We start from the raw sequence: 71,458 nt of genomic DNA on the forward strand, positions 1-71,458 counted from the left end.
GAAAATGTTCAGATATCCAACAAACACATTAAAGGATGCTCAACATCACTAACCATTAGAGAAATGCAAATCAAAACCACAATGAGGTATCACCACACACTGGTCAGAGTGGCCAGCATCAAAAAATCTACAAACAATAAATGCTGGAGAGGGTGTGGAGAAAAGGGAACCCTCTTGCACTGTTGGTGGGAATGTAAATTGATACAACCACTATGGAGAACAGTATGGAGGCTCCTTAAAAATAGAACTACCATATGACCCAGCAATCCCACTACTGGGCATATACCCAGAGAAAACCATAATTCAAAAAGAGTCATGTATCACAATGTTCATTGCAGCACTATTTACAATAGCCAGGACATGGAAGCAACCTAAGTGTCCATCGAGAGATGAATGGATAAAGAAGATGTGGCACATATATACAATGGAATATTAGTCAGCCATAAAAAGAAACAAAATTGAGTTATTTGTAGTGAGGTGGATTGACCTAGAGTCTGTCATACAGAGTGAAGTAAGTCAGAAGAAGAAAAACAGATACCGTGTGCTAACACATATATATGGAATCTAAAAAAAAAAAAATGGTTCTGAAGAACCTAGGGGCAGGACAGGAATAAAGACGCAGACATAGAGAATGGACTTGAGGGCACAGGAAGGGGGAAGGGTAAGTTGCGAAGGAGAGAGTACCACTGACATATATACTCTACCAAATGTAAAATAGACAACCAGTGGGAAGCAGCTGCATTACACAGGGAGATCAGCTCGGTGCTTTGTGACCACTTAGAGGGGTGGGATAGGGAGGATGGAAGGGAGACATAAGAGGTAGGGATACGGGGATATATGTATACATATAGTTGATTTACTTTGTTGTAAAGCAGAAACTAACACAGCATTTTAAAGCAATTATACTCCAATAAAGATGTTAAAAAAAAATCAGGGGCACGATAAGGATGCCAACTCTTGCCACTTTTATTCAACACAATATTGGAAGTCCTAGCCACAGCAATCAGACAAGAAAAATAAATAAAGGAATCCAGATTGGAAAGGAAGAAGTAAAACTTTCAGTGTTTGTAGATGACATGATACTATGTATGGAAAAACTGAAAGACAGTACCAAAAAACTATAAATTCAATAAAGTTGCAGGATACAATATTAATATACATAAATTTTTTGTGTCTCTATACATTAGCAATGAACACTATCAGAAGGACAAATTAAGAAAATCCCATTTATAATTATATCAAAAAGAATAAAATACCTAGGAATAAATATAACCAAGGAGGTAAAATATCTGTACTTGGAAAACTATAAGATGTTGATGAAAGAAGTTGAAGATGACAGAAATGGAAAGATATACCATGCTCATGGATTAGAAGAATTAATATTGTTAAAATGACCATACTACCCAAAGCAATCTACAGATTCAATGCAATCCCTATCAAAATACCACTGGCATTTTTTTCACAGAACTAGAACAAATAATTCTAAAACTGTATAGAAACACGAACGAGCCCAACTAGCTCAAATACCTGAGAAAGAAGAACAAAGATGGAGGTATGACGCTCCCTGATTTGAAATTATACTACAAAGCTACAGTCATAAAAACAATATGGTACTGGCAAAAGCAGACACAGAGATCAATGCAACAGAATAGAGAGCCCAGAAATGAACCTACACTTACATGGGCAATTAATCCATGATGAAGGAGGCAAGAATAATTGATGGGGAAAGACAATCTCTTCAATAATTGGTGCTGGGAAAGCTGAACAGCTGCAGGCAAAAGAACCAAGTTGGACTACTTTCTCACTCTATATACAAAAAGAAACTCAAAATGGATTAAAGGCTAAATGTAAGACTTGAAACCATAAAACTCTTAGAAGAAAACATAGGCAGAACGCTCTTTAACATCGGTCTTAGCAATATCTTGTTGGATATGTCTCCTCAGGCAAGGGAAACAAAACCAAAAATACACCAGTGGGACTACATCAGACTAAAAGGCTTTTGCACAGGGAAGGAAACTATCAGCAAAATGAAAATGTTGCTTCCTGAATGGGAGAAGATATTTGCAAATGATATATCTGATAAGGAGCTATTATCCAAAATATACTGAGAACTCATACAGCCCAACATCAAAAACAAATAACTCGATTAAAAAATGGGCAGAGGAGTCCAGACAGGAGTGGGTCAGAGGTGCAGTCTGAGCCCGTCATGGAGCAGCTCAGGAAGGCGGTGATGGTGACGGGGTTTGGCCCTTTTGGGGAACACACTGTGAACACCAGCTGGATTGCAGTGCAGCAGAACAGAGGGATGGGATCCCCGGGACTCTGCAGATGGGAGCGTGTCTGAGGCCCTGCTCATTGCACCCGCTCCCTGGAGCCCCAGACAAAAAGGAAACAGCGTGTTTCTGAAGACGTGTGTGTCTGACTTTATGCGAGTTTCAGACAGGATTCTTCACGGGGCTGAGTGGACCCAAAGCCGTGTGTCTGAATTCCTGGGCCCCAGACACTATGATCTGCATGTAAATAGGAGAAAAATCAATTAAACAATCTTTGGAAATCTCTCCGAGCTTTGGGACTCAGATGGTGGAAGATGGCAACTTTTTATCCTCCTGCTGGCAAGGAAATGCCCCTTATATTTCAGTCGCCCATCTCTCCAGACATCACCTCTAGGAGACTTTCAGTTTTCTTCCTCAACTTTATCAGACAAGAAGAGAGAATTCTCCACCATTCCCTAGCTAAAAAGATGCCAACCTTCCCAGATCCAATTGTTTCCCTTAAAAGAAACAACAAAAAACTGGAGTTGCACATACACACCCTGAGTGTGCACAGCAGTGTCAGTCCATGAAATTTTACACATGTGCACCTCCACAGCACCTGAGTCCAGATCAAGACCTAGAACATTCTCAGCCCCTTCTCTGTTCTTCCCCATTGCAGAAGCCCCTTGTGTCCTTTCCCAGCTACTCCCACCGCATCCCCCCACCCCCACTCCCAGGTGTAAACCTGCTGACTTTATGGCTGCCATAGGTGTGTTTTACCTGTTCTAGAACTTGGTGTCAACGGAATTGCACTTGGGTCCCGTGCCTTCTGTGCAGCAGAGCATCTGCAGGATCCGCCCATGGGGTGGCTAGGAGCTGCTGCTGGTGGTGCTTTTCAGTTACTCTGGATAAAACAGATTTGCCCATGGGAAAAAGAAAAAAAATGGGCAGAGGACCTGAATAAACATTTTCCCAGGGAAGACATACAGATGGCCAACAGGCACGTGAGAAGATGCTCAACATCACTAATAATTAGGGAAATGCAAACCAAAACTACAATGAGATATCACCTCACATCTGTTGGAATGGACATCATCAAAAAGACCACAAATGACAACAGATGGTGAGTTATGGAGAAAATGGGACCCTCATGCACTGTTGGTGGGAGGGTAAATTGGTATAGCTACTATGGAAAACTGTATGAAGTTTCCCCCCAAAATTAAAAATAAGAACTACCATATGATCCAGCAATTCCACTTTTGGGTATTTTTTCAAAGAAAACAAAAACACTAATTCTAAAAGATTCATGCACTCATATGCTCATTGCAGCACTAGCCAAGATATGGAAGCAACTTAAGTGTTCATTGATAAATGTTCATAGATAAAGATAAGTGTTCATAGATAAAGAAGATTAGATAGATAGATAGATAGATAGGAGATAGATATACAATAGAATATAACACAGCTTTTCAGCCCTAAAAAAGAATGAAATCTTGCCTTTTGTAGCAACATGGATGGACCTAAAGGGTCTTATGGTAAGTGAGCTAAGTCAGACAAAGAAAGAGAAAGACGTATGCCTTCACTTATATACGGAAGCTAAAAAACAAAAGAAATGAACAAACATAACAAAACAGAAATAGACTCATGGATACAGAGAACAAAAGGTGATTGCCAGAGGGGATGGGGTGTAGGGGGATGAAAAGAAAAGAAAACCCCGAAATGGTAACTGTGTGAGGTAATGCTAATTAGCTTGATTGTGGTGATCACTTCACAGTGTGTATTTATATGAAACCATCACGTTGTACCCCTTAAATGCATACAATTTTTGTCAATTATACCTCAATAAAGCTGAGAAAAGAAAAAAAAAATGTATCCTTCACCTGGAGTAAGCTCCTCTCCTGGTTAAGACCATACTCGGCTAGGAAACATGCAGTGGCTGAGCGTAGGTTTGGAGACCAGTTTTTTCTTCCTTACCTCCCCATCTTGTTGCCCTCTATTGCCCCATCCTGCCTCTAGCTTCTCCGTGGTTGGCTCAAGGAGAGAGGAAGATAAGCGGAAGAGAAAAGTTCTTACTATATCTGTACTGCTGTCACCCGGTTTGGTGCCTTCTGTGTGTGACTCATGTTCAGATGCTAATTTTCCCCCTCATAGATCTCTTCTGTGGGTTTGCCAGGATCCCTCTAACCACAGTTTTCTGTCCTGGACTATGCTTCTTCCAGCTGGCTACTTATGACTCCTTCCTGGCTCCTAAGTCCGCCCCACACAGACCCTCTGTTGTGTTATCTCACTCCTCTGGGAGGGCCTCTGGGCAGAGTCCTGTTCAAGACTATGCAGTTGACTCCCTCTCAGGGAGCTCATGGCTGACCCGTGGTGAGACCTGTGTTCCTTTGCTTCTAAAAGTGCAGTTGGCTTCTCTTCTTCCTCCACCCTCAGGAGAAGCTTAATTATAATGTCTCACCTTTAGATTTTTCTCAAACAGCAGCCCACCACCTTCGAGCAGACATGGGCCAAATTCTCTGCCCCACTCCCTGCTACCTCTGCCTGGGAAACAACTTCCAAAGAAGGGGCCCCCAGTAGTTTTACTTGATCTCCTCTTATATATCCTAGAAGGGGGTCTTGAGCTAGTGGTTGCTTTTGTAGGTATAGTCTCTTAGTATGTACAGCGCTGCTGATGTGGCCCCTGCTGCTGTGGATGCCAGGAAATGTCTCATTTACCGTCCTGTCATGCACTAAGTTTCAGAATATCTGCATGACATATTTTTCAAGTTGAAGGTTCAAGGCTTGGAACCAACCCCACACTCACGGGTCCTGCTGAACTAGCTCAGGTCAAGTTCCCATCTGTGTGTGCTCAACCTTCTTTCCTGGGCCCCAGTAGGGACCTGGCTTTCTCTCCCTACACTGTCCTGCTCCCAGCTCTTGGCTTGCCTAACACACATTCCAGCACATCTCCAGTAGGCCATGGAGAGGCGAGAGGACCCTGAAAGCAGCCAGTGCACGGTTCCTTTGCTGGGTCAGTTTCTACCTGATGATGCTACGATGTTGCTCCTGTAACAGCGTCTGATGAGACTTGGTGTCTTAGTGTCTCATTACTGCTTATATCCTGAACTTTGGAGTGTGGAGACCATGGCTTCTGGTTTGGTTACCAGCTGTGCAGCCTGATTGTTTGGTGACCGTGGCGTCTGCTTCTCGTGCTCAGCTTGAATCTTGATGCTGTGCCTCATAGAACTTTGCTCATGACAGTAACTGGAATGTGGCGGTTACTCTTTCGCGAGTGTGTGCCGAGAACTACTTTAGGCCCTTTTACGTGCATTCGCCCATTTATTTCTCCCAATAACTTTGAAAGATACACTACTGAGATTCAGAGAGGGCAAGGAACCTGCCCAAGCACAGCTAGCTCATTAACAGCATTGAGGATAACACTCAATTCTGCCTAATTTCAGAGGGCATATTCTTTCCTTTGCACCAGATTTAGGATTTTTTGCTCAGGGCTTGGAGAGGATGCTGAGTTCTGGGTGTTTTGTGCCTATTTTCACAAGCTCTCACTGACACTTGTGGGCAGGACAATCTCCTTGGGGCAGGTTTCTGGTTTGCTCCCACCTTCCCTGTGGGGCACCAACAGTCCCACCTGAGCCACTTCCCTACTCAGTATTCACAATTCAGCTCCTGTCAACGCCCCTGCATAAATACAAATGCAACTTGTCCACCCCTCACTAAGTAAGCCAGGTACGCTCCATGGAGAAAATTGTACTGATGTATTCGGAATTAACTAAGTCGATGACATTGTATCTTAAATTATTCAAAATACATCAACATAGTTGAGATAAAAGAGATATGGCTGTTTAAAAACATTTAAAGATGTTGGAGAGCCTGGGGCTAGAGTTTCGCTCAAACACGGCAAGTGGGGAGGAGCAAGATGTAGAATGCAGATTTCTATGGAAAATGTAGGGGAGAAGTGACTTTGCTGAAAAGCCTTGGTAGCCACGGGTTGCCATGGTAACGCTGGAAAACCGGATCTGAATTAGGAGGAAATTCCTATAGGCTGGACTTTAGGAAAGGGAGAGGAGATCTTGTGTGCGAAGGGGGATGGGAGAGGAGGAGGAAAGGAAGGGCTGGGCTGAGAGGAGAGGGAGGGAGGGAAGTAGCTCCGGACAGAGAGCAGGAAAGGAAGGGAGGGGCTGGGGACCACATCCAGGTAGGGAGCCATCTCTCCAGGGTTTTCTCTTCTTCTTTTTACAAAATGTCTATAACTGAAAGTAGAAAATACTGGTCCTGGTCTGGCAGGTGAGGTCGTTTCCTGCCTCTAGGACCCAGTGACTCCCTCACTCAGCCAGCCCGGTCTGCAGGCCTGTTGCTCAGCGCTGGGACAGGAGCGCCCGCGAGCCTCCCAGAGCCTCCCCAAATCACCTGCAGCCTGGAGCTGGGCTGGTGTCAGCTAAGCGTTGGCTGACAGTTCTGGAAGGCTCTCATTCAGAAGCTGCCTGGAGGGAACAGGTCAGGCTCTCTTATTTGTTTTGAGCTAAAGCTCAAAGATAAACCAAACTGGAAGTAAAGTGCTGTGTTAGAAGCACTTCCAATCCTCTAAGAGCAAAAACAGCAGAAGGCAAGTTACCACCTATAAATAAGTGCCGGGCTGCAGGGACACTGAAGTTCTAGAGTGGGAGGAAAGGAAAGGAGTCCAGAGAGTCTCCCAACAATGCTATTAACAGGCCAGGTCTAAAGTGGTGCAAGCATTACGAAAGATAAAAACGAAAACACTGAGGTCAAGCCCTAGCTCTGCTACGTATTAGCTGTGTGACCTTGGGTGAGTTACTTAACTTCTTAGTGCTTCGGTTTTCTCATCTGCAAAAAGACATCATAGTAGTTCCTATCTCACGGGGTTGCTGAGAGAATTGAAAAGAATAGAGTGTTTAAAACTGTTAGCACTTAAATAATAAGCACTCAATACCCAGTAATCCATGATTGGGTGTGTGATTACTATAACCCATCCGAGGAGCCACGGTCAGGCCCTTGGCCATCAGGCAGGGTGTCACAGAACCTTTGGAGGACACCAGGCATCACTGCCTTTCATTCTTCCACCACGGTCTGAGGTCTTGATATTGAGAATGCGGCACCCAGGACTCAGCTGCACAGTTTCGTTACATCTGGAGTTAGATGATTATACCATTAAGGACAATTAATTTTTACTTGTTTTCTTAAGAAAAGTTCAGTTTGGTTAAGAAAATATAAAGCCTTGGGAAATTGTCTATAAATTTGTTCAGGAAAATGAACCCTAGAACAGGAGCTCTCTAACTCACCTCTCTTCTTGTTGAACTTGAGCCAGATGGTCAGACGTGTTCTGACGCTTCAGACTAGAGCCCCTTGAGGACCTGGTGGGATCAGGCTTGTTCATTTCCTTAGTCCCCAGCCCACCACCAGGCACATGGTGGGTGTTCAGTAAACACTAGATAAATGGAAGGAATGATAAAATGTGAGAGCTCACCTCCAGAGGCTGCATCTCTCTTCCCAAAGGTAACCTCTTCCTGCTATTCCATCAGCTGAATCCAGCACGTGATGGCCAAGTTAGTGCATAGCTAAGTTGTCCTGTGAGAAAAGGGAATTTCATGATAGAAACTCCACAGAGTTAAGGTAGGCTAACATGAACTCTGATATCACCCAGTTGGCTCAGTCCAGGTTTTAAGCATGAAACAACTTTCCCAGGCACCGCCAGATCTCCATCCTCTCTGAAGGTTAGGCCTGGCCTCCTTCAAACTCCAGCTCTCAATATTCTTTTTTTTTTTACTTTATTTATTTTTTTTTACTTTATTTATTTATTTATTTTGGCTATGCCTTGCAGCTTGTGGGGTCTTAGTTCCCCAATCAGGGATTGAACCTGGGCCCTCAGCAGTGAAAGCATGGAGTCCTAACCACTGGACTTCTAGGGAATTCCTCAACATTCTTTATTCAAGTTGTTATCATCAAAAACAAACATTTATTGAAGACTGACTGTCATGTGCAAGGCTGAATTCCAAGAATTCAGGCAAGGTGGGTCATAGCGCAGCACCTGATGGAGTTTATAATGTTGTATTTGTTAGCTGTTGCTGCATAACAAACCATCTCAAAACATCCTGGCATGTAAAAACAAACATCTATTGTTTGTTCACAATTCCTTGGGTTGGCTTGAATGCTTTTCTGTCCAGGATGGCTTAACTGGGGCTGGATGGTTTAGGACGGCCTCATTCACACATCTGGCAGGCTGCTTGGTCTAGACAGCTTGGTTTTGGTTGATCAGCTGGGAAGATCCATCTCTGCTCCTTGTGTTTTCTAATCCTTTGCTGGCTAGCCCAGGCTCCTCACACGGTGGCGAGGATTATCTAACGTTCCAATGGCAAGTCATATTTACATTCAGACTCAGACTCAAAAGAGTGAAGACAAAGACTCTGCCTCTTGAAGGTAGAAGTGGCCAGGGCAAGTCATGCTGCAAAAGGACACACATCTAGGCAGGGGAGAAACTACTGTGGTTGTTTTGCAAACTATCTGCCATAGGTCTTATTGGGACAACAAGGGTGATACATAAAAACGTAAATAAGAATATAAAATAGCACAGGATACCTGCCAGGAAAACTGCACAGAGGAACACAGATCTGAGTTGGGAAGGAGAGATGGAACTGAGATTGGATGGAGGTCGGGGGATATTCCAGCTGGAGGGAGTAGCATGGACGTGGAAATGCATTTGACATGTTCAGGGGGCAGTGAATGTATGGCTGTGGGCATAGCAGGAAGCTCACTTAGGGGAAAGGGAAAACTAAGGACACCGGCATAGTCGAGACAGGGTCTCAAATCTGGCCTGGGTCTCGATGTAAGGCATTTGGGCTTCATTCTTTAGGCAGTAGGGAGCACTGCAGGGTTTTGGTCCAGGGCGAAATGATAGTTTACTCTGGAAACAGTGTGCAGATGGAAAGGAAGTTCTCTGACTTTGTCTATGTCATCCTGCATAGATGCACATCGTGCTACGTGATCAAGCACAAGAGGGACTTTTCGTGGTGGGTGGAGTAGTTCTCTGTTGTCAGGGTTTGCTTTGTTGTTGTTATTGCTTTTTACTCTATGTGTACCTGGGTTACCCCACCATCAAAATGAAAACAATACCATACTTACCTTCTAGGGTTGTTTTAAGGGTGGAATTCGTGAATATATGTAAAGTGTTCAGCACAGTGCTTGGGTTTTGGTAATAACACAGAGTACAAAGATTTTAGAAAGGGAGTCACAATAAGCAGGAAAGAAGCTTGTGTGTATTGCGGCTACTCCCCTCAGAAGGTCCCAGAGACCCTCTGTCTGCATAGGGGAGACCCAGCCATCTGCCTCTCTGGATAAGCTTTCAGATCTCTTCTGGGTGGAGGGGCAGGCTGGGGCAAGGGAGGGGAGAACTGGGGGAGCAGAAGTGACTGAGAACATGGGGTAGCGGGACACAAATAATCTCACAGAACACCAACATCAGAAAAGGCCACTCTGAGACCATGACAAAGTGAGACAACACAGGGCCACTTCGTACCTTTGTCCAAGCCAGGGCAAACCAAAATCACCGTGCCACCACAAACTTCCAAACAACACTCCCGTCAGCTGAAATGAGTGACTGCGGCGTCTTTACCAAGCATAGCTTTATCCCTGCTCTAGTTAGCCCTCCCCAGAGAGAAGGTATTTGTTGAGATAAACAGAATTGTCTCACTTTCTGTCCTTACTTTTTGTGCAATCCATTGCTTTCTTGGATCCTTCCCAATCACCCCCAAAGCCCAAATTCTATAATAGGTTCTTGCTATTCTTACAGAGATGCTCCACAGTTCCCCACAGTGAATGTTCTCCCTCAGTGTGATGCTGGTCACCCACAGGTGTGTTCCTGGGGGCCGTTGGTTGAAGGGCACTGACATCCTGTTCGTCGTTATGGGCACTTTCAATCCTAACTGCACTTTCTTTGGATAGACGGGGTGCATTAGTTACAGTTCTCCAGAGAAACAGAACCAATAGGAGATTATATATATATATATATATGTGTGTAAAAATATAAATACATATAAAACAAAGGCTTTTTTAAGATTGATACATAGGTAGGTAGGTAGGTAGATAGACAGATAGTAGAAATTTATTATAAGGAATTAGCTCATGAGATTATGGAGGCTAAGTCCCACAGTCTGCAGTCAATAGCTGGAGACCCAGGAGAGCTGGTGGTGGAAGCTCCAGTCCCCAAGCAAGCAGTTTCCATACCCAAGAAGAGCCAACATTTCAGTTTGAGTCCAAAGGCGGGAGACCGATGTCCCAGCTCAAGGGAATCAGGCAGGGTGTGTGTTTTCCCCTTAGTCTTGAGAGGGTCAGCCTTTTTGTTCTATTCAGGCCTTCGACTGATTGGACGATGCCCACCCATACTGGGGAGGGCAATCTGCTTCACTTAGCCTGCTGATTCCAATGTGAATCTCATCCAAAAACACCCTCACAGACACACTCAGAATAACGTTTGACCAAATATCTGGGCATCCCGTGGCCCAGTCGAGTTGACACACAAAATTAACCATCACAGTGGGGCTTAATGTTGGCTAAAAACCTAAAGAAAGGCCTGGGTGCAGCCAGCATGCTGAAGTGTAGACCAGTGAACACATAGATGCAGAAACAGGAAGAACCCAGTGTGACACCTGCAGCCATGTCTGTTGCCTTTGTCCCGGGGTGCTGTGTTCCTATTTTTGAAAGTTTGTCATAGAGGAAGTTTTGTGCAGGCACAGTGTGAGATGGAAAGTGTGTGCTGGTTTAGAGACTGTCTGCTTAGCCAAATAGTTGTAAGACCCTGGAGACAGAGGGCGTCTCTGAGGCCAGGACCCAGAGGTGCCTTTCTTAGGGGCCCTTGGCATGGTCCACACAATGGAGGGAGGCTAAACGAAGGCACCTGGGAAATATGGACAGGAAATGAGACATGACCCAGGAGGGTCAAGGCTGTCCAGCAGGTGGATGCCACGTTCAGGGCCGGCGTCATGAACGTGTGGCCTGTGCAGTAACACAGTAGGGTCGCTCCATGCTTGATTTAATGCTCTGTTCCTCTGGGTTAGAACCTGGCAACTGAGGACCTGCTACTTTCCTTTTTTGCAGTTAAAGTATCTTAGTAAATTTAAAAGTAGAAATGTCAACCCCTCTGCCCCCTAAATCGTAACACCTTGTGTGTGGCCCTCATCTTTGCTAGAGGAAGATGGGGAGGCGTGTTAAGGGTGGGGTGGAGCCAGGAAGTGGTCGGTGGACACAGACGGTGGAGGAAGCCTAGCTCCGGGAAGTTCTAGAGGAGAAATGTGTGGGTTGCTCTGACTTGCTAGGAATTCCATCACAATTTTCCACCTTCCCTCCTTGTCTGCTTTATGCCCAGCACAAGGCTTCAGGATACAGGAAACAGCAGCATTCAAGCATATTAGTGGAGAATTTTAAAGTACCTGGATTTAAGCTAGTCAGTGTACCATTCCCTTGGTCAGTTTTAATAGAATATTTTTTCCATTTGGCTTCATTACCGCATTGTAACAGTATTGTTTTCTACTAGCTTGACTGCACATGAATCATAGATTTTGTTTTAGCACAGTTTTCATGTGAAACTGAATTCTGAGAGCCAACTAACCAACCTGCAAAGCTACTTTTGGAACACAACTTGTTTGTAAGCTGAGACTATGCATATTTAAAATTAGTTGAATACTGTATTGCAAAATCCCAAAGACAGTTACAAAGCAAGAATGCCCTAAATACATCCTTCGGAGAATTACAGAGGTAACCAGTCTCCATAAGGGCCTCAGTAATTGGCAATAGTGACAACAGGGAATATTTTGGGTTCAGGGTGGCTTCCTGCAGTTTTCAGAGTTCCTCCTTCATGTAAGGCCATGAAATTGTATTTGACTTCATGCTACTTGGTGAGGTCACTGGAACCAGCTTTTGGTGTCTATTTTGACAGTGGGGAAAACCGAGGTCCCTGAGAGAAAGATTCGCTGGCTGGTCCACAGGCCAAGGGCGTGCATGAGCTGAAGGAGCCATCAGATCCCCGCCCCTTAAGGATGTCAGGAAGCCAAGGATGCCTCCTTGTTCGAGCAGCCCTCGCCCTGATCTCTGAGTACTTTTTGCTTTTGACCGGTGCGTCTGGGCTAAGGGTTTTTTTTTGAGTAATCTCGACACATTTTTTGCTTCCTACATTTTCCCTCTTCCCAGCTTCTCGTCTGAGCTGGGGCTGGCCCTGTCCTCATTCCCTTTGGGAAGGATGCAGTGGGCAGGCGAGTACAGTAACCTCTAAGTCAGACTAGCTCTGTCTTCCAAAGATCTATGTTCTCAGGTCAGACCCAGATCGTCTAGAATAAACACAAAATGAGAAGGCTTTTCCCCAGGGTAGACAGTGTCTCCCGGGGCTGGAGGAAGTTGATCTATTTAGTAGCTGAACCTGCTAGGACATAAACAGGAAATGGCTTTACTTTACCTTCTTTCTCTTTCTTTAAACATATTTAGTTGAATTTCCATTCCTGACGTCTTGACATCTCAAGATTACTTTTACTTGGAGGGTGATAAATACCTAAGGCCACTTAATTTAAGATGCCAACCCCTCTCCCCCATCTAATCCTTCATCTCTCTGCTCAGGGCCGACCTCCCAGCACCATAGGGAGAAAGGAGAGTGGGCCGTCTTCACTCTCCCTCCTCCACCTCTCAGTGTGCTCCAGGGCAAGCAAAGGCCACCTCCCTCTCTGGTCACTGACAATTCTTCTCCTTCAATAGACTCTCCCATTTGAATGTCTGTCCTTCTCTTTCATCTGGACATGGGGCTGAAGGTGTATGGCCAGTTTACCTCTCTAGGCGGTTCTAGGGGGATGCCCTTGAGGATGTGAATGTGTGGAAGGGAAGGCAGGAGAGATGCACACACAGCACTCTGTGGAGGCCTGAAACTAGAGGGAGCTGTGCTGAAATGCTTGGCCCCTCTGGAGATGAGGGTGTGGCCTAAATACATCCTTAGGAGAATTACAGAGGGAACTAGTCTGTGTAGGGCTTGAATCTTTCCTCCAGAGAAAAAGCTGCCAACTGGGGGCCACAAGGCAGACTTAGTTTTAGATAGAGATGTCTTGTTTAGCACGGTGCTGTGAACAACTTGAATGTCTTTCCAGTTTGTCCTCAACCCCGAGCTCTTTAGAGTTTGGCCCAGTGGGCCTGGCTCACGTCCACTCACAGCCTGGATCCTGGAGGCCTAGAGCATGTGACACCGCTTGGGAAACAGGGCGACAGGCTGCCACGGCCCAGATGCCCACTCCCCGAGGCACCCCGGAACAGATGCTGCAAAGGAACCCAGGTCCTGAAGAGGCCATTTGGGGACAGAGGACAAGAACTGGTTCTCCCCCCCTACACATGCCCTGCTGCTGTGTAACGTGGGACAAGGACATTTAACATGGATAGCTCATGTTCTCCACCAGCCAGGAAGCTCTGGGACCAGGAGCCAGCAACTAATTTATCACTAAAAAAATCAAATGACTTTTCTTTGCAGACTTGAGTTAGTGAGAGAAAAAAATTAGAAGGTAACAATTTATCAGGTTATCTTATTCCTCATGCCATCCCTCACCCATCCTTTCAAACATCTAGTTTTTGTGGTCATCTTCACCATTAATCACAGTCATTGCTTTTAATGAATGGATTTGTTGATCCATTCGTTCTTTCATCCATTCATTAAAACCAGGCACCCACCACCTGCCTGTGATAAGGACTTAGGATAAAAACAAGCGAACCATCAAAAAATAAAAATAAAAAAGTCAGAAAGCATCCCTGCCCTGGATGAGTCCACAGCTGGAAAGAGGAGAAGGTATGATCCTCAGAAACGTGCTCGCCTCGGTCACAAGCAGACACATCCTAAATCATGGCCATTCTGCTTCTTAATCTAAAAGTTACTTATTTAATAGCACCTCGGTGTGATGGGGATGAACTGGTCCAATGGCCACTATCCCCTACCCCCAACTTCCCATCAAAGGGAGGTGGTGGGTGGAAAGGATTGAACCAGAACTGGTGCCACTCTGCCTGGGCAACAGAGAGCCACTGTTAACGGTTGGTTGTGTAGTTTGTGAGAGTATATATATATATATGTGTGTGTGTGTGTGATGTATGTGTACGTGTGTAAGATGGAATATGTGCACATTCTGTGTACACGTGTGCATAAGTGTGCATGAACCTGTAAGTATTATGTGTATAGAGGTGTATATGTATTTTGTGCATGTATGCGTGTGTGTGTGTAAGATACGATGCCAAACCTTGGGATGAGGTGGGTCATGGAGCGTTAAACGCTTCTTAGTGCACAGAAATGCAACCTGGGGCGGGGCTGCAGGGTCGGGTGAGGGTTAGGAAGGGCTGGGGTTGGCCAAGACTGGAGCTGCCAATAGGAGCCACTTTTTCCCTCCTGCTGTGGGGTCAGCCCAGTGGCCTCTGAGAGCACGATTACTTCTCTCTGTGCAGCTCCTGTCTCTGATGCTCCGAGGCCCGGCTTGCAGCTCTCCTGGAGGCCTAGCCGAGCCGAGCCTGAGTGCTCTGCGCTCCAGAGGGCGCTGTTGGGAACCTGGGGTGGGCACCCTGGCTGAGGGGGGCTGCCTGTTCCAGAGGCGACAGAGGCGCTCCTGTGCGTGGGGTCACGATCCCAGGGCAGGAAGGGGTCAGAGGGCAGGGCAGGCCTCGAAAGGCGGCCTCCTGATGCGGCTGCTGGAACCTCCAACTTCCCTCTTCCTTCACTGGGACAGCGAAGTAAATAACACTCACACAAAAACACGTGCCATAATGCGACGGGGGGAAGGGGGCTCTCCAAAATTCAGGGCTGTGAAACGCAGGGTGAAGTTAAGAGAAAATAACCAGGGAATCGGGGTGGCCTGTGAAACCACCTGACATGGGTTGACCTGGCTCAGGTCTGCAGGTGCAGTCCTGGGCTGGGGAGGGGCCAGGCAGGGGCTGGGGCTGGGGACAGGGTGGCCCGGGAGGGGCAGAGGGCTCAGCTCTGCACAGTGGCTCCTGTGGCATTGCCATGATGACAGTTGGGGGGTGATGGGGGGTGCCTGGAGCCACACCAATGCCTCTGTGTAGGAGAGACAGCAAGATCCTACTTCCTGTTTGCTCCCTGAACTATAAAGTCACCCTGTGAGCAGTGAGAAAGAGGAACACTCATCTCTCCAGACACCATTTTCCCTCCATGAGACTCAACAGACGGGGCACTGTGCCTCTGAGAGGCCTATCACATGCTGGCAGGGAGCGAGTCACCGGATATCGTGTGGCAATCCTAGGCTCATAACTTGGTCACCTTGGCAGGTGAGGTAACCCGTGGGAAGGCCCGCATGAGTGATTAGTGGCATCTCCTGCATGTCCCCTTCCAAGTGAGGGGCTGTCTGCTGGCCTTGACAGCCTGCGGGGACACCATGGAACCAGGGAGCCCAAAGCATAGCAGGTCTGGGGGCAGGTGAAGGAGAAAGACCAGCAGCCCCATCACAGGACTGAGCTGAGGATGGATGGGACCCTGCACGTGACACGCTGGGCGCAGGGCCTGGCATGCGGGAGGTCCTCAGGACACACAACACCTGGGGACTTGCAGGTTAGGTTCTCAGGCTGAACCCCCACCTTCCCTAAATTTCACCAACTGGCTGAGCAGAGGGGAATGGAGTTGCTTATACTGGTGGCATAAAACCACAACCTGACTTCTCCCTACACGGAGAAGCAGGGAAGAGTTTAAGATTGCCATGATTCCAAATCCCAGGGGTGATTTAAAACACGTTTCGAAACAACTTTTATGGTATTTACTCATTTCCCAGTAATTCTGCAATCAAAGCCATTAATCAGTCCCAACACAGGATTTGCAGTAATAGAACACTGAGTTTTATGGTCATTACAGGACGGTTGCATTAAAAAAATGCTGTATTTGAGATGCAACTGCCTTGAGTGAAATCAAAGGGTTTCTCACCCAGGCTCCCATTTGAGTCAGTCGCTCTCCTCTGTTATGAGATGTCTAGGTGTCTGCACCCAAATGTGGTTTGACATTGTCAACGTGCCACTACCTCTGAATGAGGATTTCAAACACTTTTTGAAATCTATCAGCAGGAAATCAATGGAACAGAGTTAGGAAAACTCATGAAGGATTCAATAAAGGAAGAATTTAAAGAGGTGCGGTTGGGTGTCAGGAAACCAGAAGGGAGAGTGCAGCTCCGGGGGTTGCTACAGAAGGAGAAAGCTTCACAGAGAAGTCTTCCTTGAGAGGACCTGGGTCCTCCAGTTGAGAGCTGTGACCTTGCCCTGAGGGAGCTGGGGGAATAAATACCCTACGTCCCTCTCCGCCACCCATCTCCTGCTCTGGTTCCCAGTTGGCTAAACCCACCTGGGCAGCAGAGGGCTAGAGAGCCCTTGATCTGCCCTTGATCTGGGTCAGCCGCCCAGGGAAGAAAGCAGGAGGAACGAGAGCAGAAGAGGGGCCTGGAAGATCATCTGTCAGAGGAAGGTGTGTTTTTCAATTTTAGATACACATATTTGGGATGTAACATATAAAGGGGTTAACACGTAAAGAAAAACTAAAAAATAACCTGAGTGGCTGGTAAGCTGAAGAGTTGCAAAAGTGCAACATGGAACTTTAAAGGCTAAAGTGTTATTTTAACTCAAACGAAACTTCAATCTAATGGGAACAAAAATATAATCACATAAAATTCGCATGAACATAATGTCAGTTAATCAACACTGTGATCTGGTACCCACTGGGCCTGGGTGTGTGTGCGAGCTAAGTGGCTCTGACACTCAGGATCCAGGGGTCCAAGGCACCTGCTGTGTGTTACTCAGTCTTAGGCTGACAGCTGGTCTCCAGGGATTAGGTAGGAAGGGAATAACTACGCAGACACGTTGCTGTGCTGGATTTCTCTGAGGCAAGAAGTGAAGATGTGGTGCCTATCACAACACCCTCACTAGGGCTGGGCTCTGTCGCTAGGAAAGTTTCTGAGAGTCACTGTCATTCTTGACTCCTGATTGCCAAGACCTGCTGTGACCTAATGTCCAGCCAGCCCAAGTTATGACAACAATAAAAGAATGAGGAAGGCAACAAAGGCAAGAAAAGGGAAGAATAAACAAATAGCCAGGAGCCCTGGGCCAAGGCAGAGCCACAAGCAGATACAAAGAGACACTTGAGACTATAGCCAGGGAGAAACAAGGGTCAGAAGAATGGGGAACTGGAAAACAGTGAGACAAGACAGCACTTAGAGACTTCCTGGTTTTGGTAGTAGACGTGTTTATTTTAACAGTTGCTAATAGCTTGGGTTTGGGCCTTCAGAATCAATGCTCACTGCCCTTGGAAATACTGACAAACTCTCCAATGATGGAAATGACTATCAACCTATTTATATTTGAAATGAAGGCATATTTCATCAATGAGTTTGATTAACGAGTTCTACAGATTTTAAAAAATAGAATGTGATGAAGCAGATAAAAAGGCGGGTTTTTAGAAATTTACGCTTGACTAATTAATTCTGCTTGGGGGTGGGAGTAGATAGTATTCACTTGAGGATATGTTTGAATTAGACCCCGGTGGATTTCCAGGCCCAGTGCACAACGCGAGGCCTGGGGCACCGAACAGCACATGGGTGTGGGGCTCAGGGAGTGAGTGGCAAGGCCAAGTTCAGAGGAGGCAGGACAGGGCCAGGGCTGGAAAGACAGGCCTCTTAAAATATGAGCATGAGAGTTGCTCTTTCCACCTCATGGGAGAGTGTAATGAAATGTAGGCAGAAACGCTTCCGATATTGAGACACTAACTTGTCATCCATGCTTCTAGGGTTTTCATGAAGAGAAAAAACTCAGGCCCGCCATTTTGCCAATAGGAAAACCGAGTAATGTTTAGGAGATATGCAGAACTGACGTAGAACATATGCAGTCATTTATGAGACAAAGTTGTATATGAAAAGATGTTCTGCCTCGTATTTGTTTCCTAGCAGAACCACTGCTGGATGAGCAGACATCGTGAAGTTAGAAATTCATATGCCATATGCTAGGATGACTAGCCCTAAATCAGTCAACCTTCCATCAGATGTTTGAGGCAATAGAAGACACGTAACTTATAATCTAGTTAGAGGGAAACATATAGAAGAATCAACAAGAAAATAACACAAGGCAGAATTTCACAAAGAGCTTAACTGGGTAGTTCTGGCTGTCAGGGTGACAGGAATTCAAAGACAGGCCCGGGTGGGGTGTTGGCAGATTCTCACGGAAGTCAAAAGAGATGCCAGCTAAGCCTGGAAGGATGGAAAGAATCTGAACAGTGCAAAAGAGGTCAGGGTCTGGAAGAGTTAGTACTAATTCTCAGAAGCCATTGGTTTCTGAAATGTTTGGGTCGAATGAGAAAGAAGCTCTCGGTGACTTCAGCCCCATAAAGTACCACTAGAGCATCATTCAGATGCCAGCTTCATTCCTCCTGGGAGTTGTCAGGGATGATAAACAATAATGATGCCGTCTGTTGCTGGTGAGGATGCTGATGCCAACAATAGCCATTGGGATTTCCTGATGTTGACATTTTCTGGATTATGTCTTTTTTTTTAAATCACAACCAAAAAGTATCAAAACAGCCACAGATAACTCAACAAAACATTTATGGAATAAATAATACAAAAAGTCTTCTAGAAAATTGAAGAGAAGGGAATACCTTTAAACCCAATCTATGAGGTCAGTGTTACCCTAATACCAAAACCAAACAAAGAAATGACAAGAAAAGAAACTGCAGACAAATTATGAACACAGAGGCAAAAATTCTTAACAAAATTTTAGCAAATCAAATCCAACGATATACTAAAAGGATAACACATCCTAACCAAGTGGGATTTAACCCAGGAATTCAAGATCGGTTTAACGTTCAAAAAGTACTCAATCTAATCCCTCATATTGACAGCTTAAAAAGAAAAACTATATGATGACCTCAGTAGATGCAGAACAAGCATTTAACAAAATCCTACTTCTGTTCCTGATTAAAAACTCTCAGCGAACTAGGAATGGAAGACCACTTCCTCAACTGATAAATGGCAGCTATGAAAACCCCACAGCTAACATCAAACCTAATGATCAAAGATGAACACTTTCCCCCTGTGATCAGAAAAAAGACAAGGGCGTCTGTTCTCATTCCTTCTGTTCAACATTGCACTGGAGATTCTGGCCAGTGCAATAAGCAAGAAAGAAGGATCAAAGCTTTGAGTGGCTCAGACCTGACACTGGAAGAGGGACCGGGTCCTCCAGGAATGCCTCTGATGTCCTCCAGCACCCGACCAGACATCTGATAAGTTGTTGACTCAAACCAGCTTGGCCACTATGTAGCTGTGAGACCTTAAAACATCCCCTCCCTCCCCTCCCTCTGCCTTTGGATATTATTTCATTTTATTTTTAATTCTCTTAGAGCTTCAGGTTCCTAAGTGATGGGGTGGGCATAACAGCCACCCACTGCAGATTTGTTGTGAAGACTAAATGGAATAAGCATATGCATAAACTGCAAAGGGCCACTCCAGCATCTGGTTTTGCTACATTCATGCTGAGTAGCAACGGGAACTATGTGATCTGCTAAGAATGCAGGCTGGTAGGTGTGAGGGTTTGGGACTTGAGGAGCAAAGTGTAGAGTAGGAAGGGCTGGGGCTAGAGGTGTGGGCCCAGACAGGAGCAGGCTCTGGGGCAGCCAGCTGGAGCTGTGCCTCTTCTTCTCCTGGGAGGTGGGGGTGGGGTGGGGCATGGCGGCCAGTGGGAGGAAGGGATGGGGACTCCGGAGCCGTGGATCAGATCTGTTAGCAGGTCTCCTCCTTACTCCTCGGCTCCCTTTGCTGACCTTTAGAAGCTCCCTCCACCCCTAGAGACTCCTCCTAATTCAGAGGAAAGTGATCTGATGAAAATAACCCACAGTAGGACACCAAGGGTGATGATTCAACATTTGACCTCTTCTGGGAGCATCTGCTTTTGAAAAGAGCCCCAGGACGAAGGCAGTGCCTAAAGTGACTCACCAGGAGCGTGGGGAGGGCGAGGGCTGGGCTCCTGCCCATGAGATATTTTAGGTCGTATTCTTCTGCACCGAGTCCCCTCCTCTCAGACTGAGTTGACTGCCTGCCTGCCCTGTAGCAGGAGCCAGGGGAGAAGACCTCAGGAGAGGATGAGGCAACTTAGCCAGAGGAAGCAGCATGAGGGGCAAAGGTCAGGATGCGGAGAGGAAGATGTGTCTGTTTCACCGTCCATAACTGGTCGGGTGAGGGGGACTCAGTGATACAAAGGCCAGCCAGGCTGCCCAGCGACAGGGGAGTGGCCAGGAGGGCCAGGGGCTAAGGAGGGTGACACTGGCGTGTTTACGGTATGTGTGCCTTTGTCAGTGCGCAGCTGCGCATCTGGGCAGGTGGGAGGAAGCAGATTTCCAACGCTCTTAGAATGAGCTCCCGAGGTCTTTGTGTGAAGGAGACAAACCTTTAATCGAGGAATCATGAACCATTGTGCTCCAGATCTGGGAACAAACACTTGCCCTGTTAGACAGCTGCTTCCAACAGTGGGGAGCTGCAAGGCCTTGATCTGTCCACCACTCAGCTCGGCCAGTCCTCCTGCATACCTTGCGTGGTTTTGAGAAGCTGTATCACTTCTGAACATGTGACAGTTGTGGCGTGGATCTAAGGTGTGGATCCTGGGAGCTTTAACTGTAGAAAACAAGGAGGAATAAAAGAGTGTTTTAATCCTCTTTGGCTGTGATTTTTTTTAAAACTCCAGGAAGGATGATAACTGATAACTGCTTCAGCTCTTGTTATCATCAGTAACCATAGTTCTAGTGGTCCAATATCCAAACCCCTTCCTGAGCTTGGGGGCCCCTACCCTCTACAGAAACTGAAAATGCCAGGTCCTCATTCTCCAAGTCTCTCGTGCAGCTCAGGCCTGAGTACAGCCACAGGCTCCATCCACCCAAAGACAGAGCTTAGACTTTGATGCAGTGGAGCGTCAAAGGCAGGAGGCTGACCGAGGTGACAGCAGCCACCTGCCTTGCGTGGGCATAGAGGAGGTTGGTGTGTGTTGCCAAGCAGTGAGCTGACTCGCCCACAGTGGCCCCAGCATTGCCTCGTCCTTGGCTCATTTTGGACTCGGACCGTTTGTTCTGGTAGCTCAGCCGTGCTGCCTGGAACAAAATAACACCACTCTGGGCCCAAGAACTCTTCTTGCAAATGTCTCTTGCTCATTTGCCACCCGCCCTTCCTAAACCCTTCAGCGGTCAGCGTCCTTGCTCCAGTTTAACCTGTGCACGTGAAGCCGGGCATCGATGGCCCACGTGTATACATCTGTTGTTTAGCGTCCACCCAGAGCTGGTCCTGGGCCTGGCACAGGGAGACACCAGAAAGTACATGACGAATGAAGCACTTCTTATGAGAATCACAAAATGAGCCAACAGTGTTAAAGGTGAAAGTGGTCTTAGAGGTCAGCTCTGCTTCAGAAATGAGGACTTCATGGTCCAGAACGATTTCACGCTTCACCTGAGGTTTCCCTTTAGCATGATTTCTGCCACACTCCACTGCTTCCTACTAGGGGCATTTATTTGGCAAACACAGTAATTCATTATAAAGTTCAATGAAAAGTTCCTTGATCATTTGGAGTAATTGGAACTCTTATTTGCTGCTGGTGGGAAGGTAAATTGGTACAATCACATGCCACAACTATTGGCAGGATTTATTAAGCCATAGCCTATGATCCAGCAATTCCATTCTTGGGATTAACAACAGAAATGTGTACATGAGTGCATCAAAAGTTATGTACAATGTTCATAGCAGTGTAATCCAACGGAACCCCCAAATCCTGGAAACCACTTAAATGTCCAGCAGAGGAATGGATACATTGTAGTGTGTTCTCACACTGGAAAACTATACAGCAATGAAAATGAAGCATGGCTACATGACTCAAAGATGAATCTTTGAGTAGTGGGGAGTAGAGAGGATTGGCAATGGGCATAGAACAGGCGGCTTTAGAGGCACTGATGATGTTCTATTTCTTGAAGGATTACCAGGTGTTTACTCTGTAAAAATTCATCTCACTGTACACTTACGATTTGTGTACTTTTTTATGTGAGTTATGCTGTAATAAAAATGTTTATTTTCTAAAAATCTCTGAAAACCCAGGTAAACAAGATTGGTTAACCCATTTTAGAGATGAAGCCAAAAGAATTTATAAGATTAAAAAAAAGAAAAAAGGTGTTTGATTCACCAAACTAAATCAAAGTCCATACACTGAAGCACATGGCCCTGGTCCCTGAATGCTCACGCAAGGCCTCACTCACGGGCATCTGTGATGATTTTAGACATACTTCTAACACCTTTGGGGATCTGTCACTTTAGTCCACGGCATATTGAAAACAGAAAATCTGCTAAGTGTATGGCTGTGCTAGGAGAGAAGTCTAAAGCCAACACTTTAATGGCAGAAATGAACATCAGGAGGCAAGAACTCCAAGTGCATATTGGTCAGGGCCATTTAGTATAGGGCAAATGCCTTATACACCAGCTACAATTCATGAGAAGTTCCTTGTCTTAGAGAAGAGTACAAATGTTCAGATGTTCAATTCATACTGACGATTCCCAATCCTTACAAAAAGTTCAGATCCTTAGTGTAGTAGGTGGAGAACCAAATAGATCATTTCAGAAATTGCTCCACAACAGGATCAGAGAATTGCAGAGGTGAACACGGGCTAAGGCAAGAGGCCAGGAGCCATTCTGCACTCAGGTCCAGGGATGGGCTCAGAGCAGCCATGGCAGAGCTGGGGGGTGTGGGGTGAGGGCGTCCAGGAGCCCTGAGAGAAGCGAGATGGAGGCCAGGGCAGCTGGACTTGGTCAGGATCCATTCAACATTCAAGGGTGCCCCAGTAAGAGTTAAAAACAAAAGATAACGAGACCGGTCATAGGGCATCATAGGTAGTTTGAGATTTTATAGAATGTATAGTTTTCTAAAAAATTGTGAGCGCCATCACACATTCCATTTCTTGCTCTTCTAAACGATGGCAGGTGGAGGCCTCATCAGCTGGCCAGGCTTCCTTGGACAAGGCTGGGGTGGAGGCTTCTGTGCCCTACAGGCCTCTGGGCCTCCCCAGTGTTCCACCGATGAGGAAGGTGGCCGATGCTATTCCTTTGCCTGGAATGGGTTTCCCTCCCTTCGCAGCCCATGCGCTTTTCTGGCCCTGCCCCTGTCCCCAGAGCTAGGTACACTCTGGGACCTGGGCTGGCTGGTTCACCTGCCTTGGGGCAGGAGCAGCAATGACTCGTGAAGACGTGGAACAAAAGGCACCTGAGAGGAGGCCTCAGCTCCTCAGTCTTTTGAGGATTTCTTTGCAAGCTTAGAAAATGAACATCCCCGAGTCTCCACATCATCACTGTTTTATTCCACAACCAACTGTCCCCGAAGCTTTTGGACTGTCTCCACTACTATCTCAAAGTACAAGTACAGCTGACGGAAAAGAAAATGTCATGTGTGAATGAAAGCAAACAAAACTCAACAACGTGGCAGAAATAGGAACAATGACACGAGGGGAAGAATTGAAGCAGGCTGCCAGTTTAAGAAGGGAGGTGTTGTCACAGCCTGGGGATTAGCAAATTTGAGGTTTGCAGAGAGCAAAATAGGGAGGCAACCTCAGAGATGGCAGAATTATAGTAATTACAATTGTTTTCTTTCTCTATAATATGCACAAAGAGTAAATGCTAAAATAATAATTCATTTTAAGTAATGGGTGGGGCCTCGAGAGACAAGAGAAGGACCAGTGCTCAGAGGGGGTTTACAGGGGCAACAAGGATGAGGAAAACACCATCCCGGGAGCATGATCCTGGCTCTCAGAATTAAAGGGAAGTACTCCACCATTCGGGGAGAACTTTGTCAGCGTTTGGGGGCCACATTTGTAATGTTAAATTAGTGCTTATAGAATAGGCATGGCTTTACGGAGTAATTCCAGTAAGCATGGGGGCCCTTAAAACTATTTTCTCTCATTCAGACTCTGCAAAGCAATATTAACAGTTGAGGTCAAAATTCAGAGAGGAGATTGCGTGAGCCTGGAGCTGCCAGGCGTGACTGTGCGGGAGGTGCAATGCCTGACTCAGTGCCCGACTCGAGGGGTCGCCATCACATTGTCGTCGATGTAGAAGGTGCATCTGGAGTTGAGCTGTGCACACCCCGCCCACGGATACCTGGCAGCCACAGCAGGCCCGTGGCACGGCCAGTTTCTTCTGAAAGTTTCCTTATCTGTCCTTTCTCATGATACTATTGAACGTAGCCTTTTCCAAACTTTCCTATGACCCTTCTCCAAGCCTCCGGCCCCCACCCGCCACCGAGCAGAAGATGTCACCTCCCCCTTCCCGGGGAAACCCTGGCTAAAGGATGGAAATCATGTTAACTTCCTGCCACCTCATCTGAATACGGCTCTCCACCTGGACCCACCTCTGCCTGTCGTTCCCCCCACCCCCCTAGCTTCAGGGGCAGCAGCCGCCTGCCCCTCACTCATGTTCCTCATAGAGGCCTTCTCAGGACTCAGACAGCAGTAGCAGGCGAGTCCCTGGCCTGCACAAGAGGGCCCTCTCCTGGCCATGCCCTTCTGCTCCCAGTGGAGGGAGGGACACACGTCCACCCTGGTTCTCGCCACCCCCCTTCCTGAACGTGCTCTGGATACCAGGGACCCCAGGACCTACTGCGCAAATGGCCCCAGATGGCCTCTGTGGGCCTCGTCCCTGGGCTCCACGTGTACACCCCCAGGCCCAGGCGTGGTAAAGAGGAGGCTGTTTGTGAGGGTCGGGGAGAAGGTGGGCAGGTTTCCAAACATGTGCACACGTGTGGCCTCATGATGCCCAGTGCAGCAAGGGGTGAAAGGGAGGGGGCCCGGCGCTGGCATGGCTGTCCCCATGCCACCACATCTGCAGCAGAACTCCACGGAATCTGAGAATTCTAGATTGAGCTCTGGTCCTCTGAGTTGTGAAGGTGTGTTTGCTGAGGTAGAAGGTATTTTATCTTACAGTTCATCAGCTTGACTTGTGCATGTAAATAGCAAGACACGTGCTAAGTAGGCCTCCATTTGTACTCTTGCCCTGGACGCTGCAAATGTTAGCGTCAGGCCTATTTTCAATTTCTCTCTCTTTCCTGCCTTTAAATATTTCCATGCATCTGTCAGGTGAAAAATTAGCAAACAACTATGTGAACCAGGGCCCCTGCCCACCCCTCTCTGGCCTGAGCTCTCTCCTAGATAAGGTTCGTTTAAACAATAAGGCCCTCCGCAATCATCACTAGGGACTGCAAGTCTCAGGAAAACAGTGATGGACCAGAAACTGCCTCTGCCCAAGTGAGCTTGTAATCCGCGTGACATAATGTGTCCTGTGATGGAGGAAACAGGCCCCTGGGAGCGCCTCCTTGAGGGACATCGCACTCGGTTTAAAGGTGGGAACGGAGATCAGAGAAGGTCCCTGAGAGGTGATGTCCACAGAACAAATCCAGACAAGACTGTGATCATCTCTGAGGGGCTCTGTCAGCTTCTGGTTGTAGTGGGGCTAATTCGGCCTGCACATCCCTATGAACAGGCACTGCACGCTCTGCTCCTGCTCCTCTCGTGGCGGCTGTGGGTTGGGGATTTTGAGGGTCTCGACTGCAGCTTCAAGGTTACTTCGCATCATCAAGGAGTCCCATACCAACTGGAGCAGCCATCGTTCATACAGTGAGCAACGCCCATTGTACTTCACACAAGTTATCAAGAGAAGGCGGCAGTGTGTCTTCCATCCAATGATGGAAGATGATCCCAATACCCACTACTTTTCCTGAAATTGATGAGACAGTTGAGTAGATGCTTTATATCTCAGGTGAGATGGGGTAGCTTAACAAGCACATTAGAACAACATGGGGGTTGGGGGCCCACCCACGTAAAACTGAAAATCTGCGTATAACTTTACAGTCAGCCCTCCAGATGCACGGTTCCACATTCGTTGATTCAACCAGCCGAGGACTGTATAGTACTGTAGTATGTATTTATTGAAAAAACTCCTTGTGTAAGTGGACCCACGCTGTTAATTTATCTCCAGCAATAGATATGGAAGCATGTGAGCTACACCTGAGGCAGCGCGTGTGGAGTCCCTGCCTGTGTCACGGTGTGCAGCGATGGTACCACCAAGGTGGATGTGGAACATGTTTCTCCCCAGCCCAAAGCTTCTCCTCCTTGAGTGGATGTGCTCCCGCATTTCTCTCACCCTCTTCATTGCTAATCATCTGTCACTGCTCTGCCACTCAATCCTTGATGACTCCGGCAACTGCCCACAGGGAGTTTCTGTCCAGTGGAAAAGAAAAATCTATTGTCTCTCTTCCCCTGCTAGATGGGGGGCTTCCTGAGAGCAGGGACTATTCTGTTTTGTTTGTCCTTGTCTCTATCCTCGGGGCTGGGCATACTACAACTGCTTAATTGACAGCAGATGACTAAGAGTGATGGGACCAAGGAACAGGAGTTTTAACCAAACCAGAGGGATGGGGAAGGCTAAAATAATAGCATGTCAGCCAAGACAGGAAAAGTGGGTGGAAATAAATGAGACCCCAGGAGGGTGGTTTGGGGAGAAAAGCAGCTTCCAGGCAGAAGCAGTAGCAACATGGGTAAAGGCCCTGAGGGAGGAGGGAACACAGCTGGTTGGTGGAACTGACAAAAGTGAAAACTGGACTGGAGTCCAGAGAGCTGGGTGAGAGGCGAGGTTGGAGAGGTGGGCAGCTCTCTGAAGGCCTGTAAATCCATGTTGTGGACATTGGACTTCATTCCAGGGAACATGGGAAGCCACTGAAGGGTTTCAAGTAGAGGGCACATCTGTATTGTTGAAGAGGTCATATGGAATTGTATGTGGGAACTGGGTTGGAGGGACCAGAGGTGAACCAGAAAGATAAAAAGGCAACGTAGGAGTCCTCAAGGGAGATGATGGTGGCTGGAGTGGGGTTATAGTGCGGAGGTGACCGAAGGGGAGGAGTCAAGGATGACACCCAGGTTTCCAGTTTGAACAACTGGTGAATAATGGTGGCATTTGCTGAGATAGGAAGTGCTGAAGGAGGAGTCTGTTTGGAGGAGCAAGGAGGATGAATTCTGCCTTTGCCAAGCTGAGTGTGAGATGCTGAGTGTGATAAGCATCTGAATTTATATCTAGGCAGGGAATTTTATATCTGGCTATGCATCTTTGGAGAAAGATCCAGATAAGGGATGCAAATCTGAAAGTGATCTGCATTTATATATATATATTTTTAATTTTTGGCTGCCTCAGGTCTTTGTTGATGCGCACAGGCTTTCTCTAGTTGTGGCGAGCGGGAGCTACTCTTCGTTGCAGTGTGCAGGCTTCTCATTGCGGTGGCTTCTCTTGTTGCGGAGCGTGGGCTCTTGGCACGTGGGCTTCAGAAGTTGCAGCAGGTGGGCTCAGTAGTTGCGGCACGCGGGCCCTAGAGCACACGGGCTCAGTAGTTGTGGCTCGTGGGCTCCAGAGCACAGGCTCAGTAGTTGTGGTGTGTGGGCTTAGTTACTCCACGGCATGTGGGATCTTCCTGGACCAGGGGTTGAACCTGTGTCCCCTGCATTGGCAGGTGTATTCTTAACCACTGCGCCACCAGGGAAGTCCCTGATCTGCATTTAGATGGTACCTGAGGCCCCATGAGTTGGTAAAATGTCTGGGGAAAGTATAAACTGAGGAGGGCAGAGGGCATTTGACCAAGCAACAAGGAACCCTCGATATGTAAGGACTGAGAAGGAAGAGCTGGTTCCAAGCCTGGCTGATCATTAGAATCACCTGGGAAACTTAAACAATGTATATCTGCTGGGGATATATATGGGGAAATGTATATCTGCTGGGGTTATGTGTCTACATAACCTATATATATATTTTTAATTTTATTCATTATTTTTTTAAACTATTTATTTATTTGGTTGTGCTGGGTCTTCATTGCGACATGCAAACTCTTAATTGCAGCATGCATGTGGGATCTAGTTCCCTGACTAGGCATTGAACCCAGGCCCCCTGCATTGGGAGCATGGAGTCTTAACCTCTGTGCCACCAGGGAAGTCCCACATAACCAATATTTTGAAAAAACTACAGTATGATTAGAAACCATTTGGTAGAAGAAAAAAACTGTCAAAGAAAGGATCAATGCTTAGGAAAAAGGAAAATAAAAGAATGGTGATGTTCTAGATCCCAAGGGAAGGAGTTCGGGAAGAAAGGGATTAGGCAAAATCAGGACTGAAGTTTGCACTGGGAAGCCAGATGGTGAGACACCCACTTGTCAGATTCCTCCGTAGTAGGGGACTGGTGTTTGAACTCAGAAAAATTTACTAAGGGATTATGGAAAGGTGCCCAGCAGAACACCCTGTGTTCAATGCCCTCATACACGCATGCACAGGGTAGGTGCAGGGGAAGGGGAGGGAAAGGAAGGTGCATCAGGTGGCAGGGAGCTTTTCACTGGAAGTAGCATCTGAACTGCAGCATTCCTAGGAGAGGAAATAATGGGAAAAAAACTATGATGAGTTAAGAGAATGATGTACACTCTAGGCAAGAGGTAGTCCCTGGCTGCAGGGACTTAAGTGTTGGGAATGGAGCAAGAAAAGGGGGCAGAGCCCAGTTATTAAGGATCTTATATGCCAAGGTAAAAGAGCCCTGAAGAACGTAAGAAAGTAAGTGGCACGATTAGATTTGTGATTTAGTTAGCCCATTCTGGCAGCCAATGTGAAGAATGGCCTGGGGTCAGGGAGGATTAGGAAAAGATGGAGGCTCAAACTTCCATCAAGAGGCTATGACACAATATTGTAAATCAACTATACTCCAATATAAAATAAAAATTAAAGTAAAAAAAAGAAATGAAACAAAACGAGGCTGCAAGAGGTGTCTTGCAAGGACCCAGATGAGGGGTGATGGATTCACCAGGATAGGAAGAGAAGTGAGTGGGGAGCTGACTGGAATGAGAAGAGAGTAGGCCCAAGAAGCCAGGATCAACACCTAGTTTCTGGCTAGGTGAGTAGGTGGTGGGAGATGTCCGTCTGAGATAAGGAATAAGGAAGACTAGATTTAGGGGAAGATAGGGGTGGAGACTGGAGTACAGGAGGGAACATTTCAACACTGGTAGCTTACTCCTTTCTCCAAAGGAGAAAAGATGTCAGTAACATCATTACTGGTTTCCTATTCTCTTTCTCTCACCTGTAAGTCATTCTGCAGCCTATTTCCTTCAAGTACCCAGATTCATAAATACTACTTTCCTGTATCAGAACACAGAAGCTTCACCCAATTAATGCAAGGGGTTTTCATTTTTTAATTACTTCATTTAAAAAACACTTATAATGTACCAACGACTTGCAAGGTACTCGTGAACCTGGAAAAGAAAAGTAAGCAAAACATAACTGGCCTTCCCCTTTTAGAGCTTACTTCTAGCAGAAACCAAATGAGAAAGGAACCAACCAATTATAAACCATGTAATTTATGTCACGAAGATTTGAAGAAGTACAGAGTATCATGTGGCAAATAACAAGAGGGAGGGGTGTTCCACTGAAGTCCATAAATAGGTTTTAGCAGATCTGTGAACTGCTGAAATCTGTATGTAAGATTTTGTCTGTGCCTGTATAATTTGGGGGGGGCAGAAAGGGGAGCTGAGATGCTCAAAGGGGTCCGTGACCCCTTCAAGGTTAAGAACCACTCTACCGTTCAAATCCATCTGGGCACCAGGGTACACAAACTTGTGCGCGACAAGGCCGCGACTAAGGGGAATGCTGGCAGTCTGGCGGTCTGTCTAGTCCACAGAGAATGACCTTACCTTTACACTTAGAGACATCAAAAGCGATCAATCTTCTGACTTAACGTGAGAAGACACAACGTGGTGATTAACTTTTTAAAAATCCAGTTGTTTTAAAAAGATCACGGGATGTTCTAATCCTCAATCCCTGGGGACGTCCAAGCACGTGCCCGGGCCCGAGCTTGTGAACAGCAGCACTCCGCCCGCCAGACACCCTCCCGCCCGGAAGGAAGAGACAGCTCCGAGCTCCGCCTTTTACATTTGGCCGAGAGAAGTCAACGAAAGCTTTCGGAGTCCAGGCCGGGTTTTCAAAAGCATTAAGACGGAAGTAACGGCGGGCCGGAAGTTCCAGGGCCTGCACTGGGACCAAGTCGGGAGGGGGTAGGAGGAAGACTCGGGGTAGGAATGGCGGCTCAAATTCCAATTGTGGCCACCACTTCCACTCCGGGGATAGCCCGGAACAGCAAGAAGAGGCCGGCCAGTCCTTTCCACAACGGCAGCAGCGCCGGGGGCTATACCGCCAGTAAGAAGAAAAAAGTGTCCGCCTCTGGCTTTGCGCAGGTACGCTGTCACTCCCCTAGTCTGCGCGTTGCCGGGGCGGAGAGCGCGTGCGCCGGGCTGCGGGGCGGGGCACTGGGAGGCGGGGCGCCTCGCGTGGGCGGGGCCCTGCAGTCGTACCTCTTGGGTAAACGCAGGTGCCTGGTGCAAATGAAACATTTTTTCCCCTTAGTTTGCATACGTGGAGTTTGGTTAAAGAATGACCCGCGTTGCATTGTCCATGAGGAGAACTGGGGAGGTGGGGAGGTTGTTATTGCCTTACTAGTAGGGATGCCCCTTCCCGTCGGGGTCGCGATTAGAGCAAGGCTCGGGACTTCTCTTTATGTGAGTTTCAGTCAACCAGAGGTTCTCCTGTCTCACCTTCGTCCATTCTGCAGACATTTACCGAGTGCCTGTGAGGTGCAGAGCGCCCTAATAAACGGTGTGGAGGAACACAAAGATGTATTGATACAGATGATTTCCCTCATCCTCAGAAAAGTGCTTTTTTGACCCTCAGTTTCCCTGTCCCAAAGTGGATTTGGTCTTACCTCATGCGGTTGTTATGAGGATTCAATGAGATCATGGTCCTAAGCTCTGAGCACAGCGCCTGGCACAGACTTCACAGCATCTGGGAGATCGGGGCTCTGCAATTGCTTCATTTTATTTAAAGCAATGAGAAAGCAAAGATGGAGTGTGTTATTTTGTGCTCTCCAACACATGGCGTGGCATCCTAAACCCAGAACGACATTCTAGAGATATTAACTGTCTATGGCTTCCTCCGTCGATAATTGGTAGTGCATTTTTTTCCTTTTAAAATACTTTATTGATGTATGATTTGCATACAGTACAATGCCCAAATCTTAAGAATAGTGATCAATGACTTTACATATGTATCCACCGATGTGGCCACCATCCAGATTAAGATAGAGAGCATTTCCAAGAGCCCCAGAATATTCCCTGGTGACCCTTTCCAGTTAGTACTCTCTTCCCTCCCTGCCAGAGGTAACCAGTACTCTGACATCTCTCACCATAGATTGACTTTGCGTTTTTGAGCAGAATATAAATGGAATCATACAGCATATTCTCTTGTGTCTGTTTGGACTTCTCTGTGAAAAAAATGTTTGTGAGAGTTATTCATTCATTCATGTTATTACCTGTATCAGTACATAGAGTATATTGTGTAAATATACCACAACTGATGGACATTTGAGTTGTTTACAGTTTTTGCTCTTATGCATAAGCTGTTCTGAACATTCCTAAAAATCTGGGTAGATACATGCTTTCATTTCTCTTGGGTAAATGGATAGTAGTGGAATTGCTGGATCATGAGGTAGACACACATTGAACTTAGAAATTGTTAAACAGTATTTCCCAAGGTAGTTGCACTATTGTGCATTCTCAGCAGCAGAGTATGAGAGTTCCAGTTGCTCTACATCCTCAACAATACTTGGCATCAAGTCTTTAATTTTAGCCATTCTGATGGTTGTGTCATGGTATTTCTTTGTTTGAATTTTTGTGTCTCAGATTACTAATGATGTCATCACTATTTAATTTGCTTTTGACCATTCCGATACCTTCTGTGAGGTGCCTGATTTTTTTCTCATTGTGTTGTTGTTTTTTGGGTTTTTTTTTAATTGTTAATGTATAGGAGTTCTTTATATATTATTGGTTGGGGTCCTTTGCCAGATATATGCATTGCGAGTACTTTCTCCCAGTATGTGCACGGTGCATGTTGATATCCAGCTGTGCTGAGACCAAGGAATGTAGTCAGTACATATTGGGAGGAATGATTGTTTTGACCCTAAAGGTAGCATTGATCATCAGCTCCTCCACAGCAGGCTTCAGAGAGTGGACGAATGCCTTCAGGATGCTGGGAATTCCCAGTAACCCAGCTTGGTGGAAATCACAACTCTGGTGGCCTTAGAGCTCTCAGTGAGGGGACGGGCTGCCTAGGTACTCCCTGTGGGTCTTCTCCATCTCATCAGCCTCAGCGAGTCCTCAGGCTAGAAAGAGAAGGGCATTCCCTGGAAAGGTGAATTCTTTTCTTTGTTCTCCTCTTCCCAGCTGGCATTTAACTAATGAGGTATACAGTTACCTGACTCCCACCGTCAGCATCTCATGAAGAAGGAAAAAAACTTGACTTCTATCTCCAGAAAGGAGTCTTAGCTGTTTTTGTTTTTTTTTTTTCCTGCTCTAACATAGCATTCCATCCTAGTTCCCTTGTCCACAGCAAATGCAGGCATTTGCGCAATGCTGCCCTTAGGGCTGTCTGGAGTCTTCCTGAATCGACCCTTATCTGTGTTCCCTCCTCAGCCTTTCTGTCCCATTTCAATTGAGCTCAGTCAGCAAGAATTTATTTCTGTTATGTCTCCAGCAGTATGCTTAAGACATTTCAAGGGATTATAGCTTGTCCCTGCCATCCCAAAATCCTTCCAGGAGGAGAGAATGACCTACACATATTGTATTAGTTTTCTATTGCTGTCGTAACAAATGACCACAAATTTAGTAGCTTAAGTAACACCTATGAGTTCCTGGTTCTGTAGGTCAGAAGTCCTGGCACAACAAGAGTGGTTTGGTTCCCTGCTCAGGGTGTCACCAAGCTGAAATCAAAGAGTTGGCTGGGCTAGTTTGTTGCCTGGATGCTCTGGGGGAAAATCTTTTTTTGAGGCTCACTCAGGTTGTTGGCAGAATTCAGTTCTTTGCAGTGGTAGGGCTGAGGTCCCTGTCTCCTTGCTGTCGATTTGTCACTGTCCACATTCCTAGCCACATGGCCTCCTCCATCTTTATTTATTTATTTATTCATTATTATTGGGGTCTAGTTGCTTTACAATGTTGTGTTAGTTTCTGCTGTACAATGAAGTGAATCAGCTATATGTATACCTATATCCCCTCCCTCTTGGACCTCCCTCCCACCCTCTCCCCTTCCCACCCATCTAGGTCACCACAGAGCACCCGGCTGAGCTCCCTGAGCTATACAGTAGGTTCCCACTAGCTATCTATTTTACACATGGTAGTGTATATATGTGAATCCCAATCTCCCAACTCATCCCACCCCACTTCTCCACACCCCGTGTCCACACTTCCATTTTCTACGTCTGCATCTCTATTCCTGCCCCACAAATAGGCTCCTCTGTACCCTTTTTCTAGATTCCATATATATGCCTTAATATACGATATTTGTTTTTCTCTTTATGACTTACTTCACTCTGTATGACAGACTCTGGGTCCATCCACGTCGCTACAAATGACCCAGTCTCGTTCCTTTTTATGGCTGAGTAATATTCCATTGTATATATGTACCACATCTTCTTTATCTGTGAAGCCAGCTGTGGAGAATCTCTTTTGTGTCTAATCTCTCTCACACCTCAAATGTCTCTGACTTCTCTTGTCTCTGACTCTTTAGAGAGCTTGTGTGATTAGGGCAGGCCCACCAGGATAGTCTCTTGTTTAAGATCAGCTGACTTGAGACCTTAATTATATGTCAAATATAAGATATATATTGCAAATCCCTTAAATATATCTCAGATCCCTTCACAGTGGTACGTACATTAGTGGTGCATTTGCTTAAAAATGGGGAGAAGGTGTGTGTACACCAGAGGCCGGGAATCTTAAGGGCCATCTCTGAATTCTACCTATCACATATCTGAAACAGTTAGGAAAATCTCGTCATTTCTAACCATGTCCCAAAGCCGATTATAGGTCTTCTCTTAGTGGTGGGACACAGGAAGATGAGGATTCAGCATAGGTGATGTCCATCAGAGAAGGAGAGGTGGGGAGGGAGAAGCGGGACTCGAGGTGGCCTTTGAGGGGTGGTGGGTTTGGATGGGGAAGGCCTTCCAGAGTCGGCACCGTGTACATGTATGAGTTTGCTCAAGTTTTCATCAGTGAGAAATGAGTGGGTTTTTTAATATAAATGATTGTAGTTCTTGAGTTAAAAGGGACTTCAGAGATCTTTCAGTATCGAAATTTCAGTAGTTTCTGCTATTTTGTGTCTTACAAAAAAGCAGTGTCTGTAAAACTTTCATGGGATTTAAAAATTTATAAAGGACATTTACATAGACATTAGAGTGCTTTTTGAAATTGGTGAAGATAACTCGATGGATTCTTAAGGTGGGTTTTACTTTCCAGAATGTGCATGCTATTTCTAAAGAAAATTGAGTGACTAGATGAAATTTAGAGGGCTTTCTGCTTGGAAGTCCTCAGGGGTTGAAGGGAATATTTTTGATCTAAAAGTATTCTGAGCAAAGCATTTATAGACGTCTCCTTTATGTCAACCCTAGAAAATGGTATTAAATAGTTTAACAGGACTAAAACAATATTGTTTTATTATTCCATCAAGATGAATCTTTAGTTCAACAGAAATTATTGGTGTTTATGCTTGCTAAGTTGTACACATTGTCACAGAATTACAATTCTGTGTTTGGATTTATATTTTCAGTATAAGTAATATAGTTATTGATTAATTACATCATAATCTGGAAAGTGCCATCTCCCATCCATTCTGGTCACAATATTTTGAAAATGATTAGTGTTAACTTGGGCTGGAGAACAGATACACTGTGCTGTGCTAAAGTGAAAGAAGTCATGATAAATAATAATAATATTTAGTGGGCATTTAGTGTGTACCAAATGTTGTTCTAGGCACCTTCTAAGTACTATCTCATTTAATTCTCTGTGAATTGTTATTCTGCAGGTAAAAAGACAGGAGCATAGAGAAGTTAAGTAACTTTTCCATGGTCACACAGCTAACAGGTTCGTAGGGTCAGTATTGGGACCCAGACAGACCGTCCAGAGTCCACATTTTTTTCTCTTGACTGCCTCTCTTAATATCACTCTTACCAGTCTCTACCTTAGAAGATGTAATTGGATCTCTAATGTAACCAAATCCAAGGTGCAGAGAAAAGCTTTGTGGGGGAATTTTATTAGCTCAATACAGGGCATTTTAGACTTTGCAAGTGCCTATTCAAGTTAATAAAATCTACAGAGAAACCTAATTGACCTATAGACTGAGTGTTACCTAACAGGCTGATTTGTGATGGTGAAGCAGTTAGCAAAGCATCTAAATAAGTTGAGAGGCAGCAGTTGCTTCTTTAGAAGGTTAGTGCAGAGTGCAGGTGATGGTACAATCTTCTGTAATTGGAGGCATCCAGAGAACACTGGACTGATTTGATGTATTCATCTAAAAAATAATCATTCTAGCCCACCTTTTAAAAAAATCATGATAATGTTAGTTTTCTTTTTTCTATTTTTAAAGTGGACACAAAACGTCAGCCAGTCTTCTTCCCCCACAATTATTATAATTTGTGTTTTCTACGTGTTGATATAGTTTTCCAGAAACTGTATTTGGTGTATAACATTGCATGCCCTGCTTTTCACTTAGCACTGTTTTCTTTTTGTTTGTTTGTTTTTGGTTGCACCACACAACATATGGGATGTGGGATCTTAGTTCCACGACCAGGGATCGAACCTGTGCCCCCTACCCTGGAAGTGCAGAGTCTTAACCACTGGACTGCCAGGGAAGTCCCACTTAGCACTGTTTCTTGACCCTTTCTCTATGTTGATAGTCTTCTCAAGGAATTAAGTGCTTTTAATTGACTTGATCGAATGTTAGGTTGCATCTCACTTTTTTGGTGTTTCAAGTAACCCTACAGTAACCCTGCAGTTTTAGACTAGGGTCAGGTATTTGAATCTAGACTACTATTAGATAGATGTAACGGGGCATTGGATTCATGAATGATAAGACAGAGGACATTTGTCTCCCTTCTGTGTAACCACAGACAGAAGGCCCCCTTTCAGTCTGAGTCAGGGCCCTGCAGGCTGCCAAGGAGACACGAAGTGGTGCATTTGGGCCTGGTCGGGCGAGCTGAGGCCTTGCTGACTCTGGAGCAGTCCTTTGATGGCGGGCCGGGTTCCTCTTCCTTGGGGCTTAATCAGTTCTTTTCGTGCTACAAAGAGGGGACAGCCCTTAGGGCCGGGCCTCATTCCTTTCCTCTGATCTCAGGGCTTTTGTGTCTTGGGGCGGGACAGTTCAGCTCCTAAAGTCTCTTAGTGTGAATAATGGTTTAGTAACATGGAAACTATACATCATTTCAGATTGTACTTCACTGCAGCCCAGCCTCACAGACTTGAACCTCCCCTTGACAGTACGTCTCTCCCTCTCATCCCATCACTAACAGACCCGAGCGTCCAGCTTGGCTGAAGCCCAGGGGAGGGGAAGAACGAGGGCGCAGTACCATGGAGGGTGGGTTTAAAGAGGAAAGAAAAGCAGAAAACCCCGCTCAGGGCCCGGAGTCGGGTGTTCTTTTGCATCTGGTCAGAGAGGGAAGCAAGCCTTCACTGTTGCAGAGGGAGCAAGTGGCCCCAGGTTGACGTGGCCTAGCTGGTGTCAGGATGGCATCCTTTCCTGTCCCATCCTCAGCGTGACTCCTCAGCGGGGGTTTGGCCTGCTGATGAGGGAGGAGATAAGGATGGGGTGACCAGACGAACAGGAGGGTTCGGTTGTGGAAGTCAGCGCTTGAGCGCATCACCCTCACCCGCTTCTTGCTGCTGGAGCGGCTGATGCGGACTCCCGACCCTCTCTTCCCATTGCCTCCCGTCCTCTGTCCGCTGGCATGTCCTCTCCCGGGGGCGGGCGCCCAGACCTGCCAACCCATGTGGGCTGCAAGGCACCTACTTTCCTCCGCTGCCTCTGGGGCCGCACCCCTGCCCAAGTCCAGCGAGGTGTTCCTGTTGCATCCCCCTGGGTCTCCCGGGACCTGGGAGCAAACAGCCGACCTCAAAGGATGCCCTTGTTCCCTCCCGGGATTTCACTGTGCACCCGGCGCCTTTGAGCCCCCCACTAGGAGTCAGGGAAGAAGCAGACGGAGAGAGGGAGGAACGCAGGCTGTTCTGGCCCACGAGAAAAAGCCGACGTCCCTGCTGAGGACGGTGGCCTGCAACCCAGGCGTGTTCCATGCGTAGTTCTGGAATCACCATAGGAGGCCTTGGGGCCTGGTTCTTCGTTTCCCTCTAGTATCTCCTCTTTGCTTCTGAACACTTCCGTTTATTTTCTCCCAGATGGAAACAACATTATGTAAGCAGTGATTTTCTTTATGAAAAACTCAAATGAAGTTGAAACTTACAGTGGATCTGGCCCTGGGAAACCTCTTTCACATTCCACCTGTTTTTCCTGAGTTGGCCCTGGCTGGCTTGGCTTTTCTGCTCTGACGTGATGCTCACTGCATAGTTAGCAGGGTTGTTTTTCCCTCTCTCCCTTAACTTAGGCTGCCCTGGAGGCCCAGCCTCCTGGCAGCCCCCACCCACCGGACTGCTCCTCGCCGGTGTCTTGCTGTGCCCTTGTGAATTGTCAGATTCCTGGGGAAAACAGCCCCTATCCTTCTTCTGACACTGGCAGGTGGCCTGCTCACCTCACAGGCCTTCCAGCTAGTGGGCACCTCTTTTTTTTTTTTTTTTTTTTTTTTGTGGTACGCGGGCCTCTCACTGCTGTGGCCTCTCCCGTTGCGGGGCACAGGCTCCGGACGCGCAGGCTCAGCGGCCATGGCTCACGGGCCCAGCCACTCCGTGGCACGTGGGATCTTCCCGGACCGGGGCACGAACCCGCGTCCCCTGCGTCGGCAGGCGGACTCTCAACCACTGCGCCACCAGGGAAGCCCGCCACCACCTCCTGACAGAGCAGGTCCCTGTCACTCTTCTCCATCTGCATGCCAGCCATTGCTTCCTCCCCAGGGCCCGTGGCTCATTCGCTGTTAGGTTGGCAGCTGGCTGTGTGCAGGGGAGGGTCTCACATGGCCACTGTATTTTTTTAATCCTCTAAATATTTTAGTGTGGATTTCCTAAAACCAAAGGCATTCTCTTACATATATAACAGCAGTACAGTGGTCAAATTTAGGGAATGAACGTTGAAGCGACACTGATACCTCATATACAGACCTTATTCTCGTCCTTTGTCTGGTCCAGGATCCAGCCTAGGCTCACACTTTGCACTTGGTTGTCATGTCTTTTTAGCCTCCTGTCATGTGGAACAGTCTTTATCTTTCATGACCATGACACTTCTGAAGAGCACCGCTCATTGTTTCATAGACTCTTCCTCAGTTCGGGCTTGTCTGATATTTCCTCGTGATTAGATTTGGGTGATACATTTTGGCAGGAGCAGAGAAGGATGCTGTTCCCTTCTCCGCGCTTCATGTCGTGGAACTTGATGTCGATCCATCCCGTTGCGGGTGATGTGTCTGTGAGCACTTAGTAAGTCAGTGTCTGCCAGTTTTCTCCACTATGAGGTTATTGTGTTCCTGTTTGTATTAAAGTATCAGTGTCTTGAGACTGTGTATATCCTGTTTCTCTTCACACTTTTGCCAACCACTTTTAGTGTCTGTTGATGGTTCCTGCCTGCAACAGTTATTACAGTGGTGGTTGCCAAACGGTGATTTTCTAATTCCTTCTTTCCTTCTACAGTTATTAGAATCCTGCTGTGAGCAAGAGCTTTCTCTTCTCTCCCATTTCCTTTGCATTCTTACAATCAGTGTTTGTATTCGTCCATTCTCATTTTGTTCTCTGGGTCACAATCCATTACTAGCCTTCTTCATTCAGTCTTTCATACATTTATTTGTTTGTTTATTTGTAACAGCTTTATTGAGATATAATTTGTATACCGTAAAATTCACGCCTTTAGAAGGTACAGTTCAGTGGTTTATAATAAATTTACTGAGTTGTGCTACCATCACTACTATCTTATTGTCGAATATTTCCATGACCGCCCAAAGCAACCCCCTCCCCATTACCAGTCACTCCCCATTCCCCTGTCCTGCCAGCTCCTGATAAACCCCTCATCTACTTTCTACCTCTATGAATTTGACTACTTTAGGTACCTCAGATAAGTGGAATCATACAATATGTGGCTTTTTGTGTCTGGCTTCTTTCAGTTAGCATAATATATTCAAGGTTTATCCATGTTGTAGCATGTGTCAGTACTTCATTCCTTCTTACAGTTGAATAATACTCCATTGTATGGACAAGCCACAGTTTGTTTATGCATTCATTAGTTGATGGACATTTAGGTTGTTTATGCTTTTGAGCTATTATGAATAACGCTTCTATGACTATTTATATATGGATTTTTGCATAGACATATGTTTTCAGTTCTCTTGGGTATATACCTAGGAGTTGAATTTGGGGGTCATATGATAATTCTATGTTTAACATTTTGAGGACCCAGCAGACTGTTGTTTTTTTTATTACATCTTTATTGGAGTATAATTGCTCTACAATGTTGTGTTAGTTTCTGCTTTATAACAAAGTGAATCAGCTATATGTATACATATATCCCCATATTCCCTCCCTCTTGCGTCTCCCTCCCACCTTCCCTATCCCACCCCTCTAGGTGGTCACAAAGCACCAAGCTGATCTCCCTGTGCTATGCAGCTGCTTCCCACTAGCTATCTATTTTACGTTTGGTAGTGTATATATGTCCATGCCACTCTCTCACTTCATCCCAGCTTACCCTCTACCCGCCTGCCCCCCCCCACCCCGTGTCCTCAAGTCCATTCTCTACGTCTGTGTCTTTATTTCTGTCCTGCCCCTAGTTTCATCAGAACCAATTTTTTTTAGATTCCATATATATGTGTTAGCACACAGTTTCTGTTTTTCTCTTTCTGACTTACGTCACTCTGTATGACAGACTCTAGGTCCATCCACCTCACTACAAATAACTCAATTTCATATCTTTTTATGGCTGAGTAATATTCCATTGTATATATGTGCCACATCTTCTTTATCCATTCATCTCTCGATGGACACTTAGGTTGCTTCCATGCCCTGGCTATTGTAAATAGTGCCAGGAGACTGTTTTTCAAAGTGATTGCACCCTTTTACATTCTCACAAGCAATGTATGAGGGTTCTAGTTTCTCCACATCCTCACCAACACATTATTATGTCCTTGAGTGTAGCCATCCTAGTGGGTGTGAAGTGATATCTCATTGTGGTTTTGATTTCTATTTCCCTACTGACTCATGATGTTGAGCAAATTGTCCAGATTTGGCCAGTGGGAACCTCTTCAAACTGACTCCTATGTCCTTTAATTTACGCCCATCACTTTTCGAGTGCTGTAATGGACTTGAACTGTGTCCCTTCAAGGTTCATATGTTAAAGTCCTAACCCCCAGTATGCCTCAGAATGTTACTGTATTTAGAAATAATGCCATTAAGGAGGTAATTAAGGTTAAATGAGGTCATAAGGGTGGAGCCCTAATTCAGTATGACTGGTATCCTTATAAGAAGAGGGAAAGGGATGAGGTGGGGAGGGCGTGTATACAGAGAAAAGACCATGTGAGGACACAGTGAGAAGATGGCCATCCACAAGCCAAAGAGATAGATCTCATAGAGAACAGACTTGTGGTTGCCAGGGGACGGGGTGGGGGGAGGATGGGTTGGGAGTTTGGGGTTAGCAGGTGCAAACTATTATATATAGAATGGATAAACAACAAGGTCCTACTGTATAGCACAGAGAACTATACTCAATATCCTGTGATAAACTGTAGTGGAAAAGAATATGAAAAAGAATGTATATATATGTATAATTGAGTCACTTTGTTGTACTGCAGAAATTAATACAACATTGTAAATCAACTATACTTCAATAAGATAAAATTTTAAAAAACAATTTTTAAAAAAGAGAGAGAGAGACAGGTCTCAGGAAAACCCAACCCTGCTGACACCTTGATCTTGAACTTCTAGTCTCCAGAACTGTAAGAAAATAAGTTTCTGTTATTTAAACCACCCAGTCTGTGGTATTTTGTTAGGCAGCTCTAGCAAACTGATACAAGCGTTTTCTTACTTTCTGGCGCCACAAGGCTCATCTTGTACTTCCCTGCCCCAGCCCTGGAATCAGCCATTTCTTCAAAGATTACTAGTTCTTGGAGAACAATATTTAGAAACCAGGATCTATACCTGGTGTCCCTATTGTTTATTGTTCCCAGCCATCTCCATGGAAGAGCTAGGAAATGTAGGGGTGTGTGTGTGTGTGTGTGTGTGTGTGTGTGTGTGTGTGTGTGTGTGTGTGTAAGCACCCCCCATGCTTTGACATCATATAGAATTTAAGAAACTCATGAGGCTAATGATAGTCTATTATATTTACCCCAGTTTTTTTCACTCATTCCATTGTTCCCCTTTTCTTTCTGAAGTTCCCAGTCTTCTGTTATTGTTTTTTTATGTTTTCATAACAGTAGGTGATATCTGGACTTTCCAGTGCCATTGGATATGAGTTTCAGGAAACACTGAGCCTGGATCACTTAATGCCTCTGTATCCATTTCTGTGTTTATCTGTCTGTATATATGTTAGAAACCATGAATTCCTATTGCTGACCTGTGATTTCCATCCAATAGCACAAGGTTCATTATAGCCGCCCCTCATTCCTTATTTGCCTCATCTTAGAAGATGTGTAGTTTCAGAATTATTAACCGGTACCCTTGTGAGAAACAAACCTACCAATTGTTCCTGGTTCTTTTTGCCTCTAACCTTAGGTTATATGGTAAGAATACTATGTTCACATCACTAACGTTATTTCTCCCTTCCTCCCCTTCAGTGTGGTTGAGTTATTCATTCAAACCTCAGTTAAATTGGTTTTTGTTTGTATTCCATTTTCTCTATCTGCTGCCCGATCCTTGCTGGTTGGTTTTATTTATTTATTTGTTTGTATGTGAAACTTTAACATGGTTCAAAAGGTCAAAACTTTACAAATAACTATACTTGGAGAAGTTTACTCCTCTCTCATCCTTTCCCATCTCCCCTTCCTCCCACCCTGTTCCCTTGTGCCCTATAGGTAACCAAGCCCAGTCGTTTCTGAATTATCCTTCCTGTGTTTCTTTGGGTTTGGCCACTGCATCCCATCCAGAGACGATTCCTTACAGTGAACTTCGGAGCATACACATCTCAAATACTGATGCTGGCATGGAGTGACGCTGCGTTGTCTTATTCCTTAACTCCAGTCAGTTAATCAGTCAGTGATTATTTGGGGCTTACTCTGTGCCAGGCACTGGGTTAGATGCAGGGCACGGAAGCCTAGGCCAGATGGTGAAGCAGGTTGTTCTGACCCCCTGTGCCTTCTCACCCTTGGAATCTGTCCCTTCCCTCATCTGCTCACCTCTCTCCTTTGTCTCTCCTTCTTCTGGTCTGTTGTTCCCTGCCTGTTTCACAAAGCTGTTGTTATTTCAGTGACTAACCAAGACTTAAATACTAACTATCAGTCATGTATCCAATTTATGATATTACTCTTACAAATAGTCAACACTAAATAACATTGACAACTGGCCAGAACTACTCAAGCTAACGTTGGTTACTGATTAAATGTGATGGGAAAAATCAAATCTTCCTCATCAGATTGGGTCTCTCAGGACACATGTATGTGCAGAAATACTATGACCATGAAGGAAAAATCCCAAGGGCAATAAAAAGTTGGTTATGTACAAAATGCTAAATCTAATCTTTGTTGCAAAAGTAAAACTGGCATGGACTAATCCCAATGGAAATTTTAGTGGAGCATAAATAAAAATGGAAAAAAATGGAAACTCTTTATGCTTACAGAAAATGACTCCATGGATTCTGGACCAGAAAATACAAAATACAGGAGGGAGGGGTGCAAGAGGGGAGGCTGGAGAGGAGGCCAGGGGGCCAGACTTGTGCCTAATTCCCAGGGCAGTGGGAAGCACTGATGAGCTGTAATAGGGGAGTTACGTCAAGTTTACATTTAGAAGTGTGTCGCTGAGTGTGCTGTAGAAAACGGAGAGGGCAAGATGTGTGCTTCTGAGGCCCTCCCCTGAACCCCAGAGCTGAGGAAGGGCCAGATAAAGGCAAAGGACTGGGGAGGGAGGGGAGGATAGGAAAAGAAAGAGAGAGGGAACTGTAGCTATAGATGGTGGGAAAAGGTTGCGAAATTGGAGGCGTCTTAGTTCTTAGAGAGCTAGGCCTTGGAGGGGAGAAAAGTTAGGAAAGACCGTGAATAGGGGGAGGATAAGGTGAGGGGCAGTCCAGATAGAAGAAGGGTTGTGGGCAGAGGAGAGGGAGCACAGACCCACAGGAGAGACCCTGGAGAGGAGTCTCGGAAGGTGTGTGAGAAGAAACTGTTCGGGGAACTATTGCAGCAGGGTGGGTGGTCCCTGTCTCCCCCACCCCCCAGAACTCTCATACACTCCTGCTGGGAGTGTCAAAGAGTGCAGCCGTTTAGGGAAATGATCTGTCAGTTTCTCATAAAGTTTATTCACCCTATAACCCTTTCCACTAGTAGGTATTTACCCAGGAGAAGTAAAGACACATGTCCACATAAAGACTTGTACAGAATGTTCACAGCAGCTTTGTTTATAATAGCTGAAGACTGAAAATGACCCACATTTCATCAACAAGAAAATGGACAGACACATTGTGGTACATCCATACAGCGGAACACCGCTCTGCTGAATGGTATACAAATTCTGTGAGACAATCTACCAATCTATGCAGCGACATGGACAAACCTCAGAAACTTTATGCTGAGCTAAAGAAGCCAAACACAGCAAACAGTACATGCTGTCGGATTCCACTCATATAAATTTCTAGAACAGGCCAAAGTAACGTGGTGGAAATAGAACAGTGGCTGCCTGACGTTGGAAGGTATTGACTAGGAAGGGGCATGAGGGCACTTTCTGAGATGATGGAAATATTCTGCCTCGTTAGGGACCTGGATTACACAAGTGGAAGCATTTGGCAAAACTCATGAAACGTACACTTAAGATCTGCACATTTCACTGTATATAAATTATATATCAATTATAAAACAGTCTATTGCGGTCTGGGAAGATTGGAAGTAGCATTACAAATCAGAAGTGATGTCTTCCTTTGGCTTGTATTTTCTTCCTGATTCTTGGCTTCAAAGGTTTTTTGTTTTAAAGTGCATTAGCCTGCTTGTCAGGGCGCTCTCTGCCGCAGCCAGGTGACCGTGGCCCCCAGCCTGCTCTCCCTTTATTCTCCGTGCTCAGAATGCCCACAACCTGTTGTGCCCTTACGCGTACCAGCTCCATCCTGGGTTCTCCAGCCAATGAGACCCTTAAAGGGGCTGGACCTTTTTTGTCTTAATGTTTCAAGACACAATTTGACAAGATGGGCAGGAATAGGGGCCATGTGGTGTCACGGAGATGGTGGGGCCTTTTGGAATTGCCTCCACCTGGGTTTGAATCCAGAGGTAATCCCTGTGTGGCCTTGAACCCGTATACCTGAGCCTCAGTTTTCTTCTGTGTAAACTGGGGATAATAGCACCCATCTTGTAGTAGTGAGACATCTGTGCTTGGCACTCAGGGGACAGGAAGCCTGGCGGCTGGGGTCCTGGCTGCCTCTGCTGTGGCTTCTGCACAGCGGGTGCTGCTTCCAGGCTCTCCCCTGGTGCAGGCCGCCCGCTGGGGCTCTGGGCGCACTGTCTCCCCTCGCGTGTCCGGTACTGTCATCTTATGTCTTGTTGAGAGCTGAGTTAGGAAGCTCAGCTAAAGGACGCTGACCTCGTACTATTCTTATTATGTTTTAAGGGTATCAGCATGGAAGGCGTGAGTGAGAATAAAATGGTGCCCTCCGATTTTAGCACAGGACCTCTTGAAAAAGCTGCCAAACCTTTGCCATTTAAGGATCCCAACTTTGTGGTAAGCATCTAAGGTGTTTTAGAAATAAAAACCCAAACAACTGTACGTCGGCCCCTGATCTTGCTGGGCCTGCAGCCCAGGCAGCACTGGTGCCCCGTCTCCATCAGCCCAAGTCACCGCCTCCTCCACTGTGGGCTGTTGTAGGAGCGGTAGGGGCAGGAGAAGAAGGCCCTTCCTGTTGACCTCCCAGTGTGCCAGCTCCCAAGGATTTTGGTGTCCTTTGTGGAACTCATTAAAGGATACCATCTTGAGAGTGGGTCACTTCCACGATGATTGCTCACCTTCCTTCTTCATAAGATTTAGATGAGGCTTGAAATAATTAACTGAAAGAGGAGTGCTTGAGGGGTAGGATAAATTACATGATTCAGATTATACCATTGAAGTTTATTTTTCATTAATTAGCTTTGAAAATACAGCGTTAACAGTTGTAACAGATTTTTGTATTCCTTCCATTTTATTTTGTCATCGTCATAAGACAACAAAGAAAAAAAAATTCCAGAAGGCTTGCTGTGCCATGATTGAGGCTTCCTTGGGTTTTCCTGGAGCACCAGTAATTTACAAGGTGGAGACTGGCCCTCAGAAAGGAGTTTGGAGATGTGGTCATGAGTTTAAATCTAACCCTGTAGTAAATTTAAAGTAGTGGGAAATTCATGAGTGAACTCCATAAAGTAAGACCCAATAAAGGATGTGATTTTCTATGTGCATATAAAAAAATAACCTTTTGTTTCTACTCCGTCACCAACTAACTCATACGTTTTGACAATCCAAAAGCTGTGTTTTTTTATAAGTAAGATTAAAGTGTACGGTGTAATACTTTTTTAAAAAGCCTTAGGGTACACTGACTGCTGATGGAATGAGGGGTTTATTACAGTTATGAATATGCATAAATGTCAGATAATGAAGTGATCATCTCCCCTGATTTCTGTTTCTTCCAATCCGTGTTTTCGCCTCGAGCACTCTGGCCACGGTGGCGCAGCGGCTGGCAAGAAGAATAGAACCTGGAAGAACCTGAAACAGATTCTGGCTTCTGAAAGGGCACTGCCATGGCAACTGAATGATCCTAACTGTGAGCTGACTGGAACCTCCGATGTGTTTATAATGTCAGACTAGGAACTTTCTTATAACAAACCCACATTATTGTGTTTGCATTCACGTAGAAACAATTTTTAGCTTGGGAATTTTACAGTGGCATCCACATAGGGAGATTATGTGTGTATTTCCTCATAGCTGTATTCTGTGTTGAACCTGTGTGTTTGCGTTGTCATGGACGTGTGGGTTTTAGTGTCACTGTTAACATTTCGATCTGCAGCAGTAGTATGTTGCAGTATTTCCAAATCTGTGTTAACATGTTCTGCTCAACTTCCATGGAAAGTACAGGTTCGAACTTCCTTCCATCTCTTGCCCCACTGCACGTCTTTCATGGGGGTGACTCAGACGGGTGACAACTGAACTAGTCAGTTGCCTGGGTGTGGACATTCCGGTGTCTGGATGCTCAGATCCAATTAGCGGGTTGTTTGGCATCTCATCACATCAGTCCGTGTAACTGGAGACAGTGAAAGTAGCTTGTGGGCAGATGAGCTTTCCCGTGGTTCTGCTGGAGGGGAGGGTCCCTGGGGACAGGGCAGAGCAGGATCTGGAGCCTGCACTTGGTCTATGACATCCTGCATTATTTCCCCAGAGAATTCTCTGAGTACTGAATCGCAAAGTAAAAAGTTCAGGAATATTATCAAGCAGTATTTTAGGAAAAAAAAAAGGGAAAGGGTCTGAACTTTTTAAAGCCAGTTTAGTTATTTTCTTTTTTTTTTTTCCCCAGACTTCAGTATTGATGCTCCTCCGTCCTTTAAACCAGCTAAGAAGTATTCTGATGTTTCAGGTCTTCTTGTGAGTATAATTACATCTCTGTGTCTTACAACATTGAACTGAGAAGGAGATTTCACGGTACTGTCTATTTAGAAGGTGTTGGATATTGACACTGGTCCTGCCGGAGCCCGTGTACTCTGAACAGGTAATGGGTTTGTGCGGAAGCATTCACTCAGTTATTTAAGAGTGGCTGCAACCTGGGGCACCCATGTGGGCAGCCTGGAGCGAGGGTTGCTCCCGAAAGCAGGAGACCTGAGTGTTAGTTTCCCTTCCTCTGCTTGTTAACTATATGAGAGAACGTGAAAGAAACAACCATTTCCCATTTTTATTGCTGAAGTTTAAAAAAAAAATCCTGCAATTTAGAGATGATTGTATTGGGTTGGCCAAAAAGTTCGTTTGGGTTTTTCCGTAAGATCTTATGGACAAACCTGAACAAATTTTTTGGCCAACCCAATACTTAAAAAAAAAAAATTAACCTTCTTTAAAGAGGCACTATGGTAGAGATAGTGATTGTCAAATTATTTTTAAGCATCAGAATCCCTTTTCCAAACGAAATCTTTTACAGAATCCCCTGGAGCCCACCTGCCCACTGTGACCCCGTGTGGATCTGGTCCTCTGCCCTTCCCCCCACTCCCCACCCCAGGGACCCCTACGGTGCTTCTAGGGAAAACAGTTTGAAAACCAGCAGTGCAGTTGGACAAGTGGGACTTGGGTAAGTCCCCGAACCTCAGTGACCCCAGAGAACCTCGTTTCCTTGTTTGCAGAATGTGGATGAAGTGTGGAATTTTCTGCTCGCTTTCTTCATCCTTTTTCATTATTATTAAATTTGGAAGATGGGCTTCTTTTCATAACTGTAGAAATAATGAGACACCTCACTTTTTGAAGCTCATATACATCATTTAAATGCTTTACCTTTTTATGAAAATGTGTGCCTCCAACTTCTGTAGCACACTAAATTAATGATATTGGGAAAGATTTTTTATTATATTTTTGAAAATAATGTTAGTTTTCCTCTCTGAGTTAGTCATATGTTTTAGCTTTTCCTCCAAAGAGCACACACTCTTCAGAGTACTACAGACTTTTTAACATAGACCTTAAATATAATGATTCTAAAAAACAGGGAGAGCAGAAGCACTATAAAGTGATGTCTGTGTGTGTATGTGTGTGTCTGTGTCTGTGTGTCTGTGTTGGGTTCTTCTTTCTGCGTCCATTCATGGGCATGTATCTTTTTCGAAAGGTCCCCTGAGGGGACTTCCATTTGAGAAAAATATTGTAGTCTTATGCTATCTCTTGTCTACTGCCTGAAAATAGTTGCCTCATATATTTGACCCATTTTAACAGTTGTTTATGGAAGGAGGGCTCATCTGGCACAAGTTATTCTGTTATGGCCCAAAGTGGAAATTTCTCCCTGTACCATTTTGTGCTGAGCTTGTAGAAGCCATGGTTTATGGCCAGACTTGGAGGGTGGCCCCTTAGAATGTAGCTTTATCCTCACCACTATCAGGCAGCTCATCTGCTAGTGGAGTGGTTTTCACACACTAGGAGGCATGAACATCATTTTGAGAAGCATTGTTCCAGGCCCATTTATGCCATTGGCAAAGGACTTGTCATGTTATACATAACTAACCTATTGCCCCACTGTGTGTAAGAATTAAGACATTCTGAATAAACAAAGAACTCTACAAAATCATTGAAAGACAATCCCATAGAAGAATCAGCTACAAGAATATGAACAGACAATTACAAGGAGGAAATACAGATGACCAATGAGCAGATGTTCAATGATAATTAGGAAAAAGACTCATCAGGTAGGAAAGAAATGAAGACATTTGGTTATATGCCTTGTCACCAACATAGACAATGGACATCCTCCTACATGGCTGTCTTGAGGTGGGAGCCACACTGGTACACATTCTCGGGAAAACGATTGGCACTACCTATCGAGACAAAAAGGTAGAGGCCTACGACCTAGCAATTTGCCTTCCAGCCAGCTCCCTAGAGAAATATTGTGTACAAGGAGCTTCATGCAGAAGTGCTTATGAGAAAATGTGTTAGCAAAATATTGGAAACAACATAAAGTTCAACCAGTGGGGTAGGGCTGGGGGGTTCATACTATTCTGTGAGTTTGATGTATAGGTAACAACATGGGTAAACTTCCAAGATGTGGTGCAAAGCAGGATAAGTAGCATGGTACCACTTCAGTAGAACTCAATACACAGTCACAAAAAATACTGGGCACTTCTCTGGTGTGTTTGTATGTGTGTGTGAGGGTATATTTATAAACAAGGTCTGGAAGGGTGCCCACCAAGCAGCACTTTCCTCAGGGGAAGACAAAGGACTTCTGGATGGTAGATGGTAGTAAAAGGACACTTTAGTCTTATTTGCAGTGTTTTCTTTTTTTTAGAGGAGAATATGTTCACCTGTTACTTGTATAAATTAAACTTACGTAATTAAAAAGTAAAGCCGGGGGCTTCCCTGGTAGTGCAGTGGTTGAGAGTCCGCCTGCCGATGCAGGGGACACGGGTTCGTGCCCCGGTCCGGGAGGATCCCACATGCCGTGGAGCAGCTGGGTCCGTGAGCCATGGCCGCTGAGCCTGTGCGTCCGGAGCCTGTGCTCCTCGACGGGAGAGGCCACAACAGTGAGAGGCCCGCGTACCGCAAAAAAATTAAAAAATAAAATAAAGCCAGGCTCGTGTTTACACTGACCCATCTGTTCCAGCCAGTGGCCATTTCCCCTGTGTTGGGGCCTGGCTGGAAGGGATGCAGGGTCACACCTGTGTTTAGCCCTTGTTACCAGGCTCTGGGTGAGATGGGGGAGCAGCATATACTGCCTGTCCCCCTGTAACAAGGGAGGCGTGAAAAGCCGTGTGCTGCCTGCCCTCTGGGCAGGGGGCCTTTGCTTCATTCAGGCTGGTGGGACGGAGCCCAGAGGAGGGCAGACCGCAGGAGTCCAGTTCTTTACTTGTTCATCTCTGAGGTGTCACCCAGCCTCCTTCCCTCTGTTCAGAATACTAGGTCAGGTCTGGTCCGTGCAAGTTTTTGTTTGACCTCTTTGTTGGTGCAACAGTTCTCTGTATTCCGCATTATTTGTTCAGCAGCCTTCTTGGCAGTGAGGCCTGAACTTGGGCTGGCGGGCTTGGCACAGTTTGGTGGTGGGAGTGAGGCAGCCACAGAGATGGAACCGGGCCAGGGCTGGTTCATCCATGGAGGCCAGATAATTAAAGCCAGATGCACATGCCTGCACCCCTGCTCGGAACTGCAGGGCAGCTCCCCTGCCAGATAGTACATCTAACTGCCTCATGGCCAGGAGCCCTCAGAAGGGACCTGCTGCTGTTTTTCCAGTTAAGCCTTCCTTTATATGAGTGGCATGAAAGGAAATGTGGTACAGAAATGCAATATCTAGATTAAGCCAAAGGATCAAAGTTCTGTTTTAGATAGAACTTTAATTAATCTTAGCTTTTTAGGAATAATCTCATTTTCCTAACACACAGACCTCAGATACCTTAGGGAGATCCCCAGTGATGGAACTGAAGACTTTTCAGAGCATGAGAAACCCATGACTAAGTTCCCTTCAGCTTGTTGCTTCTTCACCAAGCCTCCCTCCCTCCTTAGATCCCAGCGCGTCTGGGTCCATGCAGAGACGACCAGCACTGGCGCAAACAGTCCACACCTGAGTAATTGGCTGTTACCGGTCTAGATGTTAATGGCATCTTTTATAATTTTTTAAAGGAGCTCCAAATGACTCACCCTCATGTTTTCTGTTTCAAAATCTGTAGGAGCCATGTGCCTTGAGGTAGATAGTAAGTGAATATTGTCTCCACTCTGCACGTGGGGAGAACAGACCAAAAGAGAATTTTGATATATCAGTGGGAAACAAGTTCTCTTTTCTGTGTCTCCCCATCGTTCATTGGTTTGTTCATTCACTCATCCCTCATTCATGGTAGCTGAAGGCCCACTGTGCGCTCTGCATCGCACTAGGACTCAGTACAGCCAGGATCCAGTGATAAGCAAGCCACGGGGTTCTTGCCTCGTGGAGACTCACAGCCTAGACTTCAGGCAGAGTCCCACAGATGATAAACGTAAGAGCAACAGAGGTAAGCATTCCACCGGAGACAGGGGTACTGAGGTGAACGTGAGGATAGGGTCCTGACTGCCTGTGGGCAGATAAAGCGTCCCCGATGATGCGACTTCGGGATGAGCGGGCGGTCACTGGGCAAGGAAAGGGCAAATGGGCAGGACGGGAGGGAGGCGCTTAGAGCCGGGGTGGTTGGAACCGGACGGTGGGGACACGTGGCCGAGGCAGAGGCTCGGAAGGGGGGGCCCAGGCAGGGCCTGAGGAGCTGTGCTGCGGACTTGGGCCCTTGAAAGGTTTCACGAGGAAAGACATGATCGGAGCTGCAGGTTGTAAAGATGCCCCTGGCTGCAGGTGTCAGATGGCAGCCCTTTCCAGTGGAGGAGGGTGGGTGGCCATTCCGGTACTGCAGGGTAGCCCAGGGAGCCATGGAAGTGACCTGGGGGCGGTGAGGGGGAGCAAGAGAGCAGCGCACTGGGAGTAGGTGGTGTGGGGACGGGGTGCCCCCCTGCCCCGGCCTTGGGTGACAGAGCCGGAGCATTTGTTTGAAGCAGGTGGCGTCTGAAGGCGGGGATCAGGGAAGGATGAATTCGGTTTGGACCTGTTGCTGGTAGCCCTGAGGCACCAACCACAGGAGTCCCGGTGTCTGATGTGGTTATTCACCCTTCCTCCTGTCCATACCCTGAAGCCTTTCTCAGTTCTGGGAAGACTAATGTGTCTTTGCCAAACTGAGCGATTTAGCATTCTTGGTGACAGAGTCAGACGTGATGAAGACATTTTTCAGTTTCAGTAAAACAGAAAAATAATGTTTATCTTGATCTGAAATCTCAACTCTGACAACAACTTTCTGCCCTTCTCTGTGCCTGTCTCTCACCCAGGCCAGCTACACTGACCCCCAGAGCAAGCTGCGCTTCAGCACCATCGAGGAGTTTTCCTACATTCGGCGGCTGCCGTCCGACGTGGTCACGGGCTACCTGGCCCTGAGGAAGGCCACGAGCATCGTTCCCTGAGCCCGGAGAAACGGAGCATGAAGTGGAAAACTGTCTCAAAGGCAGACTTTGGACTCAAGATTTTGTTTTATGGAAACAAACTCATTCTGTCAATCTGGAAATGTCAGTGTTGGGCCTTGGAAAGCATGTTTGGCTTTAATTTAAGGAGGTTTTTGTGTTTTCCCTCCAAGTGTGATATATCCTGTTGAATTAAATTATACTTCAGTTGTTGCCCCAAGTGAAGTTGTTTGACAAGAAAATATAAAATTGTGCTTTTAATTTAACCCAAGTAAGTCCTCAAACTTTTGCTTCAAAGCTGTGGACTCTTGTAACATGTTTAAAGACTCGACAGTGGGTCCTGACAATGAGGCTGAATTATTCCTGATCCCGGGGACTCCCTCTCTGAGCATGTTCCAATTTGTCCCTGATCGGAATGCTTGGAGGAGGTCCAGAATTGGGGCTGGAGAAGAGAGAACTGAGGAGCTCACCCTGTCACACTGGGTCAGTCCTCGTTCTAGGCCTTGGCCTCTGAATCAGCCTCTCTTTCCTTCCCGGCCTCCAGAACCGAGAGAGATACATCTGTTAGTTAAGCCACTGAGTGGTCTGTGGCATTTACAGCAGCCTGAGCTGACTAAACCAGCAGCCCTGGCCCCTTTCTGGAGGTGTGGGGTACGACCATCGTCACCCCTCCCAAGCAGGATGTTTGTCCTGGTACAGGATGCTGTCTGCTCCAGAACAGGGCCTGCCTCTGAGAAGAGGAGGCGCTCATGGGCCAGGAGAAGGAGACGGTACTGCAAGCTTCCCTGAGCCTCATTCCCAAAGGTCTCTGGGGGGCGACAGTGGAACCAGACCCTGGGGCTTCTGGGCCAGAGCTGCCTGTGCTTTGGGTGGCTTAGGCCCCCAGGTGCCTTTGCTTTCTGAGGGAGGGAGAGCCCCTCCTGCAGGAGGGAGAGCCCCTCCTGCACCCCTCTGGGCACAGAGAAAGGAAAAACAGCTGAGAGTCAGCTGGGGGCAGCCTGCTGGGCGGGGGGCAGCTGCCGGGAACTTGGCTTTTCCTTTCCTCCGGGTGGGCGCAGCAGCCCCTGTGTCATTCAGCCCCTTCCCAGCTGGTGGGGAGAGTGGGAGGGGTGTGGTATGGCTTCTCCCTCCGCCACGGAAAGGGACTGAGGTGATGGCCAGGAGAGCGAGGACCTTCTCTAAGCCCGTGAGCACTGAAGCACTGGAGCCTGCAGCGCGGGGTCCTCAAGCCTCAGCGCTAACAGAACCACCTGAGGCCCCGCTGTAACACAGACAGGGGCCCGTCTCCCAAGGGTCTGATCCAGAGATTGGGGGTGGGGCCTGAGACTCTGCATTTCTAACAAATGATTCTGATGTTGCTGGCCCCAGAAACCGTACTTTGAAACCCACTGCTGACACGGAAGTTCTCTGCAGGACCAGAGGCTGCTTCCTGGGTTCTCGCTCCTGCGTCCCCTGCCTGCACTGAGCCTAGGAAACCCCCATGGGGCACGTAAGTCAAGGGCCCTTCTTGCCTTGCTTCCACCTTCTATGACACAAAGAACACGTGGGGCAGGTGCACCTCTCTTCCGTGAAGACCCCCCGTTTGGACCATGCCCCACGATCCTGAGCATTTCTAGAAATGGAAATTCTAATCATTTCTAACACTGCTTGCTGGCCGCTACCTCAGTCCTGATTTCAGACTCCCCTGGGCCAGGGCCAGGAGGACAAAGGATCCCTGCCTGGCACACGGCCACCGGGGGTTCCCACAGACCCCTGCAGGCCTCTCAGGGTTTGAGGGGGGTGGGTGTGCACCAGAGCCCTCCGTCAGAGTCACCTGGGACCTGTTAAAATGCAGATTACTGGGCCACACCCTACACCTAATCAATGCAGGGAGTGGGGCCCAGGCATCTGCATTTGACAAGTATCCCAGCGTGCCTGTGACGCACAGGAGGTTGAGACCACTGCCTTCCGCAGGCAGAGGGGAAGCACGTGTGCTGGACACCTGGCTCCCTTCTTTCCTTTTCCCCTGCCAGGCCTTCCTTGCCAGCCCTTATTTTGGCCAGAGAGCTGAGTTCTGAAGGTCAGGTCACTTCTCTCACCCCAAGCAACAGGGATCCAGGCTGAGCCAAGCTAAGCTTCGAGCTGTGAGCAGCTCCAAGGAGTCCTCCCACAGGTTCTGAACAGGCAGGTAATTTGGTGCTGAAACAGCCCTCGCTGTGCATGCCTGGTCCAGTGGTTCTCAGCCCCGCTGTACGTCAGCATCACCTCTGCAGGGAGACAGAGGGGTGTAGAGGGAGGTGTCAAAATACACAGGGATTCGGACTCAACTGGCCTGAGCTGGGAGGGGGCGGTGGTGTGCTGCCGGGCATAGTGTTTCTTAAACTCCCCAGATGATGGTGATGTGCAGCCAGTGTTGAGACCCTTGTTGCAACTACAAAGAGAATATTTCCCGTGGGGTATGGGGTATGTTTTCTTTTCTTTTTTTTTTTTGCGGTACACGGGCCTCTCACTGTTGTGGCCTCACCTGTTGCAGAGCACAGGCTCCGGACGCGCAGGCTCAGCGGCCATGGCTCACGGGCCCAGCCTCTCCGCAGCATGTGGGATCTTCCCGGACTGGGGCACGAACCCGTATCCCCTGCATCAGCAGGCAGACTCTCAACCACTGCGCCACCGGGGAAGCCCAGGGGGGTATGTTTTCTAATTCACAGGTCAGCTGGCTCTGTACACCCAGGCTCATGGGCAGTTTGGAAGGGGGTTCTTCTGTGTGTGTGTGTGTGTGTGTGTGTGTGTGTGTGTGTGTGTGTGTGTGTGTGTGTGTGCGTGCAGGCCTGTGTGTGTGTCTATTTAGGATTCCTTTTTACGCAGCTCCCCAGCACTGGAGTCAGAAACACAAATGTCACTGAAGATTCCTCCCTGCTCCATATTCATCCCTCATGTTCAATCCGACCCAAGCCCCCTTTTTCTCACACTGATACTTTCTCTTCTTTCAGCTCTGTTCCTGCCTGACCTCACTTCCTGTCTGGATGTTTTCAGTGTCCTCTTAGGTGCTCTTTCCAACAGTCTGACCCCCACCCCTCTGCTTTCCCCTCTGCTGTCAGAGGGCCTTTCCACAACTTTGGATGAACTTGACTTTGCCCATCACGGCACATCCACTGGTGATTTGTCTGAGATACCTTGTCGTTTCTGGCACTGACCTGTAGTATCCAAAGGATGAACTTGGTCCTTTAGAAGGGAAAACATTTGAAAAACCAGATTGTTTTCTTAAGACGAAACTGAGGTCCAATCTGCTCTGAGTGGAGTTTGGCTCTTTCCCAATATCTGATACTTGTCTTTAATAGGAAGAAAGCAATCTACTATTGGGAACAGTTTAGAACTAACTACCTGTAATGTTGGACAAATGCTTTCGAGAGCTGAGGGCAGTCTGTGTGGATGAGAAGGACCCATTTTGTCCCCATCTCCCAAGTTAAAGCACGCATCCATCTGGATTTTGAATGTGTTTTGTAATTGCGCTAAAAGTATTTTCAATGAGAAATGTCTCACTTCTGAATCCATGGCCATCATAAAGCAATACCAGATACTTGGTGCTGTTTCCAGCGACCTATAACTGTGAGTTGGGAATGCTTAACTTAGCAAAAACAAAAGGTAAGGAAAGAAACTGCTTGAGTACAGAGTAAAGAAACCAGAGCAAAGAGGACAGATACCTTGGGAAGAGACTGAAAATGATGTCCTCTTGCAAATGCATGAAATGATTAGTGATATTTAAAATAATGTTCTATCTGGTAGGAATGTGCAAGCCTTATTTGGATCCTGATTCAAACAAAAAGAAATTAAAACATTTTTGAAACAATTGGAAATTTGATATTTGATGATATTTAGGAACTCTTATGAATACTTTTAGTTGTGATAATGGTCTTGTCATGTTAAAAGAAAGGATTCATATCTTTTAGAAACACATACGGAAATATTTATGGATGGAATGATGTGTTATCTGGGATTTGCTTCAGGATAATATGGGAAAGAGGAAGTTGGTGTGAGTAGTGCTGAAACAAGATTGGCCAGTAACTGTTGAAGCTGAGTGATGGGTACACAGAGGTTCATTACACTATTCTACTTTCATAGGTGTTTGAATTTCTTCATAATAAAAAGGTTTTTTTTAGAGTATGATGTTTTTATTACTAAAAATTGTGATGAATTTTTACCTAAAATTGGTGGTCTGCATGAGCGTAAAGGGGTTTATGGAAGCTGAAAGTTTGAGAAATGCTGCTGAATGGTACATGGTCTTAAGTAGAGGGAATACCCAATTCCCAAAGCATTTCACAAAGAATAGGTTGGAAGAAAAGAACAACACGTCAGGTGAAGTTGTCCTCAAGACATTGGTTAATAGAGGTCTTCGTTGTGAGTTCCATTGTCCTGGAGGCTATAAGAGTATTTCCCATGTAGGGGTAGGCGTGGGAGTAGAGAGACTAAAGACATCAGCTTCTAGTTCCTTCTGAGGAATAAATAAAACGTACTAGAGTGGGTTTGGGATGCATTAAAATGACTGTGGTTTGAGAAAATACCTGTTGATCTACTTCCTGATAGAATCTGCAATGTTTATACATCTATACAGAGAAGAAAATTAGATCTTCAAAGAACTAAGCACCTGGACAAGCTGTTTTAGTTGAAGGAAGTGCTTTCGCAGAATTTTAACTACATTTATGCTTCTGTGCCTATATTTAGGAATTGTATTGAAAGAAGTGAGGAGACACAGTCCTACAGAAATCCCTGTTGCATCTGTTGCAGAAATAGCCCTGAGGGCCCCCCACTGCCCTGCAAGGTTAGCCTCCTAGCTTGGCACCCAGACATGGAGCCTGATAGCCTAGGTTTGAATCTCATTTCTACAACTGACTAACTCCCTGGTCTTGGGCAAACTACTAACTTACTCTTAAATTCTCAGTTTCCTTATCTGTAAAATGAGTGTCATAATAGTATCCACCTGACATGATTGCCAGGATCAAATGAGAAAATGTCAGAAGAGCCTTTAACGCAGTCCCTGGCCCACATGCAAACTGTGAACTGTGATTCCTCACCTCTCCCTGGTCTCTACATTAAAAAGGCAGATCTTTTTCTGACTTGCCGATATGCACCTTCTGCCTGATTATTCTGGCTCTTTTCTTTGGCTTCTAGGACTCTTAGGCCCAAATTTGCAGCCCACTTGTAGTAATTGAACAGCATCGTCTGACAGACATTCCCGTGTGCTCATCGTATTGCTGCTCTGTCAGCTGTTTTCCTTGTCTTCTTCCTTACTTATCGTGGTCATTTAGTCCATCCTTTATTCTGTGTATTTTTATAAGCTGTCTCAACATTTTTATGGAGCAAGGGAAGGGGTAAATTACTAGCTAAGTAAATAAGTGATCCATGGCTGAGGCCAGGGGAAGAGAGGAGTCGTGGCGGGGTTGGGGAGGACTCTGATGAACGAGCTCCTCCAGATGAGGAGGGGGCGATAGAAACCACTCACTGGACCTCTTCCAAACCATTCTTGCTTTATGCCTTCCTTGGTATCCACCATGTCTGCTACCACTTTTTGTTGTAATAATGGGCCGGGAAACCCTCAAGAACAAAAGTAGGCGAAGTTGCCTACTTGTTTTGGTGACAGGATTCGGTGGGAAAATGGGGGCATCTCTCTTCCCACTACAAACACGGAGCCCCTGGATTCAACCTGGTTTTCTTCCATGACTCCGTGGCCTCTGTCCACGGGTGCTTGTGTTCCAACTGCAGACAAAGGCTTTCCCGGGAAGGGGCAGCGTTTTCCTGGCCAACAGGATGCTGAGTGCTGACAGGCTCACAGTACGCACCAAACACGCCGCTCTCCTCTGCTGGGGTCAGGAAGATGAGTCACCTCCACCAGCCGCGGGGACTCAGAGCCTCGGATCTTCCCAGCAATGTCCTGGGCTTTTGCAATGTGGAATACTGCAAGGGCTTTTTTCAGGGATCCAGCTGAGGCCTCGGTGACCGATTTCTCCCCTAATAACAACTGGGGAGGAAACTGCTAACTAGAGATAAAGATAAGAGAGTTTCTGGTCTTTTCAGTACCAGACCTTGAAAGTGAGGTGTCTCCAAAGCACACACTAGCACAATTCCCCCAAACTCCATGCTTGCCTGCCTGGAAGGTTTTGTTAAAGAAACAATACCCTAAGTGTGCCCACTCATTACCATTCTCTCTGAAATTCGACGCCGCTATTTCTTTGCTTATGGAGTGGCGGAGGGCCAACCTGTGGCTCAGCCTCAGAGGCACACAGGCTACAGGGGCAGAAGGCAAGGCAGAACTCCAGGGAGGGAAGGCGTCAGTGGGTCTGGGGGCAAAGGCAGCCCTCGCGGTAGCACTGCCTGGCCAGGGCCCTCCGCAGAGAACACTGTGGGCGCTCTCTCAGAAAGCTGATGTCCTAGGTCTACAGTGAGGTTCATCTTTTAGTTTGTAAGAAGCCTTTTTATTTACCTTTTTTTTCTTCTTTAACCTTTTTTCTCTAATTTAGTGAATAGGGAAAAAAAAATCCAGTATACAAAAAGTCAGATATAGACACGAAAAAGCACATATGGTATATTGCTAAGTGAATTTTAAAAATCACAAAACCATAGGCAAACCCCATTTTTTGTAGTGACAAAAGAAATCAGTGAGAAGGGGTGTGAAATGATTCATGCCAGGGAGTTAACAGTTGCCTCCTTTGGAGAAGGGTGTGGATTTAGGGAAGGAGTGATGAAGGAGGGGAAGTTTTTACCCTGAAATTTTGGAATTTTTGGAAAGAACATATAGTAATTTTAAAAGAGCAAAAAGCTCAATTTAGGAGCTCTGGGTTGGGAGTATTTCCCGCAGGCAGAGCTCAGGCTCGTCCTTGAGGGTGGACGCTCCTCCCCATGTTGCCTCGGTCCATGAGGGAAGTCCCCACCTCCCCACCCCACCCATCAGCATGCGGGACCCTCTCTGCCCCGCTCCAAGTCAGGAATGCTGGCTCCTCCTGACAGCGCAACGACTGCACTTAATGGAATGCAAACAGTATTTCCATTTAATGCTCACATCGCTCCTGTGAGGCGGGTAGAGCGGCATGTCCACTTTACGCCCACGGAACCTGAAGTCCAAGAGGAGAAACGGCATGGCTACCAGCAGGCAGCGAGGGCAGTGAGCCAGGCCCCTCCATCCAGGCCCAGGGCTCCTTTCAGCCCCTGCTTCCTCTGGCAGAAGGCTGGCCTGGAGCTACCTGAGGAGGGTGAGAAGGAGCACAGGGTCTCTGCCTGGACGTACCACGAGAACGCCGAAATGACCATGCCAGGACTGTTCCGTGGCGGTTAACTCTGTGTGCAACCTGGTGGCCACAGTGCCCAGATATCTAGTCAAACAGCAGTCTAGAAGTCACTGTGAGAGTATTTTTTAGATGAGATTAACATTTAAACCAGTGAACTTTGAGTAAAGCACTTTACTCTCCATAATATGGGTGGGACTCATCCAGTCAGTTGAAGGCCTTCAGAGAAAAAGATGGAGGGCCCTGGAAGAGAAATTCTGCCTTCAGGCTGCCTTTGGACTCCAGCTGCAACCTCAGCTCTTCCCTGGCTCTCCAGCCTGCTGGCCTGCCCTTCACACTGCAGTCTTGCCAGCCCCACAATCACGTGAGCCAATTCCCTAAAATGAATCTCTCTCTTTCTACATCTACATGTATACACACATCCAACTGGTTCTGTGTCTCTGGAGAACCCTGAGCAATATACTTTCTCTAAAGGAGAAGACTGGGTGGACACATTTCTTCTAAACCACCTTTCACTGCCATCACCACACCCAGCAGTGAGGCTTGCGCGACTTACACGCTTCACAAGTAATTGAGTGAGAACCAACAACTAGGCGGAAAATGCTTCATGGCTTTGCCAGATATGATATTTATTTAAACTACTGCTTTGTTCCCGTCTAAGTCATTGGATCTAATGGAAAAGAACAGAAATTGACTGGACTGAATCAAGGGTGGGAGTGATGAGTGGTGAGGTACCTTCCATTTCTGAAGAGTCTGTGACCCAGGATCATTCCAGAAACTATAGCTTCTGTTTTGTCTTTTAAATCAGAGTAAATGGGGACTGGCGGGGCCAGAAGCAAAGCTCTAAGCCAGGCACTGCTTCCTCTCCCTCCCACCCCATGCGCAGGTCCCTCTGTAAGGAAGGGCCCAACCCCATTCTGTCTACACACACCCTCACCATGGGCAAACACTTCCTGTTACCTATACACAATGCTGAGACCAGCATGAACTCATTTAGGTGCCTAGCAGTATCTGCATTTTACAAGAGCTGGGCCAAGAACTCAGAGAAACAGCTCCTAACTGGGGAGCATCACTGCTCCAAGTTTAACCATGAAGGAGACTGAGGCCCAGGGATATTGGGCTGTCTGCCCAGGGCTGCACAGGAGTCATGGTCCAAGCTGGTCATGAGGCTGCCGGGAAGGAGAAAGGTGTCTGGGAGGATGTGCCCTGGCTTCTCTGGAATCCTCATTCACCAAGCCTCACCACTTCTTGAGGAGCAGATCCTGATGAAGGGATGGAGACTTGGCATCCTGGTTTTACCGCAGAGCTATGTCCTGGATATGGAAGACTGCTTCTTAATTCCCATTTAAATTTCTGGCCTAATGTCTCCTTTCAAATAAGTTGTGTCCAACACAACATTTCATTTCCCACAACGTGGCGAGCTCGTTCCTTGTCTGCTACAGCTTGGAGAGTTCCCTTATCCCTCAGCACTCAGCTTAGCAGTTACCTCCTCCAGAAAGCTTCCCTGTCCCTTCCCTGTCACACACACACACACCCCCGCTAGCTCTGGTGGTCCACAGGCTCCATGCTAGATGCCTTGCATGGTCGCCAGGCTGAGCCCTTTAAGGGCAGGGAGCCTGGCACTGAGAGCATCTGGCACATGGTAGAGCTTGGTAAACATTTGATGACTAAACCACGGAGAGAGTAGAAGTGAGTACACTAGGGAATATTTCCTCTTTTAGGGAAAAATGACTAGAAATTACTAATCATCTTGCGTGATACATAATGGGCATTCAATGTTTAGAGAATAATTCTTAAAAGTAAGAGGGTTGTGCTCAGAATAAATACCCCCTGACTTAAGTTATGCTGTGGGGATACTAGGCAGTCTCACTGTAATTTCTGGGTAAAAATGTCAATGGCCATGAAGAGAATGTTTTCAATTTTAAGTTTTCCTTCCATACCTTTTCCAAAACCACCATAATGTCTTGTTGCTTATCTAGAATCAAGTAATTAGCACAAAATTTAGCCCCAAATTATGTATTAGAGGTATTTTAAACTTGAAATTGAATATGACAGGATTCCAGGGGCCTGCCAGTTATCTACGAAAAATAAGATCCACCTGGTGTCAAATTTTCCAGTTAATTCAACAAATTCAAAATCACTTGGTTTAGACATTAGGCAACATTGTGTTTGTTCCCTTTCATTCATTCAACCATTCACGTGGGGAATGGAAGCCTTCTGCCATAGGAGGGTTAGTAAGGTGCTCTAGGGGATAAGACATCAACAAGCAGGAAGGTGGAGGTCAGAAGTCCACCAGTGGGTGGATGGGCGTGCACGGGCTAAACCTAAAAACATAGCTTAGACTTTTGATCAAATGGTGTTATAACCATCAAGGAAACCTAAGTTAAAAAATATACAGATAATGCTGTGATTAGGAGTAGGGCCCAGTAGGGATGAGATAGGCTAGATCTTGATGAGAAGGATGCTGAAAAGGAAAGGGAAGAACTTAACGTATGGAAAATTTTCTTTGGCTAATAGCTGCCATTCCATGCAGGCGACAAAAATAAATCTGTAGCATTCTTGACAATAAAGGGACAAGCAACGAGATGGGCCGCACAGGGGCTGGCCCCAGGCCAAGCTGGAGGAAAGGCAGCCTGGGACCTGGGGCAATGACTCAGGCAGGAGGAATGTGGCTCAGGCCGCCTGCAGCTGTGATAAGGAGGACAGGATGGGGCACAGCGGAGGACATCCTGGAGCAGCCCAGCGATTTCCACATAGGAGCTCATGTAGAAACCCCGGGCCTGAAAGAATTCCAGCCCCCATGCCAGGCGGAGTCCTGGAATGCGAACAAGGGGAAACGAGTAGAGATGTAACCTCCATCCCCGAGGCCTGGTGGAGAGAGGGAGCGGAGCACAGCTGAGGTCCAGTGTGTTGTGCAGACAGCCTCGTTACAGACCCAGCTGGCTGCTGCCTTCCAGCCTTGCAGCCCTGAGCCGTGCTGAACACTTTTCAGCCTAGCCTGGGATGTCCCCATGCTCTGCGCCTTCTAACACTTGGATTCAAACCTCAGGCGTGTTTCTCCTACCAGCTGGTTTTGTGCCATATCTGTATAATGCTTGTGCCTTAATTTACTTAGGATGCTCCCTTCAGGGGGCTTACATTTTATACATAGCCTCTGCCCGCTAAGCAAATATCCTTGTTCATAAATTACTCTCACCTGAACCCCCATACCCCTCCCCCCTCCCCCCCCCCCCCCCCGCAGACACAGAGGGTCCCTGGGCTTCCTTGCAGCACTGTCAAAACCCTTCCTGAGCATCGAAGGGCATCCACTCACCAGGCCCCCGATGGGACCAGGCACAGGGCACGCTTTCCCACTTTGGACGCAATCTCATTACTAGGCAGTGTAAACCACCGGGATTTCCCAAGAGGAACAGGTCCCTGCTTCGTCAGGTTTCTGTGCTCTGGAGCTCAGGCCCTCCCCCTACAACCTCTCCTATACACGCTTGGGGGCTGGGGTTCTGGCCCATCCTTCAGCGAGCTCCCTGCTTCCCCAGTAAAGTAAAACATCATCCTATTAACATCCTGGTGGTAAGTCATGTTGCTCGCATGTACCTTGATAGGATGTGATGAGAATTACACTTCACCTCTGTGGTCTTCCTTCCAAAACCCAACAGGCCCACTCCAATTATGAGAAAAACCTCAGACAAATCCCACCTGAACAACACTCTACAAAATAACTTACCAGTACTCCTCGAAACTGTCAAGGTCATCAAAAACAAGGAAAGTCTGAGAAATCATCATAATCAGGAGGAACTTAAGGAGACATAATGATGAAATGTAATGTGATGTCCTAAATGGGATCCTGCAGCAGAAAATGACATCAAGCAAAAACTAAGGAAACCTGAAATAAGGTATGGAGTTTAGTTAATAACAATGTAACAATATTGGTTCATTAATTCTAGCAAATGTATATAAATGTAACCTAAAAAGTTAATTATCAGGGAAACTGGGTGTGGGCTATGTGGGAACTCTGTACTATCTTTGCACCTTTTCTGTAAATCTAAAACTGTTCTAAGAGAAAAAGTTGGCTTTAAAAAAAAACGGCTTTTTTTGAAAAGTCATTCTACAACCCCCAATAGAGCAGCAACTGCTGAATCCCATATCACTGAAGAAAATCTTACTTGTGGATCCTAAATGCTGCCTTTCAAACTATAGACATGATAAAGTATCATTAGTTACCAAGTGAAAACTCACCCACTTTAACCTTCTTTACTGCTATTTTAAATATCTATTATATATTCAAGATATAATAATTAAGAACCACTATTACTATGTCCTTTAAAAATTCTGGTTTGGGGACTTCCCTGGTGGCACAGAGGTTAAGAATCTGCCTGCCAAGGCAGGGGACACGGGTTTGAGCCCCAGTCCGGGAAGATCCCACATGCCGCGGAGCAACTAAGCCCGTGTGCCACAACTACTGAGCCTGTGCTCTAGAGCCTGTGAGCCACAACTACTGAGCCTGCTCACCTAGAGCCCGTGCTCTGCAATAAGAGAAGCCACCGCAATAAGAAGCCCACGTGCCACAACGAAGAGTAGCCCCCGCTTGCTGCAACTAGAGAAAGCCCGCGCACAGCAACGAAGACCCAACGCAGCCAAAAATAAATAATTGATTTTTTTTTAAAATTCTGGTTTGACTTATTTCTGATTCAGAAAGTAATATGTTACATGGTATGACTTGGAAAGAAGACATTGTTGCCAAAATTATTTCTCCCATAAGAAATAGTATTATTTGCAAACTTCCCATAAAAGCATTTTTGCTGACTCCACCACATTCTACCTTGTAGGAATTGTGATAACGAAGCAGTAATTTCCGGTAGTAGTGAGGTGCCGTACACCCCAAGCAAGAAGATTCCATATATTATTGTGCGTATGTGAAGTCTGGTCCATTCTTTCTTGGAGTAATTTGTGAAGTTATAAATACTTGTTACTCTGATTTCATCCCTCATTTATTTCTTGTGCTGTTGTTGTTTTATGGGGAATGGGAGGATTTGAGAAGGGGAGAGATGTTATCCGGGGGAAATTTGGGGAGAAGCTTTTCTTGTTCTCGGAAGAAATATCTCAAATATAATGCTAGTGCCTTGGCTTGCCTATGTGTGGCACAGAACACATTATGACACCATCATGGAATCAACTTATGGCAGACTCGGTTGAATGGAAAATCAACGGGCTGGCAAGTGCCTTTGAAAGACTGAAATACGCACCACGAACCCTGTCGCGCAGTCCTGCCCCGCCGCTAAAATCCGAACACCTCCCAGTTTTGTTTTACCTGCCATCTAGTCTTTTGGGCTTCCTCACACCTCAGTCCTGGCACCCATTTTCCCCCCTTTGCCAGCTGCTCCCTGGTTTCATACCCTTCCACTCTGTGTGGGTTGGGACAGAAAACTTGGCCCAAAAGGGTTAGGGCAGGGGGCTGCTGGCACAACTTCCACTGAGTCCCCTACGTGCCCAGTCCTCTGTCAAGTGATCCTCCCCGTCTGTTTCGTTTTGTTAGCAAGGGCTTTGGCATTTCAAAACGAATCAACGATTAGAAGGCTCACGATACAATCAGCCAATCAAAAAGCTGCAGAGCAACTGAGTGACTTCAACATCTTAAAGCTCGTTTCTGAGCACTGCCCACACCCAGAGCCTGCTGAGTTGGTCTCTTTAGGCAGTTTGCTCACTTCCCTTCCACTGGTAACTGGTGCTCAAAGGATCCCCAGTTTAAACAAAATCTGACTGGTCTGCTCATACTTGGAGGTCCTAGCGCTGCTTACTTTCATGAAACAAAACCTTCAGTTGCCCAGAGCCTTCGGCGGTTCCACGTTGGCTACTCACAGGGCACAAGCTCATGTTGAGACAGGCACATTGTCTGGTTGGTTCCATCACCATTCTGTAAATTCTGCCAAATGTTGTTTGCACACAGATTCACCCCCATGCTGACGAAGGAGAGTTAGTGACTGAGACTATTTCTACCATGTCCCAGGGCCAGGCCTGACAAGGAGGTGAGAAGTCTGGATCTGGAGGCCGAGGATCTGGGTTTGCACTCCACACCTCTGCTTACTAGATAGGTAAAGGATAGGTTAACAGGAATGCTCAGAAATCTTAATGTGCTCATCTGAAAATGAAGGTAATAATCCCTGTGTGTTGTGGAGCTTATGTGAAATTTCATGTCAATGTGCTTTGCGAGATATGAAGTGCTTTAGTATTCACGGTGTAAAGTTTACAGAGATGCTTCCGAGCAGGCTGAGGTAATATGCAGGCAGTTTCAGAACTGTCAATTTCATTACGATGTTAAAAATGTGACTCTTAAGGCCTTTCGTGCCACTTGGCTACCAATTGAATAGTAAAAAGGAAGTTGAGAAAACCATGGCCGATTGGTATTTGCAGAAATGTTAGTAGAGGTGTAGGCTTTGTTGTTAGACAAAAAAGCTCTTAAATTGGTCAGGGCCAAATGCAACCTTCACAACCTGTCAATCTATCAATCTAAGCGAGAGAAAAGATGGGTAGGACTTGATAAGGACTTTGCAAAGCTCCAAGCCTTTGAAGCAGGTGAGTGGGAAGCCAGCAACAGTGCTGAGGCCCTCTGCCGCTAATCAGGCTGTGATCGTCATCAGTGCTGTTCAGCCTTTTCATTCTCTGAATGGTATCTTTTGATGAACTGAATTTTAATTTTGCTGCCCTTTTATTGATCACTGTATTTCTTGTACAGTTAATGGGGTTTTTTTGTGTGTTCTAAGCAATCTTTGCCTACCTCAAGGTCATGAAGATATTCTCCCATGCTCTCTGCTAAAAGCATTTTGGTTCCCTTTTCTATTTAAGTTTGTTATTCATCTTGAATTATTTTGAGTATGATGTCAGGGTTTAGATAAATGTATTATGACATCCATCCATCATTATGGTATCATACAGAGTATCTTCATGCCCTAAAAATCCTCTGTGCTCTGCCTATTCATCTCTCCCCTCCCCCAACCCCTGGCAACTACTGGTCTTTTTACTGTCTCCATAGTTTTGCCTCTTCTAGAATGTCATACAGTTGGACTCATACACATGAGGTAGCCTTTCCAGACTGGCTTCTTTCACTTACTAATATGCATTTAATTTTCCTCCACATCTTTGTATGGCTTACTAGCTCATATGACCTTAGCCCTGAATAATATTCCATTGCCTGAATGTGCCACAATTTATCTTCTTACCTACTGAAGGTCATCTTGGTTGCTTCCAAGTCTAGGCAATTATGGACAGAGCTGCTGTTATCATCCATAGGCAGGTTTTTGTGTAGACGTAAGTTTTCAACTCCTTTGGGTAAATACCAAGGAGCGTGGTTTCTGGATCATATAGTAAGAGTATGCTTAGTTTTGTAAGAAATTGTCAAACTGTCTTCGGGAGTGGCCGTACCATATTGCATTCTCCCCCATGAATGAGAGTTCCTATTGTTCCTCATCCTTGTCAGCTTTTGGTGTTGTCAGTGCTCTGGATTTGGGCCATTCTAATAGGTGTATAGTGACAGTATTCACTTTTTGGTGTATAGTCCTATGTTGCATAGAATTTTTTTGACATATAATTTACATAGTGTAAAAACCTTTTTAATGTGTACAATTCAGTTGTTGTGCAACCATCACTACTTTCTAATTTTAGAGCATTTTCATCATCCCCCAGAAGAAACCTGTGTCCATTAACAGTCTCCATTTCTACCTCTCCTGGCAACCACTGTGCTGCTTTCTGTCTCTACAGCTTTACCTATTCTGGATATTGTATACAAATGGAATCATGTAATGTGTGGTCTTTTGCATCTGGCTTCTTTCACTTAGCATGTTTTTGAGGTTCATCCATGTTGTAGCATGTATCAGTACTTCATTCCTTTTTATGGCTGATATATTCCATTGTGTGGATAAACCACATTTTATTTACCCATTCATCAGTTGGTGGACATTTGGGTTGTTTCACCTTATGGCTAGTGTGAATAGTGCTGCTATGAACACTCATTTACAAGTTTTTGTTAGAATAGTTTTCAGTTCTTTGGGGTATATATCTAGGAGTAGACTTGCTGCGTCATTTGGTAATTCTGTGTTTAACTTTTTCAGGTACCATCAAAATGTTTTCCACAGTGGCTGTACAGTTTATATTCCTACCAGCAATGTATGAGGGTTCCAATATTTCCATATTCTCCCCAACACTTGTTTATTTTCTGGTCTTTTTTTTTTTTTTTAGCCATCCTAGTGGGTGTGAAGTGATACCTCATTGTGGTTTTGGTTTGCGTTGCTCTAATGACTAATGATGTTGAGCATCTTTTCATTGGCTATTTGTATATATTTGTTGGAAAATGTCTGTTCAAGTCCTTTGCCCATTTTTTAAATTAGCCTCTTGTCTTTTTGTTGTTGAGTTATAAAGTTCTTTAGATATTCTGATTGCTAGACCCTTATCAGATATATGAATTGCAAATATTTTCTCCCATTCTGTAGGTGGTCTTTTTACTTACTCTCTTGATAGTGTTCTTTCGTGCACAGAACTTATAAAATTTGGATGAAGTCCAATTTATCTATTTTTTGTTGTTGTTGCCTGTACTTTTGGTGTCATATCCAATAAATCACTGCCAAATCCAATATCATGAAACATTTCCTATATGTTTCTTCTAAGAGTTTTATAGTTTTGGCTCTTACGCTTAGGTCGTTAATCCATTTTGAGTTAATTTTTGTATATGGTGTAAGGTAAAGGCCCAACTTCATTCCTTTGCATATGGATATACAGTTTTTCTATTACTAATTGTTAAAAAGCCTGTCCTTTCCACATTAAAGTGTCTTGACCCTTGTTGAAAATCAACTGATCATATATGTAAGGGTTTATTTCTGGGCTCTCTACTCCATTTTATTGGTGTTATATCTGTTCTCATGCCAGTACAACAGTTTTGATACCATAGGTTTTTAGTAAGTTTTGAAATCAGGAAGTGTGAGTCCAGAAACTTTGTTCTTTTCAAGATTATTTTAGTGATTTGGAATTCCTTAAGATTCCATCTGAATATAAGGCTGCGTTTCTATTTCTGTAAAAAAAATGCCATCGGGATTTTGATAGGAATTGCATTGAATCTATATGTTGCTTTTGGGAAGTATTGTCATCTTAACAATATTAAGTCTTCCAATACATGAAAATGAGATGTCTTTCCACTTATTTAGGTCTTTAATTTCTTTCAACAACGTTTTCAGCCTGCAAGTCTTTTGCCTCCTTGGTTAAATTTATTCCTAAGTATGTTATTCTATTTTATGCTACTTATGCTACTGTAATGGAATTACTTCTTCATTTTATTTTCAGATCATTCATTACTACCATCATATGCATAATTCCAACACGCCATAAACATAATTCCAACATCCCTCAATCTGACCCATTTTTTCAAATGGTATTTTTTAAATTTAATTTTTTAATTTTTGCTGCTAGTGTATAGAAATACAATTTATATTTGTATATTGTCCTTGTATTCCGAGACCTTGCTGAATTCACTTATTAGCTCTAGACAGTTTTAATTCTTTCTTTCCAATTTATATGCCTATTTTTTTTTCCCTATTGTCCCAGTGAATAGTGAGCTCCAGTGCAATGTTGAAGAGAAGTGATGAGAGTGAACAGTGTTGCCTTGCTCTCCATATTAAGGTGAAAATTCCAATATTTCATCATTATATATGATGTTACGTATAGGTTTTTTTTTTTTAATTACCTCTGTCAGGTTGAGAAAGTTTCCTTTTATTCCTAGCATGCTGAGAGTTTTTATTATGAATAGGTGCTGAATTTTGTAGACTGCTTTTCCTGTATCTACTGAGATGGTCATATGATTTTTCCATTTTATTTTGATAATATGATGAATTATGTTAATATTTTTAAATAAAACAACCTCACATTCCTGAGGAAAAAAACGCTAGTTTTTGGTCATAAAAAAAAATGCTAGGCTCAGTTTGCTAGCATTTTGTTAAGGATGTTTGTGTCTATGTTCAAAAGGGATATTGGTCTGTGGTTTTCTTTTCTTGTAATGTCTTTGTCTGGTTTTGGTCTTAGGGTTGGGGCTGGCCAAAAGTTTTAAAAATTGGGAAATGATTTTCTCCTCTATTCTCTGAAACAGTTTGTGTATAGTTGGTATAATTTCTTCCTTGCAGGTTGGATAGAATTTACCAGTGAAACTATCTTTGACAGAAGTTTTCTTTGCAAAAGGTTTTTCATTGCACAGTCAATTTTTAAAATCAACAGGAGGATCTTCAGATTCTCTATTTCTTCCTGTGTCAGTTTTGGTAAGTGTGTTTTTCAAGGAATTTGTCCTTTTTATCTAACTTAGTACTTTTTAGCATAAAATTGTTCAAAAACCCTTTATTCACCTTTATTAATCCTTTATCTCTGCAGAATTGCTAACAATAACCCCCTTTTAATCCTGATGTTTGAAATGTGTGTTTTCTCTCTTGTTAACTTACTCAATCTGATGTTATTTTCTATCAGCCTCAAGGAACTTGTTTAGCATTTCTTGTAGTGTGAATTTGCTAGGGATGACTCTCAGCTTTTGTTTATCAAAAAATGCCTTTATTTTGCCTTAATTTTTATAATATATTTTGGTAGTTTATAGATTCTAAGTTGCAGACATTTTTTTTTCTTTCAGCACTTAAAGATTGTCTCTGGCCTTATTGTTTCCGATGAGATGTCAGCTTAATTTTGTATGCATATAATATGTCTTTTTTCTTCTGGCTCCTTTTTAGATTTTTTTATTTAACTTTGTTGTCAGCATTTTGATTACAAAGTGACTGGGTGTGATTTTCTTTATGTTCACTCTGCTTATGAGTTGCTCAGCTTCTTGGGTCTGGGGGTTTATATTTGTTTTCTTTTGTTCAACCATGTAAATCTTGGCTGCCTCCTGCCCACACTGTCTTCCTCTAGAGCAGGCCTGCTCTTCTATCTACCTATACCAGACTAGGTGTTTGCCTCAGCTGGGGCTTTTGGCTCAACCATGGGGGGCTCATTCCTACCTGAAATTCAGTTAGTCAGGGCTTCCTCGCATCTACAACCTATTCACCAAATAGAAAAGTATGATTCTTCGTTCATGTAGATTTATTTTGTTGTTACCATGGTAGTGAAGGCCTTTTGCATTCTCCTTCATCCTAATCCTGAAGAAGAATTCAGGGTGTTTATTCTTATTCCCTTCATTCTAGATACATGAGAGATTGTACTTCCTGCCTCATAAAAGTTAGGTGTGGCCATGTGACTTGATTGACCAATGAAAAGTGAAGTGTGACTGTTTCTGGGTGGAATATTTAAGCCTGCGTGTGATTGGACACCATCACTTCCCTCTGTGTAGTAAGCTGAATAATGGCCCCCCCAAAGACGTCCTCTTAACCCCTGGAACCTGTGAATATGTTACCTCACAGGACAGAAAGGATCTCGCAAGTGTGATTAAGGATCTTGAGATAAGGAGATGATCCCGGCTTCTCCAGGTGGGCCCAGTGTAATCACAAGGACCCTCACAAGAGGGAGGCAGGAGAGGCAGAGTGGAAGAAGATGTGACGATGGAGCAGAGGCAACAGAGAGAATTGAAAATGTTCCACTTCTGGCTGTGAAGATGGAGGAAGGCACACAGGCAGCCTCCAGAAGCTGGAAAGGGAGGGAAACAGATTCTCCCCAAGAGCCTCCAGGAGGAAAACAGTCCTGCCGACACCTTGATCTTAGCCCAATGAGACCCATTTCGGACTGTGACCTTCATAACTGGAAGACAATAAATTTGCATTGTTTTCAGGCACTTAAGTTTGTGGTAACTGGTTACAGCAGCAATAGGAAACGAATACAGTCTGTCCCAACAACGGCAATGCTCCAAGTTGGGGAGCCTGTCAGCCTGCATTCCTGAGTGAGTGACACAGAGCAAAGCAGAGCCCCCAGCTGACCATGGCATACCTGGAGTATGAGCAAGAAGTAAAACTTTGTCCTTTAAAGCCACAGAGGTTCTGCAGGTATCTGCTTTTACAGCAAAGCTACGTGTCAGTACAAATCCCACACAAAGAATGTAACTCTATACAACTCTGCTGTGGGACTTGAACATGT

The 71,458-nt window shown here is 45.7% G+C and overlaps 1 protein-coding gene and 1 long non-coding RNA gene across 4 annotated transcripts; one reads left to right on the forward strand and one right to left on the reverse strand.

The window, feature by feature from the left end:
• Nucleotides 1-3,038: 3,038 nt before the first annotated feature.
• Nucleotides 3,039-30,575, reverse strand: LOC132598398 (uncharacterized). Its single transcript, XR_009566547.1, has 4 exons — nt 30,024-30,575; nt 20,827-20,911; nt 7,732-7,832; nt 3,039-3,156 (listed from the first exon to the last, which is right to left on the reverse strand). It is a non-coding gene; the product is annotated as an uncharacterized lncRNA (long non-coding RNA).
• On the forward strand, nt 30,292-56,270 carry INO80C (INO80 complex subunit C). 3 transcript variants are annotated; one of them, XM_060311215.2, is made up of 7 exons: nt 30,292-30,563; nt 45,081-45,191; nt 46,146-46,257; nt 47,005-47,072; nt 52,002-54,297; nt 54,643-54,797; nt 55,100-56,270. In XM_060311215.2, exons 1-5 carry the CDS (start codon nt 30,408-30,410, stop codon nt 52,131-52,133), a joined length of 579 nt encoding a protein of 192 aa, XP_060167198.1. In that variant the 5' UTR covers nt 30,292-30,407; the 3' UTR covers nt 52,134-54,297; nt 54,643-54,797; nt 55,100-56,270. The 3 variants fall into 3 exon arrangements, with proteins under 3 accessions (XP_060167198.1, XP_060167197.1, XP_030732399.1); XM_060311214.2 differs by having other exon boundaries at nt 52,002-53,619; nt 54,143-54,797; XM_030876539.3 differs by having other exon boundaries at nt 52,002-54,797.
• Nucleotides 56,271-71,458: the final 15,188 nt, after the last annotated feature.

This window comes from Globicephala melas, chromosome 13, assembly GCF_963455315.2.
Source record: "Globicephala melas chromosome 13, mGloMel1.2, whole genome shotgun sequence".
Taxonomy (NCBI): domain Eukaryota; kingdom Metazoa; phylum Chordata; class Mammalia; order Artiodactyla; family Delphinidae; genus Globicephala; species Globicephala melas.

Bases quoted from the DNA above. Each gene is read 5' to 3' on its own strand.
- INO80C (XM_030876539.3), top strand. From the start codon at position 30,408: ATGGCGGCTCAAATTCCAATTGTGGCCACCACTTCCACTCCGGGGATA. The intron at 30,564-45,080 runs GTACGCTGTCAC...TTATGTTTTAAG, and splicing joins CCGCCTCTGGCTTTGCGCAG to GGTATCAGCATGGAAGGCGT. The intron at 45,192-46,145 runs GTAAGCATCTAA...TTTCGCCTCGAG, and splicing joins TTAAGGATCCCAACTTTGTG to CACTCTGGCCACGGTGGCGC.